This window comes from Podarcis melisellensis, assembly GCF_964234715.1.
Source record: "Podarcis melisellensis genome assembly, chromosome: 3".
Taxonomy (NCBI): domain Eukaryota; kingdom Metazoa; phylum Chordata; class Lepidosauria; order Squamata; family Lacertidae; genus Podarcis; species Podarcis melisellensis.
The window spans coordinates 99,983,092-100,055,180 of record NC_138530.1 but is presented as its reverse complement, the minus strand read 5'-3'; the positions used below and the strand labels follow the sequence as shown (position 1 = coordinate 100,055,180).

The 72,089-nt window shown below is 42.3% G+C and overlaps 1 protein-coding gene across 1 annotated transcript; it reads right to left on the bottom strand.

Moving 5' to 3' along the window:
- Nucleotides 1-15,121: 15,121 nt before the first annotated feature.
- Nucleotides 15,122-48,469, bottom strand: AGPAT5 (1-acylglycerol-3-phosphate O-acyltransferase 5). Its single transcript, XM_081906483.1, has 9 exons — nt 48,357-48,469; nt 47,821-48,062; nt 42,470-42,539; nt 41,180-41,295; nt 33,574-33,663; nt 31,546-31,636; nt 24,409-24,570; nt 20,161-20,284; nt 15,122-18,871 (listed from the first exon to the last, which is right to left on the bottom strand). The coding sequence occupies exons 2-9, from the start codon at nt 48,037-48,039 to the stop codon at nt 18,646-18,648; spliced, it is 1,098 nt and encodes a 365-aa protein (XP_081762609.1). The 5' UTR covers nt 48,040-48,062; nt 48,357-48,469; the 3' UTR covers nt 15,122-18,645.
- Between the last annotated feature and the right edge of the window lie 23,620 nt (nt 48,470-72,089).

Sequence of the window (72,089 nt, the reverse complement as noted above, 5' to 3'; positions counted from 1 at the left end):
GGCAGGGAAAAGACAATATTTGCATTGTCAATGTCTCTCAATGACCACCTCTCTTCATTTCTTAATGACACCTCTATCAGCCGATCCCCTGAACAGGAAAACTGGTATTTTTACACTGCTAATTTCAACATCAGTTAGCTCACCTTAATTGTCTAAACACTGATTAAACCCAACACCCAGGAATCGGGGGGGCAGGGCACCCAGAAACCCAGAGGAGTCGGGGCACCCACAAATCTGTAACAATACTATGCAGGGGCAGGGCGGATCCTGATATACCAAGAGCTTCATGGAACCTTAAAGACTAATGTATTTAAGTATTATGAGGTTTAGAAATGCATTTAAATTTATTCATTTAACAACTTTTAAAGTTGAAGAAAATAAATGTTTCTTAATGAAATTTAAAACATTAATTTAACATTTAAAAATCTTCAAGCAGTATACGTACAACAGATGAAAAAAGTTACCAAGGAAGTGTCAATAGATGGCGTGGATCATGCAGATGGAATTTGTAACCAATTTGAGTTCATGACAGAGGCAATATATGTATGTCTCTGTATTGTCTAGTCTAAATCCCCTATGGGATGAATTTCCAAAGAAATTACTAAGCCCTTTTCAGGACATTGTTGAGAGATTTTCCTGCTAACGGTCTTCGCGGAAACTCAAGCAGGCCTCAGTGAGATGAGATTATAATTCAAGATTTCCATATCCCCACCACTGAGAGACATTCATAAAACAAGATCTCTTGTCTCAGTGCAACAGGGTATCTGTAAAATATACTGTATTTAAAAATAAACAACTGGCTCCTGCTGACAGTTTGATGGTTTTTAAAAAAGAGCCCTTTGATTTATTTACACAGAGATATATTCCGCAGCAGGCTGTCTGGGAACTTTTGTCTCCATTCTGGGCCTTGCGTCCATATTTGATACGTGTGGGTGAGATTTGGTTTTGAAGATCTCATTAGTAAATGGTACCTGAGGGAGGAATTTGCATGGGGCTTGGGGAAACGATTCCACTAGTGCTAATGACTATGTAGAGGTCAGATTGGTGTCTGTGGCATCAATTCCCTATCTACTGTTACTGACCTTGTAAACTTTTCTGCTACAGTACAGATCTTGCAGATCTGGGCTGGAACGGGGTGTGTGTGTGTGTGTGGACATCGCCATATACCTCTCTGCTCTCCAACATTTTGTTAATTAAATTCGTCTGTTTCAAAATGCATTCTTTAACCTCCACCTTGTCCTAAAGTTTGGCTCAAACTTTCTTCTTCCCTAAGTGTAATGTAGTTGCCTCTGGGTAGGGATTAATAACAGGATTAATGTTCCAACTATAATGGAATGGCAAAGCAAGTTACAGGAATATGCAGAAATGGCACAACTGACAAACAGCTTGAGAGGCAATACAAGGCAAGTGTTTACACAAAAATGGGAAAAAATAAGAGATATATACGAATTCATAATAGAGGTATGTTGTCTATGGCAGCATTTGATTGATCCTTGTCTAATGAAACACAAACGAAAGAAATCAAAAGGTACAAACTGTTGTAAGAATATATTAGAAAAGAAAGGATAAGCTAATAATGTAAGGTACATTCATCATCAGAAAGAAAATACACATCGGGAAATGATAGGAAGTCCAACTACATTTTTAAAATTTATGTTAATAAATAGATAAGAAAATAAGAGATAGTAAAAATATAAAATAAGTTTAATGTCTGTAAACAAATGGAGTATTACTTGTATATGCTTTTTGTTTATACGGTTTATATTCTTGTCTAGTTAAGAAGATATACATTATGTTTGTCGTATAAGATTGTCAATAAAGTTCGAGCTTAAAATAATAATAATAATAATAATAATAATAATAATAATAATAATAGGTTTAAAATGAAGACAACAACAACTGCAACACCATTTTTAATTTGCATAGCTCTGCAAATACACTATGGCAGAGCTTTCCAAACTTCTCAGGTTGGTGACACACCTTTTGAGCATGCATCATTTCGCATCAAAGTAATTCAGTTTTACTAGCAAACCAGAGGTTAAACTAACCCCTCTCCAGCCCCCCTGGAAAGGCGCAGGGAGCGTTTGTGCAACACACCTACATAATGCTGCTGACACACTAACATGTTGCGACGCACAGTTTGGAAAGCTCTGCACTATGGTAACATTTGCACCAGGGTTCATCTGCTCAGGAAGCCAAAACTTCAGCTGAATCATCTGCAAGGTCTCTAATGACACATCATGAGTATCATGACTCTCACAGTAATACAGAGGTGGAACCAGACACCCAGGATGTCATCCCAGTGCAACTCCTGACGGCTTACGTGCAGCAGTTTCACTTCCCAATCAAAGGTCTTTCATTTAGTGGTACAGTTTAAAGGACAGAGCAGAAATCCAATCAGCAGAAAGTTCCCCCAAATGCATCATGCTGGTTTACATTTTTTAAAAAAATAATTTTTCTTAGGTTACAAAAGTACAGTGGTACCTCGGGTTAAGTACTTAATTTGTTCTGGAGGTCCGTACTTAACCTGAAACTGTTCTTAACCTGAAGCACCACTTTAGCTAATGGGGCCTCCTGCTGCTGCCGCGCCACCGGAGCCCGATTTCTGTTCCTATCCTGAAGCAAAGTTCTTAACCTGAAGCACTATTTCTGGGTTAGCGGAGTCTGTAACCTGAAGTGTATGTAACCTGAGGTACCACTGTATGCGCATTATCTTTCTTTCAGGCTGTAGAGTCTTTTCTACCTCTATCACAAAACTACAGCTGCTGAATTGCTTCTTCCTACCCAGCCTTTAATGGGACGCAGGTGGCGCTGTGGGTTAAACCACAGAGCCTAGGACTTGCTGATCAGAAGGTCGGTGGTTCGAATCCCTGCAGCGGGGTGAGCTCCCGTTGCTCGATCCCTGCTCCTGCCAACCTAGCAGTTCGAAAGCACATCAAAGTGCAAGTAGATAAATAGGTACTGCTCTGGCAGGAAGGTAAACGGCGTTTCTGTGCACTGCTCTGGTTTGCCAGAAGCGGCTTAGTCATGACCCGGAAGCTGTACGCCGGCTCCCTTGGCCAGTAAAGCGAGATGAGCGCCACAACCCCAAAGTCGGTCACGACTGGACCTAATGATCGGGGTCCCTTTATCTTTACCTTTACCCAGCCTTTAAGACCTACCGCCTTGGTCGAGAGGGTGTAAAAATTCCTAGTCCTTGTTTGCACAAAACCCGATTAGGATGGACTAATGGACTGTGCTTCAAGCAAAAGTGTTCACTCTCCAAATTGACTTTTAACAAAGAGAAATTAATCCCATGTGTGGATGTTTGAGCGAGCTCTGAAATCTGCAACAGTTCCTCATCTGCATTATGCAGAGAGAGAGAATAACAGCTCCCCGTCTGCTTACAGCACAAACAAGTTGGTGTAGGCGGCTGTGCCTAATTACGCTGCTAATTGTGGTCACATAATGCATAAATACTTCCTGGATCTGCTGTGTGGCACTCTACCGGGACAGAACTATATGGATTTTCCCTGTGCTGGCTCCTCTGTTTCCCACAACACATGTATTGTATAGTTTTCTGGTGCTTTGGATGCCACAGGTGCGATATTCTTCACCGTTGTTTGTGTGCCATGCCAGGGTCAAAGTTTATGTTATATCCACAGTTCAACAACACAGTGTTTGATCAGCTGCCTGGGCTGGAGGGAATTTGAATGGCTTCTTTGCAAAGAGGTAGAACAAGGATAACACTGCTCATATTTTCTATCCTAAATAGATCGAGTCCACATTGGTGCACATTGAAATCTGGGCCATCTCTTACCTGAGCAATGCATCTGAACACCAGTTGCTTGAAATGGCAGGAGGGATAAGTATTTTGTGTTTAGGTTCTGCTTGGGCACTACTCATGGGCCTTTGATTGGCTGCTGTGAGAATAGGAGGCTGGATAGCCTTTTTCAGGCAGAAAAAAAGCTGGCAACTCCTATCGGAATTCTGCAGATATAGAAACATTTGACCATGTCCCTCACAAAAAATCTTGGGATTAGACTGCTCTGGATATACGGCCCCCTGATCTAAGCAGCAGAGTAAGTGGTGATGTCAATACTGAATGTTTATAGTGAAACGAATAACACCCAAAGCAGCAACTTGGCATCTTAATTTTATTTATTTCATAAAGTTTATATACTACTGCTTGATTGTATTAAAAAAAAAACCCCACTCAAAATGGTTTACACGTCTTCTTGGGCACTGCAAACAAAGAGAGAACTGCAATCTTTATTTCAGTTCAGTCAATTTCTGCAGCAGTTCTGAGTCTTTTAAAAAAAAACCTACACAGAAATGTGTATGAAGTTTTGTGAACATTTCTCATAATGCACACCTAATATAGATTTTTGCAAGCTGCTTCCTGAAATATACATTGCTTTCACCAATAAGCACCCTCAGGTATGCCCCTGTCTCAAGTCTTGCCTCAGAAGAGCACATTTTGAAGCCCCTGAATCCATACAGGAAAAAGTAAGAGCAGTACCAAAAGCCCAGCAAAACTAGGCTGGTACCCGTCTAAAATAATTGCCGTGCTTGTTGTTTACTGAGATTCTGCCTACTTCTTTTCTTTTTTTCAAAAACAGAAACCCACCCCCACCCCCTGCTCTCCTAAACAGAAAGACCCTTCCCTCAGACTGCGAACAGTATCAGTACTGAACTGTCAGGAGGTGGATTGTGGAGCCAAATGAATAAATATGTAATCAAATGAGGTGTCAAACAGACAAGATAAGGAAATGAAGATAAGCAGTGTTTGTGTATGTCAGAGGGCACAGTAAGTGCACTTAATTCTTCTGCAAGCCATCTATTTTTAGGGATCTCATGTTACTTGAGCTCTTCTTTTCCAGCATAGTCCAACACTGAACCTAATACAAGCCGAAAGTCTTTCCATAAACAAACTATCCTAGATTTATCATCCAGGGACATTCTTCGAAGAATGGTTCCCGCTTTTCATACGCTTCCTGCTTTTGACCACAGTTCGCCCTGTTCCAAATATGCTCTTAGCTGCTGGAGGTGTCAACAGCCTTTGCCCTCCAGATGTTTATGGTCTACAGCATCCTACCAGCCCACTTGATAGTTGAAGTCCAAAAGTTCTGGAGGGCGCCAGGTTGGCAAAGGCTGCTCTGTGTGGAGAGTGAAACGTCCACTATTGACACCAGAGGCAACTGTGTGCTGCTGAACATAAACTTTGTGCAGACACTGCAATTTGCTTGAGCAGCTTTAAACAAAGGACCCTACCCAGCCCTGTTGACCACTTAATATCCCATTGGGCATGTCTGTCTCTGCCTCTTTAACAATGAGGGACCTAAACATGGCTAATATTGGCTGGAACCTAACCTAAATGTCCCCAAAGGCAAGCAAGAATTAAATGTAGAATGGTACAATTTCTCTCTACAGAATGCACGATAACTGGCAATCTATAATTTGAGATCTGGAGGGTGTCCCAAAATATATGAATGACTAGGCACTAGCAGCAAAACACCACCAGCTTTTTCTGTCAGCTCAGATATCTTCATATTCACCACGTGTGCACAGTAACTTAAAGGTTAGTCAGCTCACCTTATCATCTGTAGAGTTCAGCCAAGTGGCTAACTCTTACTGCAAAATCCAGTTTTTGGACCACTGAAAATGACCCCTTAGTCAAACTGCTTTTATCCTGTCGTATAGATCTATTCTTTGCTTGCCTTTTCAGTTTCATATTCAGGCTTCATTCTGCATAGGCAAGATCACAAATCATTGTATTTTAATAATTTTATCCATATCTTGATTGTATGCTTACACTTTTTGTCGGATTCAAGCTATAGTTTATTCCTGAACCCTTATGCACTCTGTGAAAGCAAGCAATTTGTCAGAAAAAAGTATAGGGGGAAATGGGGAGAGATGGCTCCATGATACGAGAGAGCATGCAGGTAGTGTTAGTCCTTGTTCTCAAAGAGATTAAGCACAGCAGCTATTTAAAAAGGCAGTGGGAAATAGAACTCTTAAGTATTGAGGCCCGGACCAAGACATTTGGCTGCCTGAGGTGAATAGCATTCCCATGTGCAGAAGCCAGGGAACTTTACATCAACATCGGCTGTGGGATTGCATCCCCTAACACAAGCATGTCCAACTCCCAAGAGACTGCGATCTACCCCCAGTATAAAAAACTGGCATTGTCATTGGAGGGAGGAGCAGCATGTGTGTGTGTGGATTGCCCAGAGTTACTGAGCTTTTTCGGGGGAGGATTGCGGAGAGTTTTTTAGCTCCACCCCACGTAACTTTTTGTACACGATAAGGATCCCACGATCTACCAGGATCAGCCGGGGATCTACCGGTAGATTGCGATCTACTGGTTGGACGCCCCTGCCCTAATACAGCTGAGGGAGGCAGACTAGCTGAGGAAGGAGAAGGGCACACAGCCCTGACCATCAACACCACACTCTACCCAATGGTAGGGCCAGCTCTGCAGGGAACATTCAGTGGAATTCCCTAGTTCCAGGTGGGTATTTGTATACAGTATCCCGGGTTAAGAACTTAATTCGTTCTGGAGGTCCGTTCTTAACCTGAAACTGTTCTTAACCTGAGGTACCACTTTAGCTAATAGGGCTTCCCACTGCTGCCCCGTGATTTCTGTTCTCATCCTGAAGCAAAGTTCTTAACCCGAGGTACTATTTCTGGGTTAGCGGAGTCTGTAACCTGAAGCATATGTAACCTGAAACGTATGTAACCTGAGGTAGCATTGTATATCTATGCGATCCAGGGTGACGGCATGCATTTCCTTCTCATTCTGATAAGCTGGTGATTTTTCGTTTGTTAAAACCCTATCTACCAGAAGTAAATGTAATGTGTGTCAAGGCTATGGATGACCTGTACCTCTATGGCAACACTTAATCACCCTAATTTAATTTGTGGCATCTTCCTATCAGCTAAGTGATGAACCCTTCAGTATTCAAAGGTGGCCTTTGTCTTCCCAGCTTTTACCAGCATTCCTGGGCACCACCACCTCCCAATGTTGGACCAATTCAATATGTGTTCCCAATGTCATAATTTCCTACTACTTTCTCATGCAAAAAGAAAAAGAAGAAGAAGAAGAAGAAGAAGAAGAAGAAGAAGAAGAAGAAGAAGAAGAAGAAGAAGAAGAGGAAGAAGACGACCATAGTTTATAGTTATGTTTCTGCTGTGTCAGCTGCGGAATTCAGCAAAAAAATTTTTTTTTCGTATGTGTAGCTTACCACCAGATGGTGCTAAGAATAACAGCTCTGTGATTTCTACACCTGAGGTCTCTTTTTCACTCCCACTACGTTAAAATGCTTTAAAAAATACTTTCAAACCTAGACTTCCTGAAACGTGCTACTTTATTTCTCACCTCCTGCATCTCTCTCTTTCAGAGTACTCTCCTTAGGAGTTGTTACCCGAGAAATGTTTTTAACTGGCACAAATCTTTGTAGCTGTTTCTTCCACTGCTGCAGCACTCCCAACAAAAATGCAGCACTTGCCCCAATACTTATTTTTTAGCAGCTGTTTGGCACACCAGATATCTGTTCCGACAGAGAATCTGGAAACAGTTTTCCATGACTGCATGAAAATAGGGGGGGCCGTCACAGATTCTCCATGGGACTAGGGTCCAATGGATTCAATCTCTAAATAGATAAGAGTGTTTTGAAGTACACCGTGCCACTTCTACAGGACAAGGTAGCTTCAGCTGTTTGCTCCTAGCATGATAAAGGTAAAGGTAAAGGTACCCCTGACCATTAGGTCCAGTTGTGGCTGACTCTGGGGTTGCGGCGCTCATCTCGCTTTATTGGCCAAGGGAGCCGGTGTACAGCTTCCAGGTCATGTGGCCAGCATGACTAAGCCACTTCTGGTGAACCAGAGCAGCACACAGAAATGCAGTGTACCTTCCCGCCAGAGTGGTACCTATTTATCTACTTGCACTTTGACGTGCTTTTGAACTGCTAGGTTGGCAGGAGCAGGGACTGAGCAACGGGACCTCACTCCATCATAGAGATTCAAACCACCGACCTTCTGATCAGCAAGTCCTAGGCTCTGTGGTTTAACCCACAGCGCCACCTGCGCCCCCCTAGCAAGGTAGTTTTGCCTTAAATATGCAACTGTTGAGGATTTCATAAACCTACAACTTATCACTCCAAATTAACAGATATTCCATTTTACAGTTTTGTGCTATTCAGGGGGAAATCACCATCAGGGGGATAGTAGGCCGGCCTACTTGGTGAGGCTCCACTCACATGCTGGAATGATTCATGAGTAGGACCTCTGATAGGCACACGGTGGAGGGAAGCTGCTTTTAGCTATTTTCAGATGTTGCTGGTCTACACTATCACCATCTCTCTCCATTGGCAGTGCCAGATTTACATATAAGGTAAAAAAGCTATAGCTTAGGGCCCCACTCTCTTGCCCCCCCCCCGAATTATGAATCTTTGAAAATTGTGTTTCTAAAGGAACGTTTGTTATTGCCAAATGCCAATGTTTTTGCATTATTGTATATTATGAATAAAAAAATCATTTTAAGTTAGAGCTTAATGATTATTTCACTATTAATTTACTTCTTCTTAATTGTATTTCACTATTAATATTTTGTTGTTGTTGTTGTTGTTGTTTAGTCGTGTCCGACTCTTCGTGGCCCCATGGACCAGAGCACGCCAGGCACTTCTGTCTTCCGCTGCCTCCCGCAGTTTGGTCAAACTCATGCTGGTAGCTTCAAGAACACTCTCCAACCATCTCATCCTCTGTCATCCCCTTCTCCTTGTGCTCTCAATCTTTCCCAACACCAGGGTCTATTCCAGGGAGCCTTCTCTTCTCATGAGGTGGCCAAAGTATTGGAGCCTCAGCTTCAGGATCTGTCCTTCCAGTGAGCACTCAGGGCTGATTTCCTTCAGAATGGAGAGGTTTGATCTTCTTTCAGTCCATGGGACTCTCAAGAGTCTCCTCCAGCACCATAATTCAAAAGCATACTATTCTTCTTCTTAATTGTATTTCAGTTCAACAATTACTTTGATAAAATACAAATTTTGTTATGTGCAAATGGCTTTAGATACCTATTAGGTCCATAAATTACCATATAGCATATATTCAACACAAAAAATAGTGACACTTCGTTGTTGACAAAGGACCCTTCACCCTCACCTTGTTGACAAAGGGCCCTGTTACCTTCAGTAGCTTACGGCCTCATCAAACCTAAATCCAGCCCTGACCATTGGCCATGTCTGCTGCAACTGACAGGAGGTTGGGGGAAGCTGGGTTAAAGTATGAACAGCAAATAGGAAGAAAACCCTGAAGAGAACTCTGGGAACGCCCTTAGGAAGCATTAAAGCTCTTCCAACACTGAAAATGCACTTTTGGATAGCTGATGTTTATGAGATGTTTTAGTTCAGTTTCAGCAAACGTTTTTGACTCCACAGTGAAGGATGTGCATTTTGCCAGTTAAACCAATGCTTCCCACATTACATCTGCTTGTTTGGAGCAGCTCCAAAAAGAAGTGGAGTGTGACAACTGAGAGAGAAGAGAAACTGGAGGATGATCTCTCTTTCCAGCAGCAATCCCTGACGGGTTGCCCGCTGAGACATCGGGTTACTCACTGACATTGAAAACAGCTCAATTGATCTCCCTAGTTGAGCAGTGTTAAGGGCCAGGGTTTAAACATAGCTTCTTGGCATGCCTTCTCTGAAGGGCAAAAAGGCACCGAGGGGAATAAGGTTTTCATTCAGTCAAGTTTTCTTGGTCAGATAATGAACCAAAGAACTCAACTTTCCCCTTTAGGCTTTGCATTTTGTGGGCAACTCCTCCTTCTCCCCATCAAGGGCTGCATTTACTTTGGGGTTATCTGCAATAAGTCACATTTCGGCAGTAGGTAGGCCAGATCTGATGGTGGGTGGATCTAGGGACAAAAGTAGCATGGATCAATTCAGAATAAATAACACCCTGCTTTGGTTTTTTCCATGGCTGTCTCGGATTAGATTTCCTAATCCTATGCACATCTGTTAAGAAGTAAACCATGGGGTTACTCTCAAAATTTATACAGTGGTACCTCGGGTTAAGAACTTAATTCGTTCTGGAGGTCCATTCTTAACCTGAAACTGTTCTTAACCTGAGGTGCCACTTTAGTTAATGGGGCCTCCTGCTGCCGCCACACAATTTATGTTCTCATCCTGAGGTAAAATTCTTAGCCTGAGGTACTACTTCTGGGTTAGCGGAGTCTGTAACCCGAGGTACCACTGTATATATATCAGTACAATAAGACATCTACCGTTTGGGAAGGGAAAGGAATTCCTTTCCAGTTTTAATGTGCCACACAGAAATATAAAAGAAGCCTGCCAGCTTGTTCTCAGACTGCAGGACGGATGGACTCCCCCCCCCCCAGTCACACAGCTGAGAAAAAGCAATTTATCATAAAAAAATACTGCCCCTTCCAATTGTTCTGATACTACATAGAACAAGGAAGAAAGAATGTTAGAAAGCCAAGAAAACCTGTTCCAGCGGGAAGATTAAATAAGTATTTGGAGAATGCCTAAAATGAGGCAACCTGTTGCCCACCTAAACTCAAAAACAAGCTCCACACCAAATGTTCTAGGAGCCACTGAAGTTTTTTTTACGGTGCAAGTTTTATGTTGCATAGACAGTAAGCTGAGGGCACATATCTAGCTACAAAAAAACTTGGAAGACATGCTGAAAAATTATTGTCCGTGCAATTCTACGTATGCCTACTCAGAAGTAAATCCCACTGAGCTAAATGGGGCTTACTCCCAGGTTTGCCGCTTTTAGTCTTACCGTAGCCAAAATAATTTTGTTTCAGAACACATTGTAATAAAGTTGCAAGATCTGCCACAGTCCTAACATGGGGCTGTTTTTAGACATGACAATGAAAAGGAAAAAAAACAGGTAATAATCTGCCATTCAGTAACATTTGAAATGCAATGGAAGCGAACGGCAATAGATTAAATGTATCAATTTGTTCACATCACTACTTTGAAGATTCATGATTCGCAAGGGAAGAACTATTGGGAATTAACAAAAAACGTGCTGATGGAAGCTTAATTTACATCTTTATAACAGGGATTTTCTAGTCTTCCCTGATAAGTTATGTCCATTTGCAAGCCATAAAAGTAGTGCCAGATCTGTCCAACGAAGTTGCTCCCAGAGCTGATTTAACGATGTGTGCACACATGGGAGTGGGAGATAACCAACATCTTTGCTGGATTTATTTAATGCTGCACTAAACAAGCCTGAGTTCTCATGCATTTGTTTACAAGAGTACAAAAGGTCTTGTACTCACATGGAGCCAGCCATCCACACCCCAAATTCACATATATGTCGGGAGGAAAGAGAGCTAGGGCAGTCGGTGAGGCAGAAGACAAGGCGGGAAGGAGACTGGTTCCTGTAACCAAAAACTAAAGGAAAAAAGAACTCTCCTGCAGATGTGTGCCAAGTATGAAATAGATTTAAAATGACTGAAGAGCAGTATACTAATATGACTCTATTTCTACAGGATCCTCCCCACCCACCCAGTTCTATGTAGGAAATATTAAGAGCATGGGTAGGCAAACTAAGGTTCTGGAGGTGGGTTCTGGCCCAATCGCCATGTAAAGCTAGCCCATGGATGGTCCAAGAATCAGCATGTGTTTAGATGAGTGGAATGTGTCCTTTTATTTAAAATGCATCTCTGGGTTATTTTTGGGGGTCTAGGAATTCGTTTCCCCCCCAATATAGTCCGCCCCCAAGGTCTGAGGGACAGTAGACTGGCCCCCTGCTGAAAAAGTTTGCTGACCCCCATTAAGAGCAACCCAGGCTGTGGTTGTAAGACACCGGTAGACCACTGTAGACGTAAGACATTGATGCTCTGCTGCACTGCGCAAAAAAAAAAAAAAAAGACTAGGAAACATATTGGACCCACTATATTCATTTTACTGGATACGTAAGCCAAGGTGGGTGAAGGTGAGCCATAGCAATATTTTTCAATCAACTAATCTAATATTTAGGAATAACTTCTATAAATAGGTGACGGAAATCTAATGCTCACCAAGGAGGAGGTGGGAAGGAACAGTGTGAAATAACCTCCATGGCCTTAGAATTTAAGAATGAAAACCAGCCTCTCCTTCCTGAAAGAATTTGCTATTCTGGAAATGTTACTTAAATGCTTGTACGAATGCTATCTCGTGAACTATAACATATTTAAGAAGATCAAACCTATCCATTCTGAAGGAAATCAGCCCTGAGTGCTCACTGGAAGGACAGATTGTGAAGCTGAGGCTCCAATACTTTGGCCACCTCATGAGAAGAGAAGACTCCCTGGAAAAGACCCAGATGTTGGGAAAGAATGAGGGCACAAGGAGAAGGGGATGACAGAGGACAAGATGGTTGGACAGTGTTCTCAAAGCTACCAGCATGAGTTTGACTAAACTGCGGGAGGCAGTGGAAGACAGGAGTGCCTGGCGTGCTCTGGTCCATGGGGTCACGAAGAGGCGGACATGACTAAACGACAACAACATAACATATTTTATGTTAAGTGCCTTAACAGTTCCACGTTTGCAAGTCAACTTGCATCCAGTTTGTAAAGCATTTGAAGCATATATTGTTTTATCCAGGTTGCCTGTTCCTTTTAGAAGAAGAAAAAAATAACAATCTTGCCAAAACTTAAGCCTTGGCAATCCAATGTCCTCTTAATAGGTTCCAATTAAATGGCAGCCCAGTGTCAAACTGGGTCAACATCCAAAGACAAGGCTTACTCTCCAATAACATTTTCCCACTTTTGCAGTTAAAGGAGCTTAATTTCAGAATGCTGACATAACAACTGCAAGATTTTTTTGCAGGTGCTGCCACAATGCAAGTAGAAGCACTACCATGGTGTGGGTGCAGTGTGAAGGAATTGATAATAAAAATAAAAATAATGTGTGTGTCTATTATGTGAGGTGCATTAAAGCAAAGTGCCAAATTCAGACTGCTGCTTTGCAGAGCTTCGAATCTCTTTGTAGCTGAATAGCACAGTACTTTCCCCTCCTTTTTTTGTAAAAGCCAACAATACAAAGCAGTGTTCTGGCGAAGTACTCTTCTAGAAATTTAATCCTGCCTTGCCTAATTTCCCCTGCAGTTTCACTTGGCTGTGTTGGCGGATATTGCTGTGTGTGGTTGACTTTTTGTACAAATAGCTTTCAAAGCTACTCAGGGGCTCTCTACAAAATGTTTCCTATGTTCCGGGGAGACAGGAATGCTACGTCCATTTCTGATGGAAGTAACTGTTTGAAGGGTGATGTTGTAGACATGCAGGGGGTTGCCCAAAACAATTTTTTTAAAGACTTACTTTGAAGATGGGAAACACTTGCCTCAGAATATTGATGATTTTTATACAATGAAATTTCTCCCAGCTGCCCCAGGAACATTACATTGATGTATTCAAAGGAGCTTTCCATTCTGAACACAAAACCTTTTTGGGAGATTCATCTTTCTTACTTTGGTTCCTGCTCTAATAAGCTATGTTTCCTTTGCTTTCCATTCTGAACACAAAACCTTTTTGGGAGATTCATCTTTCTTACTTTGGTTCCTGCTCTAATAAGCTATGTTTCCTTTGCAAGTCAATTCATGCCTCTAGAGTGGTTCCCAATTAGCTAATTACTGAGGACCCCTTATTTTTCCAAAAATCAAGCCACAGACTCTCTACTTTTGGAAATTTTGATAACTCTATGGTAGTTACCTGTGCAAAGCAATTGTTTGAAGAAGATGTGGGGTGGTCCCTAAAAAGCAAAGGGTTTTTGGTATACTGAAAAACAGACCATGAAAGTTGTGGAATTACCACAAATTGCCTATCCCTAAGCAGCAGGAAAAACTTGTCTCCATTGCTTCACGGAATAATAAGAAAAGCAATTGTGTCCCCAACATGTAAGTGTTCTGTATGTAGAAGGCTTTTTATATGAGAAATTAAACATGCTATTCCTTACTTGTAATCTGAGATGATACACCTTAGGAAAACATTGCAGCATACGGTTCTCTGCTAACTGAGGGATCCTTCAGGGACATAGATGAAGGCATGGTCAGGGCTTGATAAAGTATTTGTGAAGACTGAGTGGGAAACAGGAGAAATTTTGTAATGTTGGTAATAACAGTAGTAGTAAGGTAAAGGTAAAGGGACCCCTGACCATTAGGTCCAGTCGTGACCGACTCTGGGGTTGCGTTGCTCATCTCGCTTTACTGGCCGAGGGAGCCGGTGTACAGCTTCCAGGTTATGTGGCCAGCATGACTAAGCCGCTTCTGGAGAACCAGAGCAGCGCACGGAAACACCGTTTACCTTCCCGCCAGAGTGGTACCTATTTATCTACTTGCACTTTGTGCTTTCAAACTGCTAGGTTGGCATGAGCAGGGACCGAGCAACGGGAGCTCACCCCGTGGCGGGGATTCGAACCGCTGACCTTCTGATCGACAAGCCCTAGGCTCTGTGGTTTAACCCAGAGCGCCATCTGCGTCCCTTTTAATAGTAGTAGTAATTTGTTATTATTAATTAGTCCTCCTGTGTGCAAATTTCATCCTAGGCTTCAAGCGATTAATTAGTTAAAAACAGTACTTATTTGGAGTGAGGTTGTGGCTTTCACTGTGCAATTAACAAAAAAAGTGAGTCCCTGGCAGGGGATGGTGCCGTGGACCCCCTGAGTGTGTTCTGCAGACTCTCGGGGGTCCCCAGATCCCTAAATGTGAACCACTGCTCTAGAGAACCCAAACTCTGTTAAAGCCCCACTTTCTGAACCAGAATAAAACAATGTAAATCTTCACATTTTCATTGTGGAATGTGTGCAATTGTGATAATGATGAACACTATGCAGGCCAACACAGTTGATAAACACCTCCAAAAAGAAAACACCCAAATCAAACCAAGATGAGCCAACGTAGTGGTCATGAAGAAATTCTGAATACCTTGAAACATCACAGCTGTGCCATGCAATATACATGTTTGTTAAAGACTTAAAGCGCACTTTAAAACCAAACATCGCCTTGTAACTATTGAGACTGACTTTTCACATGACAGAATGAGCCAGACACAGCAATCATTTGTGAAAGTTTGTTCCAGTTTCAATATTTACTTACGATCACACACATTCAAAATCAATAAAATAATCCTTCAAAGAAGTTTCTACTGGAATGCATGTTTAATTTAATCCTGGCATCAACTCTTTAAGTTTCCAGAATGTGAACAAACAGTATCTCTTCCATAAGCACAGATCATAACCCTTTCAATGAGAGAGAGAGAGAGATTTCACATTTAAACTGACAAGAGAAGCTGTCAGTTCATTTCCCAAAGAAATATTTATGTGAGCTGCAAGAAACATTTCTGTGAACTACATAATTACCCCAATTCAAAATAGAGACTTTCTATGAATGCAAAATCACCAAACCACTCTTTGGTACTTGTCTCTTACCTCACTGCTTTTGCAATGCAGTTTGCAGTTTGAACTTATTACCAGCCATCATTACCAGCCATATTTGAGACCACTTACGGAGTGAAACCCTTTCCGAACAACTGAGACCAAACCAGAAACACCAATTAGCAAAATGAATATGGTGAACACAACTATTATCGAATAATGCTGGCAGGGGGGGAATCATTTTCAAAGGAGCCTATTTTCATTGCACATTTACAATCCCCTTTCTAATTATGCCTTTGTGATACTCAAATGAATTTAAGCAAATTAGAACCAGGGGTCTCAGGCAAAGTGACTTTTGAAGCTTTCACAGCCATTTTTTTAAAAATAGATGTGAAATACAAAAGTACCAAGATTTATCCAGTGGAATATCGAGAGCAGAACAGGCAACTAAGCCAATTGTACTCCAAGTTGCCAATAGCATCCATGCCTTTAAAACTCATCTGGCTCTGCAAGAGTGTGGGACTTGTTTCCTCATGGTGTAACCCCAAACTAGTGAGAAGCATGAGGGTCAATCTACCATATGGGTGGAGCTAATTATGTGCATCTTTCGTACCCAATCACTTTGCTCCTGGCTCAGTTAGTGTTGCCAATCTGATGGTCCCTTGATTCACACAAACCTCTGCAGAATGAGATCACACCATGAGGAAGTGACTCCCGTATGTCTATGGCTACATGTGGAATGTGGCCTTGCTTACTCCTTGCCACAAATAAATGCTCCATCAAAATTAGGCGATTCAGTTCTAGTATTCCTGTCAGGCAAGGCAAAGGGACAATCACATTGTCTGCCCTTAGTTTTGTTCTCTTACAAAGGCCCTCTTCAGATGTCAAAAGAGCCATTTAGTGTGAAAGTCTGAAGGGTGTGCATGTTCTCTGTTTTTGCAGAATTACAACCCTGCGGATGAAAACTTGTATCTCAACTGCTGTAGCAGCAGGGCTTCCAATAAAGTTATATTTCTTGACCCAATTTACATTAAAAGTTAGTGGTGACCTGTCCATATAGAGTAAGGTATTAAAACTCTGAAAGTTCAGAAACAATAGTAACAGGCAGTAGGTTGTCACACTGCTTTTAAAAAATTATAAGTCAATATCTACTTATGTTCTGAAATAGCAGCCAATGCCTCAAATTAATAGCAATTCTTAAATAAACAAATCATGGGGGAAGCTACAGCAACTTGCCAAAGATATTAAGTTTAAAATAAAGCTTCGCGAAGGAGATGATTTGTGTCCCAGATAATCTGGAATCTGTGAACAGTTAAAATGTTTCTGTTCAACTTCCAAAGAATTGTTCTGCCTCATTAAATTTAAGCAGCTTGTTTTAGTTGTAGAGTTGAACCCATAGGTTTCTGGGCTGTTTGATAGGCAAACCATTAACAAAAAAAGCTTTACAGTAAAACTGGAAGGCAATTCCGCAGGTCTAGGATACAGAGATTGACAGCATATCCTTTCTCAGAGGCTACAACCCCAACACATTGTTCTTCCATAGATTATTCCATTAACCAGCAAGTCTGCTCTAGTAACCAGAAGGCAGAATAATGAAGTAGATGAACATCTGAAATGAAGTATACTATACAATTTCGGGAGAACACACAAGAACAAGGTGTTTCTTACTCATCATAGCTGAAGGTAAATGCATTTAATATTTTAAAAATCTAAGACAAGCATTTTAGTTCATGTTGGGTCTTAAACAATTCCAAGGCCAACAGAAACTTCTTGTGAAAAAAACTCGGAAAGATAAAAATAGCCTCTAATCTTTTTCCATTTTGATAGCGGAATCTTGATTTTTTTGTTTTGTTTTTACAAAATAATAGATACGAAATAGAATCCCTTCCCTTAGTTGATACAGAATAATTAGCCCCATGACAACAGGAAATATTTCCCCCGAATATATCACCAAATAGCAACAAGAACCACGGGCTCTTACAAAACACATTGGTGAGTGGATTAAATACTAATAGAATATGCATCTCTCACTATTATTCTACAGTGCAAAACTGCTTACTTCAAGTTCAAGTGCACGCCAACTGTGAAAAGCTTTGGAAATACCCCAAAATTACAGTGTTAAATGATCAGGCTGTGAAATATTAGGTTAAATTTAAGATCAGTAGATTAAAAAGGCACATAGTCTACATTTTGGCAAGAACACATTGATGTTCCTTGTTACCATAAAATATACTCCAAGCTGCACAGCAGCATCAATCATGGCAAGGCACATTCATTTGGTTCCATAAGGCTCAGGACCACTTCACACAAGTCAATGTTTTACCAACACTTCTTTCCCGACTGGTGTATTCACAGCAAAATATTCACAAGTAACACTATATGGATGCTCCTGATAAAAGCCATCGTTTTCTTTGTGGACAAAACACCCCGTGTGAAGTGGTCCTGGGGTAGCAGGAAACTGGAATGCGCACTGCTGTTATGGCACACATATTATGACTTAAACTAATTGTGTAGCTGAAATGTACCAATAGGCTCTTTGCGAATCTAGGTAGGTTACAACCAAGACAGCCTCAATTATCGACTTACTAGTTGAACATATTGTATATATAAAATCATTTATGCACCAACACGTGGTGTTTTAAATCAAGAACACAAGCCTTTTCGAGAATAAAATTAAACATGTTGCAAACAAAAACTAAGCCATCTAGTAATATAATTAAATCATGCACATGTTAAAGTAATTTCCACATGAAGAGTTTTTACCCATATTTTTTTCTTTAAAAAATAGCTTTTCATGTTCTACCAATTGCTTTGTAAATTTGAGAAACTCAATTTAAAAAGGAAAAAAAGGAAACAAATGTGTTGGGAGCCATTAGCTTTGGTTTTTAGTTTGTGACGCAGGTGTGATAATTTCCATAGTGAACTAAAGAACGTGGGTCAGGAATAAATATATAAACCTAAAGTAATATCAGTAAATACATTCAGAGGTCCACTTCAGTCGTTTATCTATAATCACATGTTCTATTAAATCATGTGCAGATAGATATCCATCCATAGAGGGAAAATGCATTATAATTCTGGCTCTCTGCTGCTTTTTCTGAGGGGAAAAATCAGGAGCATAATTACATATACATGTTCTCCACACTGACCATGGCAGATTTAGGTCACAAGTCTCAATTCATCCAATGTTCCATTAATAAGGCTTTATTTACATTTTATAAATTCAGGAAAGAGTTTGATGAGATGTGCAAGACAGGAGAATAACGTCACTGGTTGTAGGTGCAGAACCTTACGCTTTAACACTGACCCACAGACAGCCAAGCAAAGTTCCATAGAGCCATGTTTTCACGTAGAGTTTCCGTCCAGATTCTGTCAGCAGCATACTAACAGTCAGCCCACTTAAAAACAGCAAAGATGGCAAAGTTTTCTTGAGACTTAGTTTGGAACGGACACATTTCCCAGGGAACTTGTTCCTTCTTTTAGAATCTTTTGCATCATAAAATTCTATTAGCAACCTAGGAGCAAAGAAAGGGTAAAAAAAAAAGGTAACAGGCTTATCATAGTTTGGTGATGAACAAAAATGTCACACAAGTTATCATGTCCAATAGTAATGGGCAGAGGTAGCTGTTGCACTGGCAAACTTCATTATGTGAATTGGACACTTTTTCCCTCCCAAGTGGGCAAAATAGACTCAAGTGAGGAGAACAGCCTGGCTTTGCTCAGGTAGGCTATGTAACAAATGGTCATGTTAATCCAGCCTGGAATAGCAAGCAAAGATAATTCACTATTCATCAGTTTAGGTAAAGGTAAAGGGACCCCTGACCATTAGGTCCAGTTGTGACCAACTTTGGGGTTGCGGCGCTCATCTTGCTTTACTGGCCGAGGGAGCCGGCATGCAGCTTCTGGGTCATGTGGCCAGCATGACTAGGCCACTTCTGGTGAACCAGAGCAGCACACGGAAATGCCATTTACCTTCCTGCCGGAGCGGTACCTATTTATCTACTTGCACTTTGACGTGCTTTCGAACTGCGAGGTTGGCAGGAGCAGGGACTGAGCAACGGGAGCTCACCCCGTTGCGGGGATTCGAACCGCCGACCTTCTGATCGGCAAGCTCTAGGCTCTGTGGTTTAACCCACAGCGCCACCCATGTCCCGATTCTTCAGTCCTAAAATGTATGCTCTAAAAACATTGTGCTTTGTAGTTTTTGGTGCTTAAGAATTTTATAGTCCGAAACACCCATGGAAATAAATGTAACCTGAGAGAAGGTGAGCCAACTCACAGCCACTAAGAAGCTTACTATATGAACCAAGATTTGAGGCTCTGCTTCCCATATCCAAATCCAACCCCTTGTCCACATTGGATATATTAACATCCACACATTTATAAAATATGAGCAAAAGGTCTGCAGGAAACATTTTAGACTGGGTTCAAACTTTGTTCCCACCAGCAGAAGTACCCGCTGAATGAAAGCAAAGTCTACTTTCCCTACTCCTCCCGCAGCATACAGCACCACCTCTTTCTTGTTCCGGAAGGTTCTCCAACCTTTCAGAAGAGCATAATAGGTGGGGCTAGAAGAAGAGAGAACAGGCAAAATATATCTCTACCTTCTCCACCAGCAGCACCCTTTTGCTGAATCAGCAGCTTTTCCAGAAGGTGCCTTTCCAACAATGGAAGGCAAAATCTGGGTCCAACCCTTCACTGATGGTATGCAATTAACCAGTTAAGATTTTGTTGAGTTCTGTGGAACTTTCACGCCATATTAATGCTGCTCCAAAAGCAGTGTCACATCACTGTATTTACTTACTTATCCTTGATTTCAAAACGTTCGTGAAGCCATCTTCTCATATACATCTGTTCTTCAGGAATATCTTTGAGTGCAATGCGATCAACATAAATATGGATTCTTGGACACTCCTTACAAAGGAAGTCTACAAAACCCAAAAGAGCATCATGAATACCCTTGTCCCATCATGAGCAACTCCACTGTCGTTCAGTAAAATTAAAGCCAAGTTCAGTAATTGTGCAGTGTTATTCGGCATTCTTTAAAAGAAACAGGCTTTTGAAAATTACTCCAAGGTCGGAACTTTGAGTAACAAGATCACAATTTGTTTTATAATATTTCTTTATTTTAAAAATATTTTTTTAGCTTGCTTTTCAAGTTTAGTACTCTCACAAGGCATAGTATAACACCACTGTTTCCATCCATGTTCAGAGACATTAATGTCTACTAAAACCTTAAATAATGTATGAAATGTATACATTTTTTCTTTTAAAATACTTTTCCAATCTAAAAAAGAGGGTAGGAGTGTTACTTTCATAAGTGCCACTGAAGTGGACACACACCGTATTTTTTGCTCTATAAGATGCACCAGACCACAAGACGCACCTAGTTTTTGGAGGAGGAAAACAAGAAAAAAAATATTCTGAATCTCAGAAGCCAGAACAGCAAGAGGGATCGCTGCACAGTGAAAGCAGCAATCCCTCTTGCTGTTCTGGCTTCTGGGATAGCTGCACAGCCTGCATTCGCTCCATAAGACGCACACACATTTCCCCTTACTTTTTAGGAGGGAAAAAGTGAGTCTTATAGAGCAAAAAATACGGTACATTCTCTCTCTCTCTCTCTCTCTCTCTCTCTTTCTTTGGCTGTTGCAGTCAAAATCACCACCTTCTTCTGAAACTTGCACAAATATACGAAACTGTTAGGAACAAAGAAGACCACTTCTAGATCATGCCAAAGGCCCATCAAGTCCAATATTTTGTTCCCACAGTGGCCAACCAGATGCCTAATGGTTTACAGTTCAGTACAGAAGATGTGAAAATCAACACACACAAACTAAAAACCCAACTTCAGGTGCACATATGAAAGCTACTAAATCCATTTGATCTTGAGAATCACAGTATAAAGTAGTATTTAGGGTGGCAGGGAAGGGAGGAGAATCCCGAATAATTCCGCAGGGTTAAAGTTCAGAGCCAGCAGGAACGAGATATGACTTGTAAAGTCGCAATGAAATTCAGGAGTGCAAAAAATGGAACACGAGAACCATGGTATGTATCGTTAAGTGGATTCTGATACCAAGAGCACAAGGCACAGCTGAAAGGATTTTAAACCATGACCTTAGTTTTACTTTTATTGGTGGTTTGTGTGTTTCGGATGTCCATTTATCACAAAATACCATTCTGCAGGAACAATATAAATAAGAATTTGCATCCTTCTGATTTTATTTAGAATGTAACATGGAAGAAATGTGGACAGTGGGGACTTCTGCACTCCTTCCCTGTTTCCCTTTTATTTCGCACCCTTCAAAAGGAGTATTTGAGGTATGCGCCTCTCCATACTTCTGCCACACACTGGTAGGTCAGGAGCATCTATCATTACAAGAGTTGCTTGTTGTCTTTGCCCTAGCTGAGGTTATTTTAGGGTCCTGGGCAGGTGCAAGCAATGCAAAGCAATCTCATTTAGCTCTTCGCCATCCAAGGGCGAATTTGCCCTGCAAATCCTTGAAATGCATTATATCTTGGGTTGCCGTTTCAACCGTGTCAGTGCTGTACTCATGGGATAAAGCAAAAAGGAAGGCGCAACATAAAATCAAAACTGCCTCATGGCAGTCCTCCAGCTTTTCTTCCAAAGTGTGGAAACCACTGTGGGAGAAGCTGCCACTCTCACTTCTGCATACTATGTTACCCTTAGCCTTAATACCATTCTAATTTTTTTTTTAAAAAAAAACCAAATAGCCAATGCAGTTGCGAGAACGAAACTCTTGATTATATCCAGTTGACCAAGGAACTATTTTAATTGTACGCAGTTCATCTTAGCGAGACTAATTCATTTTTTTTCCAAAAGACACAATGTCACTGTAACTACTTTGGCTTACCAGTGGATAAGAACAATTTATGGCATTCCTGTTTTTGTGGAGGAACAGCTGGATTCTATCATAAGAGCCACTAAAGGTTGCGTAGTCCCATGACCCTTAATTTCACATCGGCTCAACTCCCTAAAGGCTTATGTAATTAAGCTAAAAAAACCAAACCCCATTGCAACAATTCATTAAGTACAAATTACATCCAACTTCAGGAATATTGGCTTGAAATGCCAGCATTTGATGGGTTGCTTAATTCTTCCAAAGTTGCCAAAAGGCTATTCTTGGAAGGATGAATAAAACAAAACGCTCCCTCTGCAAGAAGCAACATAATTAAGAACCATACATTACCCCTCAAGCTTTTGAATAGGGACAACTTTCTTGCTGTGAATCAGAAACTGATTAGAATGTGTTAGGCAAATTCTCATGGGAACAAAAGCGCAACCAACTTGAAAGAAACTATTTCTAGGATGGCTTTCAGTCATAGGAAATAAAAGGAGTAGAAACTAAACATCAATGAGCATCTGTGTTTGCTTGCAGAAGTACCATAATCATGAGAAACGGGAGGAAAAACTAAGATAATTTCAGATAGATTAAATGGCAAGAACACCAAAACCATTAGCACTACAATGTTTCTACTACTGGTACTGAGGAATGGGAATGAATCGTAATGGCTGTGACACAGTGTTCTTCATCCATTATCTCCAAAGATGGATAAAAAGAAAGCAAAGTACAAAACTATCCAAAAGGTTACAGGCTCAGAGACAAGTAGTAGTTTGAGTCTTGTCAAATGGGTTTATGTTTTGTGTGATACATTAAAAGACTAATACTAAAATATAAACTAGCTTAAATGCATTACATTTTTTGAAACAGGAAAAATCGCGCCTAGGAGTACCCACAAAATGACTGAAGTCACCCATTTGTTTTGACAAAAGAGGTGATATTCTTAAATATATTGGTAGCCCCTGCACCCGATTTCATCACAGGCCAAGAGTTGACATGTAGGTTTTAATCTAAAACAGTGATTGAAGGGCTGTTTTCCAAAATTAATGAACACTAGTCAGATCTTGCAAGTATGCCAAAGGCAGAGTGCAATAGGAAAGAGGGATGATTTCTAAGTTTCTAGTATTTTGAGACAGAGAAGTGACCCAGGAGATAGGGACAGATATCCACAGTCCTTTAAAGAGGGCTTAATCTCCCAAGGTAGATGCTTCAATCACCCTGGCTATCATTGCCACATTGAAAGATGCTGCGAATCACCCCATGATCATCCACAATGAAAAAGGGGGTAAGTTTCAGATAAATCAGATGTGGGGAAACGCTGGCCCTTCAAAGGTTCTTGTACTACCACTGGCCATGTTTGCTGATGGGAGCTGCAATTCAACAAGACCTGGAGGGCCAAAGTCCCCCAGGTCTGAGGTAAATGGACCCGACATTACTTTCTAGTCAGGAATAACGGGATGGACATTAAGTACCAAAATTAACATCAGAACAGGGAGAGCGTGTGACTTCCCACCAGTCTCCTGAACAAGAAGTATATTAAAAAATATTTTGGACCGTCCTTCATCCCCATGGATGAGAATAATCACAACAAAAGATTAAGTCGAAATCTTCATAAAAGCCATTTTGAGACGGCTAAAAATTACGAGCAGAAAAGCCTCCATGAACTTAAAATACCTGGTCAGAGAATCTCAGAGGCCACGTACTTGCTGATTGCAGGAAATCTGTTGCTACCCAGTCTCTGCTAAAAAAAACCTCTCATGAAGATGATTCAAACACCTGGTAATCAGTTTTCCCCCAAGCACTGAATGAAGGTGAACAGTCACAACCATCTCAAGTTTGCTTGCCCAAGAAGGGGATATTAGCAACTGGGCAGTAGTTGTCACAAACCTCAGGACTGTCCTCTTGAGGGCTTACACCACTGCCTCCTTTAAGGCAGCTGGCACAGAAGCATTTAACTTCTAGACCAACCCAATCAACCTCTTCTGGCTGGTTTTTAAAAACTATGATGGGCAAGAGTTGAGATACATCATTGGCCCAAACCTTCCACAAGTGCTTTGTTCACATCCCTGTATGCTAGGCCCCGCCCACCTGTCAAATATGGCTTGTGGAGGGTTGGCCACAATTCGGTCCAACCCTCTGTCCAAAACAGACTCCCCCTTCTTGCTTAAATTAATTCAACATCACCAACTCACCTGTCATGGATGGAGCCACTTTCCTTTGTCCTTTCTGGTCCACAGTACCTTCATATGCTACCGTAATGTCATAAACTGCATCTAAGTAGGTTCTCATCGAATCAATTGCAACATGAGTAGCCTTCACCCGTGGTGTCAGTACATGTTTTAATACAGCAAGTCCTAAGCAAGAGAAAAAAGTATACTGAAAATGTATTAAAAGTGGCTTTTTCTCCTGGAGAACTGAAGCCTCCAGAGTATGATGATAGCGTGACATATTAACTCCTGTTTGTCTCTAGTCTGCAGGTCACATTAAATTAGGGGTCCAGTCCGCACGTAACATTAAGCCAAATCATGTGGGCACCCAAAGCCAATTTTGCAGCAGCTTTGCTCTTCTTCCAGTCATTGTGCTCTAGGACAGGGATGGCCAACTCCTAAGAGACAGCGATCTACTCACAAAATAAAAAACTGGCAGTGATCTACCCCTTTTGGGGAGGGGTTCAGGTCATTTTGCTTAGCAGATATGTCCATGCATGATGTGAAAGAATCTCATATCTGTTTCTCAATCCAATACAATCATCTCAGACCCTCCAAGTGTCCCTATTTTCCAGGGACAGTCCCAGATTTACAGAAGCCGTCCCAGATTCTGAGGTGATCCCAAAATCTCCTGCTTTTGCTTAGGATGTCACTACTTTTGTCCTAAAAATCTCGGAGAGCATGGAATTATCCAACCCAAGAGCCATCTGAAGGCAGCCCTGTATAAGGAAGTTTTTCAATTGTTTGATGATTTATTATGTTTTCATATACAGTGGTGCCTCGCAAGACGAAAATAATTCGTTCTGCGAGTCTCTTCATCTAGCGGTTTTTCGTCTTGTGAAGCACGGCCATTAGCAGCTTAGCGGATTAGCGCTATTAGCGGCTTAGAAAAAGGGGGGAAAGGGAAAAAACTCGCAAGAACTTAACCACTACACCACACTGGCTCTGACAGGAACACGGAGCAGAAGGTCTAGGAGTGTGGAATGCTTTATTTAGGGAATAAAGTTCTGTTTTTTAGGGATTCAGGGAAAGGTTGCTGAGCTTTCTTAGGAGGAAAGTTGCTCACCAAAAGATCACTAAGGAAACTATCAGCATCATTGCAAAAGCTCTGTCTTCCGTTCTGGAGATCGTGCAACAATGGAGGATGGGGTGAGGGGGTGGGGCCCCGATTCTATTTTACCACCACTGAGGAAAGGGAACCAGCGATCGACCGCGATGTACCAAAACCTCCCGGGGATCTACCAGTAGATCGCGATCGAACAGTTGGCCATCCCTGCTCTAGGAAATGACATGGTTTGGCTTACTACATCGTCTGAAGCTGGGCTTATGGTTTAGCCCTCCCAAGACAAACCGCAAGCTGTAACCAAGATTTGCCCTACAGTTTAGAACTCATATTTGGTTTCAGAGAGCTCAACCACAAGTTCAGATCTAGACAATATTTTAAGACAAAAGGAGCAGCAAACAGGGACAGGCCAAAAGGGGGGCAAAGTAACCACAATCTCTTTCTTGGAAGTTGCTCGTTCACACTAAATCATGGCTTGGATTCAAGTTATGCGTGAACAAGGCCGGTGTATTGAAAACTTTCTACTTCAAGGAACTGTTTGCCCGGGAACCCTAATACAATTTGCCACAGAATTGCTGGGCACTGCATGGGACATGTTCTAGGTTAGACACAGAGTTCATGGAGGGTGCGGCCAGGCCTGCTGGGCCTCAGCAACAGCATCCTAAGGCGCACAGCGTCTTACTTATTCCACACACAAATGCATCCAACACTGTTCTGCATACCAAAGGTGGAAACATTGGTTGTGACAAACAAGTCATTGTTTCATTGAAGCCCGTCTGCCACCACTGATCTCATCAAGGATCACTAGCTAAGCACCAAAAGAACCCGCATAGAAAAACAAAATGAAAGCCACTGCTTAGATCAAATTTCAAGAGCAACTTAAGCAAATTGAATTCTAGGTGAAAGAATATCAAAGATTGTCAAGCACACATATCCATGGTAAACTGTACTGCACAGATAAAAATGGTGACCTTAATATTCCCCCCCCCCCCAGAAAGCCATGGGAAAATAACAGTATTCCCAGCTTGCACAATATGTTCATGTATTCCTCAAGTCTTAAGAGGTCAGTATTTGAAGTCTGCCTTTTATAAGCTTTCAGCCTATGGGGAACACTAGATAAGCTGTAGCCTGTAATGTCAAGGTTTGCCCTAATCCTTACGCATAACTACTATCACGTCCAAAGGGAGCTGCTGTGGACATTAGCTATTCAACTGCTTCCATCAGTTTTCCGTAACCAGGTACAATTGAGTAGCTCAAGGAGGAACCCAGATGAGTCCTGATAGTTGGGTGGGCTTTACTGATATATCAGTTGGCTCATTTCATCCTAAATTAAGTTACATGCCCTCAAAGATTTTGCCCTATTTTGTTAAGTTTTGCTTCCAAGCAAAACTATGGTTCATATGTTACTCTCAGATTATTTAAACCATGTTAACATGCAGCAGAAATACGTAAAGCTCTAAATTCCTATTATGCATTTATAATAAAGAGATTTACTTTTGGTAAGTTGCAAGTTCTTATACAAAAGGATCTTACAATGAATCTCACAATCACGTTCCTTTAAAAAATATGAGGTGCCATCTTCATCGGAAAATGGAGTTCATGGCAGAATACATGACATGTTTAGAACTATAGCACAATATTGAAACATAAAACAACATAATGCAACTGAGAGGAATAAAACCTGTTCAACAAGAGGAAAACGAAATAATTTAAAATGTGAACTAAAGCAAGACAAAAGTTCCTTAGTTAAAGAAGAGACAGCCTGATTTTATTTTTGGAAACATTAACTGGAATTCCAGTATCCTGCTGTTAACAAAATGCCACCATCCAAAATCAATATTAAAATAATAGGGAGGTCTCAGTCTTGCCCTTATTTTGTGTAAAAAATAATAATCTGACAACATGACTGTGAGCATGATATATTAGGTTACAGCTCAGTGCTCCAATGATTCTACTACAGACAAAGCAACTGGAATAAAAGAGGGTTGCTTCAAATCCTCCATTTACAGAGTAGTTAAAAGACAGTTCATTTTCTACACCAACAGGCATGTGCTGCATCTCTTAACCAACTTTCCTGCAAACAATATCTCTGTTTTTTTTTCTTTTTACTGCTTCCACCAAACTGTATTCCTTCAACACTTGTTACAACCAAGGACAACACTGATGTCAGGTCCATCACAGCCATTCCAGAAATGCTTACTTATTCAATACAAGACTATGCAAATATTTTGAAACCTAACACAGCTTTTCAGCATGTGAATTTTGTATCAAAAGTGCCACGGTGTTTGTGTTGCTGAGATGTTGTTCCAGCCCATGTGTGCCGGACGCAGTGTTATGACAGCAATTGTTTTTTATTACCAAGCATTCAGTTCGGCTAATATTGCCCCAAGCTTTCGATAAAACATCCACAAAATAACACAAAAAACCACACGTGAAAATGGCTAGGAAGGTGAATGGTCAGCATAACCAAGGGAAAATATGTACCTCACTTGCAAAGAACTGGTTTGCAACTTTAGCACATACATATCTGAATCCCTTGTGGCCTTCCAGATGTATGATGCAAGAATGGGACTGCTGTTCTGGACATGCGTCACAAAGTGCTAGTCAAATTACAAGCCTGATTTGGCAGTAAGCACTGACTACCATGAACACCTGCTTATTATTTTAGGAACCCATGTCCAATTGTTTGACAGGAATTCATTTTCCTCTCCTGCCCCTGCAACCCCCCATGTCTGCTCTGAAGGGTGCTTGGTGGGTGGAAACAAGTAGATATCACCCCCCCCAAGCCTAAATACTGAGTCTTGCCATGTTGCTAAATAATACTTGTAAGGGACGTGAGTGGTGCTGTGGCCTAAACCACCGAGCTTCTTGGGCTTGCCGATCGGAAGGTGACCACATGACCCAGAAAGCTGTCTGTGAATTTTAACAGAGCACTGTGCCTTCGTAATAACTGGCAAGATTACCAAACATGTTGTTGAGAACTAAGCATTTAATTTTTGGTGTTCTAAATGGAGGCTCTCAAAACATTCTGTTGTTTATTTGCTTCTGTTTGAATAAGTTTTACCTTGATATTCATATTTATTCCTAATGTTATTTCGTCTGTGATGTAGCCTTGTGAACCACCAGATTTGCCTATGTATTAAAAATGGTTCTTTCCCACAAGGTGGATTCAAGGTGGCTCACATAAGAACACGTAATAGTAAAACATAAGAGAACAAATTCAAACAAGTGCCAGTCATTAAGGTAGTACATGTCAGGGTTTCAGGGAGAGAAGAGCAGATGGGGGAGGAGACAGAGAGCGAGGGGGAAGAATCCCAGAGAGATGAGGAGGAGGATGACGATGCCCAAAGGTTCTCCATGAGTCTGACCAGTGAGTCAGAGGATTCCCAAAAGGGGGCTCCCCTGGTCAGACCGAAAGGGGGACAAGGGGGAAACAGTGAGGAGCAGGGGAGAGAAGGGAGAAGCCCCAGTGGGGGTCGGAGGCAGGAGCCGGCTGCTCAGCCGGAACGGAGTGAAGGGGGTGGAGTTACAAGTGTGTCAGAGGGAGCAGAGCAGGAGAGAGACAGGGGAAGGAGATCGGAGCAGGGCGCTCAGTCGGAAGGGGTGGAGAGCAGCACCGAGAGCAGTGTAGCGGTCAAGAGAAAGGTCAGGAGCAACGTACGCGCGCCAAGTTCAAAGGTAGAGGCGCGCGGAAGTGAGGAGAGCCCTGGGGAGGAGCCCGGCCCTAAAGCGAGAAGGAGGGGGGCAGAGGCGTCAGAGGATTCAGCCTCGGGCGAGTCCCGGAGAGGGGGAACTCAGGGGGGCAGAAAGACCCTGCGGAAAAGGAAGGAGAGGAAGAGGTGGTCCAGGGCTAGCCTCTTAAATTGGTGCCGAGGCGGGACAGATTCAGAGGGGACTTCAACGATCTAACGGTACAGATGTAGAGTCACAGAGATGGAGTGTAAATGCAACCATGATCTTCAATAAAGACTTTCTGTAAATAAACCGGATCGGAGTTGGGTCTCTTGTGAGCTGGGACCAAACGGGTGACTCTGACAGTACATATCATTAAAACAAGGCTAGTGGAACCTGCAGCAAGAACTCAGATCCTGAACAGTGTGTTCAAGACGAAACAAAGCAGAATAATGAGACACCCAAGGTATCCAGGTCACAATGCAGTTGGCTTTAAAAAGTCAAATTAGCACCTTGATTTGAGCCCAGAAGCCAATTAGCATTCAATACAGGACAAAAAAAAAATGGTTTAGTATGTTCTCAAAGCCTAAACCCAGCCAAAACGCTAGCAGCAGTAATTCTGTAGCAATTAAAAGTTTCTGAATGCTTTATTGTGTTTAGACTAGGAAAGGAAGTCCGATAACCAGCCACTGTTGCTCCAATTTCTTTCCACTTGAAAATAAATTCTAAGTGAAGAGCAATGAAGCTCTGTAGTAGTACAAAGCTTGTACTGTTAGGCTGAATGTTACAACTGCAGAAAAATTTAAAAGATAAGAGAGCCTGGCCTCTTGCCTTGCCAACTAGATGGTGATCCTTGAAACCGATACATGATTATCAGACTTGCAGCTAAACATTTATGTACTCAGAGTACAAAGACGTCAAGTAGCAGGTTTGTTGCCTGGAAAGTTGAACCTTGTTTTCTGAACTACCAAAGTGCATGAATTTGTTACAGGAAAACCTGGTCCAGTTTATATTCATCTGAGTTTACTTTTCATTAAATAAGTAACTAATAAGCACAGCAAATAATAATATTAATATATCATAGAATCACCGAACTGGAAGGGATTCTAACCCTTTGCAATGCAGGAATCTCAATGAAAGCATCCAAGACTGTTAACAATATTCAGAAGCGAGAAAATATTCACTGTATTTAAGCTTCTAAAAAGGAGCGTGGTCACCCAAAAATGCCTGGCAAATTGCATTTTAAAATGTTTACTCTAAGTTCTTTGGGTGTAATTCAATGCTGCACTATGATAAATGTTCTGTCTGTGTAAGAATTTCAGCTTGCGAGGTAGAGCAAATTTCAGGGGGTGCAGCGGGGGAAGCCCCGTACCACAGGGGGAAGTCCTTGCACAGGCTTCTGCTAGAAGGTCCTGTTAGGTGAATCCTGCCCATTGGATTAGTTGCCATTTTTAAAATACTGACTCAAATATATATGTGTGTGCACACGGACATGTGAGATATTCTTGGCAGAGCGCTCAGCCAATCAGTGTTATACTGTAACAGAGCAGCTATACGTATATGCCTGTGTTCTGAGAGAGTCTCTCTGTCTGTGGTGGTTATAGTGTGAGGGATTGGTTAATGGCAGTTTGCTGAGAGAGTGTACATGCTGTTAATACTCTGTATCTGTACAGTGGTATGTCGGGTTACATACGCTTCAGGTTACAGACTCCGCTAACCCAGAAATAGTACTTCGGGTTAAGAACTTTGCTTCAGGATGAGAACAGAAATTGTGCTCCGGCAGCGCAGCAGCAGCAGGAGGAGGCCCCATTAGCTAAAGTGGTGCTTCAGATTAAGAACAGTTTCAGGTTAAGAACAGACCTCTGGAACGAATTAAGTACGTAACCAGAGGTATCACTGTATATAGTAATCTATGTATTTATTATTGTTTACTACAATAAACACTAGTTGTAGCTTTCAAGGTGTTCTTTCCTTCATTGTCCAGAAGGACAGACAGCGTTCAGACTTCAATCGGCTTCCAATGACATTGCGTACTCTGCAAAGCTCATGCCAGAGGAATCGCGTGGGCACAATATTTATTGCATGCAAGCACAGTTTGCTTGCAATGAATCTCTCAAAGGACATACTTGTGAAACGTTTCCTTGTTTGACTATACTTTAAACATTAATGCTACCTGCAGTACCAATGAAAAGCAACAAACACTAAGACCACACATGTTATCTTTTATGTGTAGATTCAGCACCCACCTATGGTCAAGCCTCACTCTTTTTCAACTAATGTCCCTTTCTCCTTGGTGATCCTTAAACTGTAGGGCTGTGTCTACACAAGAGTGAATGTTATCTGTTCAAAATTCCCTGCTCCCCAAAATTCTTTGAAGTTCACCTTACCTGCCTTATCAGCATATGATTGACTATCTGCAATGGTTTTTGGTAGTTCTGGGTTGTACCGTGTTCCCTCTGGAAAAATCACAAGATACATCTGTGGAATTAAAAAATATTTATATGCACAATTTTTTTTAAAAGGAAGCATCGCAACATGATCTCTAAGCTACAGTATGACAGCAAAGTATGTGTGCACAGTATGTGTGTGCGCAATGGGGAGGGGAGAAGTGGATTGAGTAAAACACAGAGGGCATGTTTCTAAAGATATGCAATAACAGTCGTTTTCAGTTAAGGTGAGCAATCTTGATATTCAAGGAATCCGAATTTTCAAGGAAAAATTAAGCAGCAGAAGCAACAAAAATTGTGTGTAAGAACATACTAAATGGTTCAAGTCAGAGAAAGTAAACCAACACAGTTTAGTGAGCAAATCTCTCTCTCTTTAATATCCTGTCCAGAGATCCCTAACCAGTTGCAACTGAATGTACTGCAACTTTAAATAATACAAAGACCAAGAAATACAAGATGCCTTCTCAACTAGAACAAATTAACCTAACAGTCCTGGCTAGCAAACCTTGTTTGGTGTGTGACAGCTATAGGTATTGGCAAGCAAAGAGAACATGCTATCCTTTGTATGCCACTCAGCTGACAAGGAAGGAAGGAAGGAATGCTGCTGATTTCTTCCTGATCCCAACATGCAAAAACTGATGCTTTGGTGGGTATGATGAACACTCGGTTACAAGGTTCTATTGGAGTTATGATAGCAATCACCTCCTTTTTTAGCCTATATGAAACTTCATATTAGCTGAGCAATAGAAGCATTATTTAATTTGCAAAAACAGCAACAACCACCAGTCCTAATTCAGAGAAAGTTGATACTGCAGAAATAGGTTTTATATTCTGACACCAAGAGTTTTCTGGGAGGGTACAGTGCTATCTACTAACCACGTGGAAGACATCCGTTCACAGAAAACGAAAGTGTGTCAGGCAAAGCGTGTTCTCCCTCATGGAGAGCACGTGTTGCAGTGGGGGCTGACAAGACACCTCACTGTTGCTGGGCAAAAGAGTTTGGCCATCTTTAAGCAGGGGCGGGCTGTTACTGGGGAGATTTATATGTTGCCATTTATTGATTGACAGCCCTGTTGGTTAAATACACCGCACGCAGTGACGAGCTTCCTCTTTCGCTGCGTGCTTCGAATCACCCGCCCTCCCTTCCCTAATGTTAGGCTGTTTGCTTGACCTTGCTATGCCTGTCATGGGGTCGTCTGCTTTGGGGCGGGGGCGTGATAGGAATTTTGTCCATTTGGCTGATTGGCTGGTGCCATTTGGTTTTTGTCTACTGCGTAGCAAGTCGTCACAACTTGTAAGGTTGCGGTTAGGCATTGGTTTGGGAATTGGTTGGTGGAGGGGTATGGATTTGGCTGTGCCTGCTCCTCCAAAATGCTGCTGCGAGGGTTTTCTGTTAAAGGAACCCAGGGGCTCCCCATGCTTTTGTCCGAACCCCCTGGCAAGGGGCTAGGGCCACGCAAGAGCCCCTGGGAGCATTCTGGGGAGAGGTGAGGCATGGTTCCCAGTCCTGTCTCTCTCCCCAGGTGACTTACCCTTTCTGACTTCGCGGGGGGGTGCGAATGTCAGAGCTGTCCCTGTGTGGGGTCAGTTAGTCGCTACCAATGCCTAAGCAACCACTCACATTGCTGTATTTTTAATAAAGTTGTGGCCAAAATTATGCCAAAAACCTTAAACAAAAATCAAGTGTCATTTTTTTTCTTATTTGTGGTGTTTTGGGGACCTCGACGCGCAAACATAAGATTCCTCCATGCTGGAAGCCATTTTGGCATGCACATGGTGTATAAACCAACCAACCAACCAACCAACCGACAGACAAACAAACCAATCCAGCCACTCATCTGTTCAGCAGGGGGAAGAAACGTGAGCCATGCATCTGGGGCAACATATGAGACAAGCATTCTTGTCACTTTCATTTTTATGGCAGTTATAAAACACACATACACACACATAGGAAATATATAATCTTACTGGAGTTCCAGCCTTTATCTGGGCCTGCAACTTGTTCCTCATTTTCCTTTCATTAAATTTGGCACTTCGTTTCACATAGACTCCTCCATGCTAGCAAAGAAAGAAAGAAAATATACTGATGACAATAGTTTATGAAACAAAGTACACAGATTTTCAATACTCTAAAAAACATGAAATTAGAAATGCCAATTTCTTAAAAAATAGATAGAAATAAGGTCCCTCTAAAAAGACCTGTTATTACACTTAACGCAAAACTCGTTCCACATTTGTGTCCATATGAACACAACAACTTAAACTGCTACAGGTGAAACTGTAGCAAGGATATTAAAGAGCTAAAATTCATTGGTGATATTCAGTGTCTCCTGAAGAAGGAGGAGTGCTCCAGAGAGAGAAAGCAGAGAAATCGGGAAAGTAATAGAAGAACTGGGACACTGACAGGGAGCTGAGGGATAAGCAGAGAGGCTGTGTTGCCATTTGCTAAGGTGAAGGATTATGGATAATTTACATACAGAAAATCCCAGGTTCAATCCCTGGAAGGTTCAGTTAAAAGCATCCATTACCAGGAAATCCTGGAGGGCTGTTACCAGTCAAAATAGTTGATATTGTGCTAGATGGACAAATAAGTCTAGCATAAGTCAACTTGCTAAACTCCTCAGCTTTGCTTTGTCTAATGCTGCACCTGCACTTTAACAGTCATGGCTTGCCTCAAAGAATCCTGGGATGTGTAGTTTGTTAAGGGTGCTGAGAGTTGCTAGGAGACCCTGAGTCCCCTCACAGAACTGTAATTCTCAGAGTGGCTTAATAGCCAATCCCTCTTCTCAGGGAACTATGGGAAATGTGGTTCTATGAGGGGGAATGGGGGTTTCCTAGGAACTCTCAGCACCCTTAACTAGCTGCAACTCTCGAGATAAAGTACAGTGGTACCTTTACTTACGGACGTGATCCGTTCTGGGGTGCCGTTCGCACCCCAAAAAGTCTGTAAGTGGAGCGCCGCTTCTGCATGTGATGCGATAGATCGCTCCTGCGCATGCACAAAGCGCACAGATCGCTCCTGTGCATAGTGGCAAGTAAACACTTACGGGTATGCCGTGTTCGTAACCAGAAAAAAATGCGACGTGAACCTAACGCAACTAGAGGTATGACTGTAATACTACGTTAAATGTAGAGTGCAGATGGAGCGTAAATGGGAGCACACTTTCCAGTTGTGCTTCATGAACTACACCTAGGTTATATTCTTCTAAAAGCACAGCCAATTCTATATGGAGACTAATCAAACATTCCAAGAAAAAGTCATTTAAGTATGGTATTTCCCCCTCCCCCAATGGAATACAAAGCAAATAATATCAGCTAGATCAGGGGTCGGCAAAGCTTTTGTGGCTTGGGCCGTTTCACGGTCCCACAGACGCCACAATGGGCCAGAGTGTGCGCACCCATGCGCAAACGCTATTTCCGGCACTCCTTCTGGCACAGAGGAGGCGTACGCAGCTTCCCATTGGCTGCAGGAGCTTCCTGCAGCCAATGGGAAGCCGGCCAGTGTTGTGGAAGGCCAGTTTAGCGCGGCGCACGAGAGCCAACCGAGCAGGTGGCAGGGGTCCATGGGCCAGTTAAATAACCCCCATGGGCCGCTTGTGGCCCATGGACCTTAGGTTGCCGACCCGAGCTAGATGCATGCATAGTCACACTACAAAATGCTGTTGAACCAAGCAACCCACCTTTGAACACACCCACAGTTATGTTTATAGACATGCTTACAATGAAATAAAACCAAAAAAGGGGGCACTATATAAGCTACAAGTATTTTAAACCAGTGGGCAGTAAACAACTAAATAAATGCAAGAGTGTGAAATAACTTATGAATGTGCAATGGGACTCCATCTGTACTCCACCTTCCATCCCCAGCCTGGGCTATCCTCTCTCACATCTGCTCTGGAAGAATAGGGGAGGGAGAAAATCCAGAACAGATTTCGGGGTGAGGCATGGGGGGGGGGGGAATAAGGAGAAGCTGTTCTATTTCTGCAAAGCACTATTTAGTGCTTAGTTGAATGCAACCCATTTTCAGAACTGCAGATATATTGGCTAATTCTTGAACTGGTTCCCCAAGCGCAAAATGGAAAGGAGAGAGAAGGAAAGGGAAAGGCCGATGGCTTCAATTAATACCAGATGCCTTGACTTAAAAGAAGCAGTTGTAATGAATTCATGAACACATCCATGCATAACAGTTAATTAATAAAATGCCCTATTGTGCCAAGTTAACAAAAAAAGAGTTACATTTCAAGTATGGCATTAAAGGATTCTATTCCCCAGCCTGCTGGTACAGTACTCTGGCGCAACAGAGAACAAAACTGCTCTATCTTCTGCACGATAGCCCTTCAGGTATTTGAAGACAGCTATCACGACTCGCTGTAGTCTTCTCTAGGTTGAATATACTTGGTTCTTTAAATTGTTCCTCAAATAAATTGCAATTCTTATCCCTCAACATCTTGGTCACCATCCTCCAGAGATACTGCAATTTGTCAATGTCTTCCTTAAAATTACAGCACCCAGAACTGGACATAGATGTGGCCTGAATAGTACGTAGTAGCTTTTCCCAACTTTGGGTTGCCAAATATTGTTGGACTTCAACTCCAATCCTCACTGCTTCTGCTAGCTAGGAATGATGGGAGTTGCAGTCCAACAACATTTGGGGACCCAAGCTTGAGAAAGGCTGATGTAGAGAATACAAGAGGGATTGCCTCAGAATCAGGATTATAGCAGACCTCAGGTGTCACATACAAGTAATAAAATGATTATTACAGTCAATTAAGATGAAAAGCTGCTAATGTTTAATCACTTTATCGCTTTGTTCCCTAATTTCAACCTTGGCCAACTGCTTCAAAGCATTCAGCAGCCCTTGTCTGCAAAACAAAGACAGCTGGCTCAGCATGCAATGCCTACTCAAGAGAAAAGCAACAGGCACACATACAATACTGGATTGTATCTGATTAAGTCAAACTCAGAGCAGACCCACTGAAATCAAAGGACTTAAGTTTATCACGTCCATTGATTTACTCTAAGTATGACTTTGCCAAACACAACCCTAACTTTTAATATAGGAAACTTATTATAAATGGGCTTGACCAGCTATAGGGTAAAGCATGTAATAACAAGAAGTAGAGGGTTGAAACAAAATAATTACAGGGAGCTATAACATATCTCACAAAGGAAAATGTTAAAACCATCACCTCTGATGAAGTTACTACGTGTTTTCAAGTTCTAAATTCCACTGAAATCCCCAGGCTTTCCTTCCAAGTAAAAATGTTTGCAACGGAGAGATCAGTTTTCTATAGAGTCAGGTGGATCAGGTGATATTTTTCTGCCACATTTTAAGCTATTACTTTTTATCTACATACATGTTCACTTCACGGCACTGTGTTGTGTATGTAGGACTTTTCTGGGAATCAACATTAAACTGAGAATCAACAGAGTGTTAGAATACATTTCCAAGAAGCTGATAAATACCTTATTAGCTTTTTCATAGTTATTCTCTAATGCTTTAAGAGTGTGCTTTGTGCTTGGGGAGGAAGCATACAGAAGTGTTTACTAGCGTGTTTTCCTTAAAAGTTGTGTTCTGCTTTCTACATATTCAGATCCTACACACATATATTCCACAACAGGATGTTTATCTGAGGTAGGAAATATGCATTCCATCACAATTCTGTAATTAATTGTCACTGGAAAGTTTTAGTGGAGCGCGAGTGACATCACCAACACAGTATCAACAGGAAGAGGAGGAAGTGGTTTTTTGTTTTGTTCTTGTACCATTTGGCATGTCAGGGAGAATTAAAAAAAAAAAGGAATACCTGCCAACTGACTCCATATACTTTGCATATCCTTATCAATAGAATTTCCCATTAAATACCTTTAAGTGCCATAATTTGCAGATGTGATTTCCGACACTGAATGTTGGCCAAGGTGTCCACTGAATTCTCCTATTTGCAGCATGAAAAGCATCCACAACCCATGATCTAAAGCTGCCTTTCTCAGCCTGTGGGTACCCAGATGTTGTTGAACTACAACTCCCATCACCCCTAGCTAGCAAGGCTCAGGGATGATGGGAGTCGTAGTCCAACAACATCTGGGGACCCACAGGTTGAGAACTGCTGATCTAAAGGAAAACACAGTTTTTTATCTCCTCATCATCCATGGGAATAAGACTGCTCAGCAGACTAGTATTTTTTGGAAGTTAACTGGGAAAACTGCAGATGAATGATCTTGAACAACTATGGGGAGTAAACAAAATACCTATCCTAAAATGACAGCAAGTAGAATTATTTACTGTGGTTGCACAAGACAGGAGAAGAACCACCTGGTCCTAGTCACTTGTCAGGAGGAAGGGGGTTGCTTCCAAGAGGAGAGGGAGCTCCAGGAATGGGCATTTTCAGTCTGGTGATAGCCACTGGCAAGAAAACCAACAGCTGCTGGCTGTTTCCTGTGGGAAACTGAATTCTGGACTAAGCAGGCCTTCGGCCTGATCCAGGAGGGCTCTTCTTGCGTTGCTAATTTGCTGCCTCTTCCCTTCCAGAAAACAGCAAGAGCATTATTCTGATGAAATAATCTGTTATCACATGGCTACAGACCAAGGAGGAGGAGGACAATTTGGTCTCAGCCTGAGGATGAAAAATACATAGCCACAGGCTGTCCTGAAAACCACTTCCAGAGGTCATAAACACACCATACATTTAGAGCACATGTCACCGGGGGGGGGGGTGTCAGGATTTTAGAGATGCTTAGGTGAGGGGCATGGACAAGAATAGGTGGGGAACCATATCCTTGGAGCTGTAGTTTGTGAAGGATGCTGGGAATTTTAGGTCTGTGAGGACCTAAAACTACAGTTCTCGGAATTCTTTGGGAAAAACCTATGAACTATTAAAGCAGTTTGAGGATTTGTGGGACTATTTAATTTTTGGATTTTATTGCAAGATTTTTAAAAATCTGCAAAACGCTCAATATCTCTGGAGTGAAACAGATAAATTGGACAGGATTGCAGGACCTGTATTGAGAAACAAGGGAAAAGAGGCAATGTAAAAACAATGCTGTCCTTCCTTGTTCCCTGGACTTGACATCTTTCCGCAGGGCCTGCAAGACAGAGCTGTTCCGCCAAGCCTTTGGCCAGGGCACAGCCTGACTCCCTCCTTTGGCAATCTTCACAGAACTCTACCCAATGGTTGCCATCAATTTGATTTGAAGTAATTTTTTAATGAAATGATTTTAAAATGTTGTCTTATTTTATTGTTGTTAGCCGCCCTGAGCCCGGCTTCGGCTGGGGAGGGCGGGATATAAATAAAAATTTATTTATTGTTTATTATTATTTATGCCAAAGGAAAACAACTTCACTGGTTCAACTGATTTGTACACCAGCAAGTAAATCACTACAGTTCATGCCATATTGTTTACCATGAGGTACCAAAGGTCCATTTTTCTCTCAGTGCACCTGCTAGATCAAATGCTGGCGCATACCAACTAACAACCATGTGGGAATGATTTGCAAAATCATTCTCTGCAGCGCTTGCCATACAGAGGAGTCAATTTTCTTATGCCCATAAGAAGTTTTTTGTTTTGTTTTTAAACTTATTGCTATGGAGAAAAATAGCCAATCTTATTTGTCAAGCTTTTCAATCCACACGGTGACACACTCAATGAGCAGTCACATATTGTTTATGAATACGCAGGGTGAGATTTTACCACAGAAGCAACAGCCATGAAGAGCAATTGAAAGTTTCCTCCAGGGGGAACCTATTTTCCATGCACCAAACTTGTAGGTCTGAGTCAAACATTGTGGTTCTTAAGAGAAGGCAACCAAAAAAAGGATTCCATGGGGGAACTATAACATGTGTAAGGTTACTTACCACCAGGGTGACCATATGAATAATCCCAGTTTACTGACCACATAGATCAGGCTGGATCTCTCCAGGGATCTACTCCCAACTTTTTGAGTGGCCTTCACACAGAAGCAGTAACATTTGAAGTGATTCTTATGGTGGCCATTTCATACATTGGATTTGGCAAAACACAACTCACCCTGATAATTAATATTTTCTATGGCAGCACACCCATGGAAGATCAGTCACTACCTGGTCTGAACTAGAGTTGCCATATTTCAAAGGGCTTTTTCCGATTGACTTGCCTAAGATCCAGGACAAAGCGCCGCCTTTCGGAAATCCCCCCCCCCCAGACATCAAATCCGCATTTGAAATCCCAGTAATGTCCAGATGTATGGCAGCCCTAGTCTGAACGAATGACAAAGGGGAACCTACAAGAAACTAATGTATGAAAATTCTACCCCTCATCCCCGCCTGGCAGCAGAAAGCAACTCCAAAATATATAAGGGGTTCATTCATTTAAAGTGATTGTATAGAGTGGCGTTCGAAAAATGGAGGTATGTGCTATGCAGCTTGTGTTTTTGCATCTGCGAACCAACATCTTGTGACTTTCGGGACCCAAGATGTGAATTATGGGACCATATGCAGAGAAGTGGAAAACTGTCATTATAGCTCTTATCTCTCTCTGCTAAAAATATATGTCACGAGTTTAGATATGGAACCACACTCACCTAGTGAGAAACACTACCCCTTGTCTCCCAAAGATCTTCTGAATTTCAACTATTGTGTCTAATGGAACACAGCTCACTAGATCACCCTGATAGCCTACTAGGATAAAATCCATATGAAGCTCAACTAGAGGAGCAAAAAAGCAAAAAGGAAAGAGAATAAGAAAATATAAGAACATATCTAAATCAAGTCATTGACATAAAAGGGCTACTTGGTGTTTTTTTAATCAGAAACTTCACGGTGACAAAGACATAAAAGCCACAATTCAGCGAATTTTAGCATATGCAGACATCTATCAAATTATTCTTGCTTTCTTTGGAAACACAACCCAATTTTGCTAACATGTTATGAATATGTGCAACAGCAAGGATATTATCCCATAAATAAACACAGTCCATGCACTGAGTCAAACCCAGGACTAAAATGTCATTAAAGCCAGACTGAAATACGTAACTAATTTAACTAAAGGATAAATGTTTCAAATGCAATCCTATATATGGTTACTAAGAAGTCAACACCACTGAATTCAGTGGGACTCAATTCAGTACGCTCGAAATTGTCTTAGGGTTCATCCTGGACCCACTTACCTGAGAACTCCATGTCACTTACTTCTAATAAATAAATAAATGCCAGAATTGCACTGTTAATCGTGTAGGACACGGACACGTGGTTTTTGCACCTTAGCGGGCATTGTCCCAAGTTCAGTGAGTTACTTTTAGTTTGCTAAACACCTGACTGGAGAGCCAAAAATACCCTCCTAACCCTATCAGATAAAATCTGCTAACTAGAAAGAGTTGACGTTTCACTATTCTGTTTCAAATATGAAACAAAAACACATTATCAAGACAGAATCATTGCATGGACCAGACTTCAAGCATGCCTTACAGTACTTGGGACTAAGTTTTACTGAAATAAATGGGATTTACTTCCAAGTAAATATGCTCAGGATTGAGGCATGTCAAAATTTAGCAGAAAGTACTAGTTATTTCATGTGACGTGGAGAAAGGATTAGGATTTACCTGAGAAAAATACCACCCGTATAAAGGAAGCCACTTTAACCCGTCTTTCAAAACATATCGAACATGTCCCAGAGCATTTTGCCTGACGGCCAACATATCTGCTATAATCCAGTCAACTGCAAAACAAACGAACAAAACTCAAACATTTATGTCCCTAGGCTAATGTCAAAATCCTTCCCAACATTATTTAATGCTCGTCTAGTGCTTATGAACATGAAAGATGAACTGTGGTCAGTGGCAATGAAAGGTAAGTTCTTTCCACAATCATATTCCCCTATTACTCTTTAGTATTTTAGCAAACATTTCTTCATTTTTTAAACAAAGCTTGTACTGTTTGCATAATACCACTACATAACTGTTAATCTCCTGCCAACACAGAATAGATGCATATCTTGAAGGATCTGGTGAGAAACACTGACTCAACAGACAACGAACCAGAAACACAGCTTCATGTTTAGTAGTGTTTTCTTAAAACCAGAATCAGAAGAACTAGAAGTAATGGGACTTCTTGAAATTACCCCCCAAGGTTCCAGTATTTACCACATTATTCTGTGTTATAATGCGCCCCCATGTATAAGACAACCCCTATTTTTGGGGACTCCAAATTTACAAAAGAGTTGTGAGTTGCTGAGCTTTTCTTGGGGGGAGGGGGATTGCTGAGAATCGCTCAAACATTACTTTATAATTTTAAAAATTGTCTTATACACGGAAAAGTGGCGTAATATAATTTGCCAATCAGCCAAGTTCAAAACACATATTAGACACTTGGCAAAAAATGAGCAGCACACAATTAAAACTGAACACTGTACGCAGTGGAAATCACTTTTGCTCATGAAAGGCAGAACCCCCCATTTTTCACCAATCTTACTGCATCCCTCTTGAGTGTTACAATACCTTCTTCCATTGGTTCCTCCCAAGCTTAGGGGTGGGCATTTCAGTGGGCTGCCATGAGCAGGACTGGAAAAAAACCAATGGGGGTCTTGCTTTGTGCAAGAGCCGCCAATGGATACAACTGTTTGTGTTGGTTCAAAAGCACTTCCAAATTCGAGGCACCTTGTTAGGAAGCATGTGGGGGCTGTTTTGCAAAGAAACAGCTTAAAAGACCCATTATCCTGCTCATCTATCAGGATCATACCGTGTATTTTTGTTTATTTAATCTTAACATGCAATCCCAAGTATCTATATCTAGAGAATTTCATTCTCAGTGGTTATATTAACACTTTTTGTTTTTGCTTTTAATAATTATTTAATTAAAAAAAACTCTTACAGGTAAGGAAATTGCATACAAACCTGTACACTGATGATTTGATATATATACCACATTCTCCTTATTTTTTGGCAGGTCGCCATACAGAATTATCTAGGAAAGAAAAAAGGTACTTGATTTAACAGCCTGAAGAACACCAACAAAACCTAGGATCAAGCTTTATTTTATTTAAACTCTTGAGAGAGAAGATTTAACAATTCCCACATTATGACAGGACTACCTTTTCCCTTTCTTTCACCTTGATGCCCCAACTTAATCTACCCATGACTTTATGTGGCACTTTACTGAAGTCAGAATGACCATGTATAACTTAAGCGTTCACCTGAGTCTATGAAACTGAATGGATGTACAACTAAATTGGCTTATAAAAGTGTACTCTTACATGCAATCATTCTTTTACAATGAGAGGAGAGAGAAAAAGTTTATCTTGCAAAATCATGACATGTTCATGCTGGTGCGGTTCAGGTAAAGTCTTAATACTGATTTGATTCATAGTATTTCTAGGCTGCTATTTATTCCAATGAATTTCAAAGCAGTTTACAAAAAAAAAAAATACAATTACAGCAAAAGTCATACGCAATACCCATTGAAGCAACATTAAAAAGATGGCAGCAGACATTGTCTTAAGTGTTTCTATGTAACAATCAGTACCTGATCAGTTCAAGAACCAACATGTGAAAATAATGGAATTATTTCACGTGAGGGAATGTATTATGCTTTAAACAGAGACCCAGCTTCCATCTTTGAAATCCCTTTTAAAAGATGAAAACCCCTTAAGCACACTCTCTCGATCTTCCTGTGGAATTAGTAGCAAACATGTATGCATATTTATAAAGCAAACACGATCCAAATATGTAAAATATATTTTTCTTAACACAACCTGATTGAGGTAAGGAACACAAGTGAGAGAGGGTTGGGTTTTTATTTTACTATCATCATAAAGATAGAAATGGCAGGGGAGGAGACAGGAAAACATTACCTCATGAATGAAGAGAAAGCAATGAAAGTACTTCAAGCACAAAACTGAAAAGTTTAACAGGATGCAGAAGTCTTTGACCTCTGGATGACTAGTTTAGTCAAGCATACTCAATGAAAGGACCATCTAACATCAGTTTGGTACCCTTAGTTTGAAACATCTGCTTGCTGGCAACAGTGCTGAAATGAACAGTTGATCTTGAAAAGATTTGCCTAAATACAATTGGCTGACTACAAGCTTCCTTGGAACTCGCTTCCGAACTGGCATGTCCAAAGATCAGGATACTACCATCCCATTTAGCATTCATCTCAAAAGATTTTTGTTTGCTTGTTTGTTTAAACGTATTATTTTATTTTTATGTATTCATTAAATTTATATACTGCCCTTCATCCGAAGATCACAGGGCGATTTACAAAAACACAAAAATATATAAAATAATAATTAAAAAAACCAGAAACAATATCCCTGGGTCCCAGTCCAATTTAAGAGGCCTTAGATTTAATTAGATGTTTAATTAGCCAAAGGCCTGAGGGAAGAGGAATGTTTTTCCCTGGTGTCTAAAGATATATATAGATATATAAGCCAGGCGAGCTTTCACAAGCAGGGAGACACTGCAGAAAAGGCCCATTCTCATGTTGTTACGCTTTGGGCCTCTCGTGGAGACACACAAATAAAGGGCCTCAGGTGGTGACTGCAAGGTCCTTGTCGGTTTATATGGGGAGAGGCGATTCTTGAGGTTCGGCCCTCAGATGTTTCGGCAGCCAAAAAAAGTTATCACTTCCAGATCTCCAACGAAACTACATGCACTTGCCCTAAAGATCTCTCATTTTTAAAAGCAGCTATTAGTTTGGGGAGCCATTCTAGTTTATGATCGGGAAACTACACTGTAATACATAGCAAGTGGTAGTTCTCATCAGTGGAAAGGATTTGCTGCTTCTGTTAGCACGCGTAGTTTGGTGAAGACATTTTAAAGACATCAAGCAGGCACTTGGTGTAGCGACAGGCAAAATGTAAAGCCAATGGACTTTTAAGAGTAATATAGCTTATATTATTTAATAAAACTGTCTTTGGAATGAATGTACTGACAGGTTGCAGGTATGGAATTGTATGATCAAATGTACCACCAGTGAGAAAACAACAACTCCCAATCCTGGCCCCAAACCATCTTGTGAAACAGATAAGCCTGACTGAAATTAATCTCTTTGTCATTGTTAGTATGTTTTGCTTTCAAGTGGGGAACAGACCACTGAATCGTGCAATTCCCCACTTACAATCCGAAGTGGTACGGCCTAGGAACAGCTTTACCACATGATGAACTGATGGTTTAGAATGAAACTAGAAGTCATCCTCTAGATATCAGGCTTAGGTAGCACAACTCGGGGAAGAAAACATGCAACACAAGTTGTTGAAAAATTCTGCAAATTGAACTCTTATTAGCATCTTTAAGAGTTTCAACAGTTTAATTACTAAATGAAATTGGAGGAAGGGACAGATAATTTCAGTTGGGTGCACCAAAGCCATGTAGAAGTAACTCCTCCTTCTGATGTTGAATGTATGGGCTTGGATGGAATGTTAACTGGAAGTTCAAGGCAAGTTAAACCTATGCCTTGTTTCACATTAAAAAGCAACAGGTAACAACATGGAGTGCTACAACAAGGGACAAGTCAAACCACAATGCCTTATTAGAGAAGTGGGACTGCCGATTTATGGATCTATTTAAGTCCACTGTTCACAGGGATGTGGGTGGCGCTGTGGTCTAAAGCACAGAGCCTAGGACTTGCTGATCAGAAGGCTGGCGGCTCGAATCCCCGTGATGGGATGAGCTCCTGTTGTTTGGTCCCAGCTGCTGCCCACCTAGCAGTTCGAAAGCAAGGTAAATGGCATTTCTGTGCACTGCTCTGGTTTGCCAGAAGCGGCTTAGTCATGCTGGCCACATGACCCAGAAGTTGTCTGTGGACAAATGCCGGCTCCCTTGGCCTACAGAGCGAGATGAGCGCCGCAACCCCAGAGTCATCTGCAACTGGACCTAATGGTCAGGGGTACCTTCACCTTTACCTTTTACTGTTCACAGAGAGCTCATACGTCTATGCCTTTCCTTAGATGGGTGGCAAAGACAGCTAGGAAGGACCATACTTGCATAATTTGCTCAAATACCAAGCCATTCAAAGGATTACAGGGACCCTGCAGTCCTCCAGACACTGTGGAACTCCAGTCCTCTCCGATCAGCATGGTCAGTGGTCAAGGATGATGGAAGCATGTAGTTCAGCAACATCTGAGAAGCTACAGGTTCCCCACTCAGGGGCTACCTTTCAGTCCAGAAGGATAGCCCTTTCTAGTGCTGTATTCACGTCACAGCCACTATTGAAGATCTGCCATTCAACATATATGCACGAACCACCGTTTCAAGCACGTTGTCTGAACCAGTGTAGCTGCAGTTGAGTGCGGCCAACCAGAGATGCACAAAACACCACCTTTTAAAAAGGCGTGGTACCTTGATGAGCAACACACAATATCATACCTTTTCCTTTTATATTCCTCTATGTCAAATTCCAGAAGGGCAACCATATTATTCTGTTAAGACTTAACACCAGGCATGGTACCTTAAAGGCTGGCAGGTTTACAATGGCCAGCTTTCACTGGCCAAGTTCACAAAGCCTTATGACACAATAAACCCTTTAAATCTTTAAGGTGTACAGAATCCTCATTGTGTTATTCCCCTTTCACTCTCTAGTTGGGAGGAGCCCTGCATTTGTTTCCCGAGTGCCAGTTAGACAGTACGGTGGATGGTAAGGCAACTTACAAGGTCCCAGACAAGTCAAGATAGTCTCCTGCAGATGATAAACAACCGCCAAAGTTGGCAGGAGTAATCTTGGAAGGCTCGGACTCTGCTGGGGTGGAAGAGTCTGCTCCTCCCCTTTAACCCTAGAGAGGTGGAGGTCTTGCTGGAAAAAGGCAAAGATTGCCAATACAGATACTGTTTGTTCACCTGCTCATCTACCAATGTGGGTAAACAGTGGCCTTTGCAAAAGAGCACCAGCAATCCTTATTCAACTGCGCTCTCTCTGTGCTGAGAATAGAGCCCAGCCCAGGCATGGAGGTGGAAAGGAAGAGCTGACTGTTGCTCCTTGCTACCTCTGCTCATTTCCCACCTGCTCGCTTGCCAGCCTCTCTAGGTTGTGCAACCTGGAACTGGGTTCAACAGGCAGAGATTCCTCCCTGCTCTACCACCCACAGAGAGTGGAGAGCAAGTCGAGGCAGGGCTGTTCCTGATAGCTACCTCTCTTCCTCGATCACTCACCCTCCGAGTGATGTACTAGCCAGAAAGGAATGGCAGAAGTGCACCGTCACAATGGGACAGCAGCAAAGGCTGGGTGCATCAGACTGAACGTGCCACTCAAAGGGGCATGGCAGGTAAGCTATGGTGGAGAGGCAGCCACCGCTAGGAGCAGCCACCGCCTCTGGTAGATCACCTCTTTCTGGGAACCACAGTTACAAGGAAGACTAGACCAACTGTGCCACCTTTGTTATTTATATGCCGCCCATCTGACTAGGTTAGCCCAGCCGCTCCAGGCAGCTCCCAACAAAAAAACACCAAACATTAAAAGCTTCCCTATACGCCTTCAGATGCCCTCTGAAAGCCAGATACAGTGGTACCTCGGGTTAAGTACTTAATTCGTTCTGGAGGTCCGTTCTTAACCTGAAACTGTTCTTAACCTGAAGCACCACTTTAGCTAATGGGGCCTCCTGCTGCCACCGTGCAATTTCTGTTCTCGTCCTGAAGCAAAATTCTTAACCCGAGGTACTATTTCTGGGTTAGCGGAGTCTGTAACCTGAAGCGTATGTAACTGTAGTTGTTTATTTCCTTGACATCTGGTGGGAAGGCGTTCCACAGGTCGAATGTGACTACCAATCGGGGTCCCTTTCCCCCCACCCTCCCGAAGGAAACTCTGCTGTCTCTCCAGTGCAAATGCGGTTTGCTGTGCGCAACCTTAACTGTGCTGTACTCAACCTAGGTGTTACCAGCATCGAGGAAGTAGGCAGAGCCCCAGCGCTGCCAGGGAAGGATCGCTCCCATCTGCGAGGCCACCCAGAGCCAGGGAAGGTGAGCAAACCGAGGGGGCAACCCCCTCTCTGCTGGGAAGGGAGGGAGAGAGAGAGAGCGCAGCGAGGAAGGCGCAGCCCCTGCCTCCGCTCGCTCACCTGCGCGCAGCCTCGCCACCTGTAGCCAAGTTGCCCGAGTCCCTCTCCGGCTTGGCATCCAGAGACGCGACATGGTGGAGAGGTAGGGGGAGAAAGGTGACGTGGGGGTGGGTTCCTATCTCCCCAGCCCCCCCCCTAAGGAGGCGTGGCGCCTCCGCCAGCCCCCCCCCCGCCCCCAGCAGCAGCAGCCGCCCTGACCTGCACGCCGGTGTAGTTCTCGAAGAAGAAGAGCACCATGCTCTGGTAGAGGGTGTACAGCCGGTCATCCACCTCGTGGTAGACGCGCGCGGGGAGCAGCGTGGAGAGCAGGCGCCAGGCGCCCCAGGCCAGCACGTAGGTGGGCGCGGTGCCCATCATCAGGGCGGTGGGCAGCACGTAGCGCATGGAGTAGGTGTGCAGAACCAGCGACAGCAGCATCTTTCCGGCCAGAGTTGGGCTGACTTTAAAAAAGGGAGGGAGAAAGAAAGAAAGAAGAAGAAATGAAGACCCGGCTCCTGGGCTTGGCGACGCCGCTAGCACATGAAGGAGGAGGAGGAGGCGCCTCTTCTCACGCCTCGCAGCCTGCAGGCGCCGCCGAGGAGGAGGAGGAGGAAGAGGAGGGCTCCGCAGCTCGGCCGCATGGCCCGCGGGTGGCCCAGGCAGGAAGCAGCGTGGGAGGGCGCAGCGGAGAAGCAAGGAGCAGCCAGCACCGGCAGCTCCTCCTCCGGCTGGGGAAGCGCACGCGAAGCCCTCACCTGCCCGCCACCCCCGTGCCTCTTGGCCGCGCACCGAGGAGCAGGAGGAGGAGGAGAAGGGCGCCGGCGACGAGGCAGCTCCGCCTCTTCTTCGCCGGAGACTTCCGGGGGTTGGCCAAGGCTTGCTCCGCCCGCCCGCCCGCCCGGAGGAGGCGAGCCTCTCCCCGCCTCGCTCTCGCTTCTCCCCTCGTGCCCGAGAGGGGAAAGGCGCCCTTAGGGTCCTCCTGTCAATGTTTTGCAGATTCCAAACGCCGCATTAATTCGTTAGTCTTTTTTTGCTGTTAAGCGCGCCGGAATTACTTATAAGCTAAACAAGCTATAGCTTAGGGCCCCACTTTCTTGGGGGCCCCAAACTTTTTAAAAGAAAAAACAAAACTGGATGTACCAATTTCCAAAATATAAGATAGAAAACAAATAAAGTAAAACCTACATACAGCAACAGTGTTTTGTGTTGTGTAGGCTCCTAGGATGTAAGCAATGGGCTCCACCCGCTCCCTAAAATATCACTGGTTTGCTCATTTCTATATATAGGGTGGCACTGTTTGAAAGCACGTCGAAGTGCAAGTAGATAAATAGGTACCGCTCCGGCGGGAAGGTAAACGGTGTTTCCGTGCACTGCTCTGGTTCGTCAGAAGCAGCTTAGTCATGCTGGCCACATGACCTGGAAGCTGTACGCCGGCTCCCTCGGCCAATAAAGCGAGATGAGCGCCGCAACCCCAGAGTCGGCCACGAATGGACCTAATGGTCAGGGGTCCCTTTACCTTTATATATAGGGTCCCTACATTCTGCATGGACTGGTTGCATGGCAACATGTGCAAATGGCTTTAGATACTTATTAGGTTCATAAATTACCATATAGCATATATTCAACACAAAAACAGCGATGATTTGTTGTTGACAAAGGACAGCTGGACATATAAAGGGCCCCATTACCTTCAGTAGCTTAGGTCTCATCAAACCTAAATCTGGCCCTTTGTTTAGATTATTATTATTATTAGTTTATTTTGTTAGTTGCTGCTTTGTTAACAGTGCGTTTATACACCACATTTCAATAAAAGAATGGAAATGGTTTATGGAATATTGACAGATGAATTGTAAACGTAAAAGAACATTGGCAGGATTATTGTAATCTACATTTTTATAGGGGTATATATTTAAAGTAGATTAATAAATGAGCAAATTAAGTTAATTTGGATATGCGGAAGATATTAAAAAATAAATTTAAGGAACCACAGAAAGAGAGGGAAGGAAGTCAAGTTTTATTAAGATAAAATCAACAGTGTCGTTAATCTTGAGTGATGTAAAAGTGGAGAACTGAATAAAATGGTTATAGTAAAATATTGCAGGAACAAAAGACAAACAGAATGAACCGTGGAAGGAGAAGGAGGGAGGTTGTTGGATATTTAACAGTATGTAAAATGTTTATTTATAATTGAAAATTTAATAAACAGCTATAAGCTGCACTGAGTCCACAGAATAGATCAGGATATAAATTCAAGAAATGATAAGGGACTTTATTATGTGCTTACTATCCATGGACTGTAAGTTGGTATTGCAAACACTAATGGTGCTGTAAAGCTCACATAGATGTCTCATTTGGCCGGGCACTTGCAAAAACCATTTGCTGTGGACAGAATGTTGGTTTTTCTACAGAGGAGACCTGTGTTTTTAAGTTTGCACTTGGCCATAAAGCTTAATGGGTAATGTTGGGGAGGGATAATTGTAAAGCACATACTTTGAATGCAAAAGGTCCCATGTTCGGACCCTGTCATCTCAAGTTAAAAGGACCGGATAGCAAGTGGTGTGAAGGGTCTACACATCAACAAGGCTGAGGCTAAATTGGGGAAACGCTCAAATACACTGTCCTGCAGTCCTTTGTGGAAGCGCTGCATAAGATAAATGAATCAGTCATGCAAGAGAAAAATTCAGGAAATGTCCTGACAAGGACACTGCTGACAGACAGTTGCTTGGATTGTAGTAGTCGTGATAGTCTCAGTTGTGTAGACCAGGGATGGGGTTGGCATTCAAAATCTCACTGGCCAATGCTGAGGATGATGGGAGATGTAACCCATCAGTATTTGGGACACTACGGGTCACTCATCCCTCGTGTAGACTGAAGCTTCTAGAAGCAATTGCACCACGGTGCCACTTTTTGCCTTGCTATTATAGACCAGCGCGGCATTTCTCTCTCATAATTTCCTTACCTTTTATTTTCCCTCATAAGAGCTCAAGATAAATTAGAATACCAACTTGTAAGTATCCCCCCCCCCCCCAAGTCATGCAAGATAGGAGAGAGATTTGCACATGGCGATCCAAGGTATCTATAGTGGAGATCCATAACTTGGCAGGAGTTTGAAGTTAGGTTTCATTTTCTGGCAGGTTTAAAAAGGTAAAGGTAAAGGGACCCCTGACCATTAGGTCCAGTTGTGACCGACTCTGGGGTTGCGGCGCTCATCTTGCTTTATTGGCCGAGGGAGCTGGCGTACAGCTTCCGGGTCATGTGGCCAGCATGACTAAGCCGCTTCTGGCGAACCAGAGCAGCTCACGGAAACACCGTTTACCTTCCCGCTGGAGTGGTACCTATTTATCTACTTGCACTTCGTGCTTTCTAACTGCTAGGTTGGCAGGAGCAGGGACCGAGCAACGGGAGCGCACTCCGTCGCGGGGATTCGAACCGCTGACCGTCTGATCAGCAAGTCCTAGGCTCTATGGTTTAACCCACAGCGTTTACGGTGCCATTAACAAGCTGAGAGACAGGCAGAAACTCAACAGATAAAGCATTCCGCTTTGCCGCCTTTCCACTCCAGCAGCAGTATTCTGGCACATAGTTGGTTGGTTTTTTTATTATTATTATTATCCAGCATTCATTACTGGACCAAGCATGGGAAGCTGCTCTGGGAATGCACTCTGTTTATGGTGTAATGCTGTACTTTAGGCTACTGTACAGAGGTGGTAACAAAAAGCACATACTGTACTTTAGGCTACTGTACAGAGGTGGTAACAAAAAGGAACAATTCTACTATGCCCCAGCACTTTTTGTCCTTCTTTGTCTCAAAATGGCAAGCCTGTATTCAAAATGCTATGCTCCTATAAAAGAGACTGACTCAAGGTTTAGCACATGTAGCTGTTTTCTTATCTCTTGCCAGGGGCACAGGTGCATCGGGAAGTTTTTAAACATTTGACGTTTTATTATGCTTTTATATTCTTCTGGAAGCCACCCAGGGGTATAAATAATAAATAATAAAATTATTATTGTTGTTACTGTTATTATATTGTTCCAAGTTGTGGGGAAATCTAAAATACCAGACTGCCATGAAGAGCAGAAAATGTGATTTCAGGTGTGGAATTAGGAGAAAAATGGGAAGCATCTGTTCATGTTTGAAATGGGCACCAGGAGGTCCATCATTTCCTGCAAGAACCTGTGGGCATGAGCGCAAGAGCACTCTCCCCTTCCATGGTTTCCAGCAACTGGTACAGTGGTACCTCGGGTTACATACGCTTCAGGTTACAGACTCTGCTAACCCAGAAATAGTACCTCAGGTTAAGAACGTTGCTTCAGGATGAGAACAGAAATTGTGCTCCGGCGGTGCAGCAGCAGCGGGAGGCCCCATTAGCTAAAGTGGTGCTTCAGGTTAAGAACAGTTTCAGGTTAAGTACGGACCTCTGGAACGAATTAAGTACTTAACCTGAGGTAATAATAATAATAATAATAATAATAATAATAATAATAATAATAATAAATTTTATTTATACCCCGCCCTCCCCAGCCGAAGCCAGGCTCAGGGCGGCTAACAACAATAAAACAGTACAACATTCTAAAATCATTTCATTATAAAAGTAATTCCTGAGGTAACACTGTATTCGGAAGCATTTCTGTCTCCATCTGCAGGCAGAGCAGAGACACCAGGGCTAGCAGTCATTGATAGCGCTCTCCATGAAATTGTCTAGTCCTCTTTTAAAGCCATCCAAATTGTTGGCCACCCCTGCCTTGTGGGGGAGTGAGTTTCATAGTTAGACTATACATTGCATGAAGCAGTACCTGTTGCTACCTCTCGATACCTTTTTTGTTTTTTTGGCTAGGGCAAAAAGGAATGGAATGCCGTTCCCAATAAGCCTGTCTTCCTTTTGGCCCAGACCCAGGGATGGGAACATATGGAGAGAGACCATTGGTCCACCTAGTTGTCCATTGACTGACAATGGCTCTCCAGGGTTTCAGACAAGGTCCCTCCCAGTCCTATCTGGTAATTCCAGATGCTCTGCCACTGAGTTACATCTCTTTGTAAAACAGCAGTCTTGTTTTTAGCCTGCTCTTGCTGATTTATTCTACTTCATGTGGGATGTGATACATAGATAGCAGTCAAGTACAACATTCCTTGTTTTCCTAGAGTGAACTTGCAGGGGAATGTTTGGTCCAGTCAGTAGAAAACTTCCTGTTTCCTCCTGACTGGGACATGCTTCCTCTTCCATGTGACTAGAGGTGGGTGTGACTTTACCTGCCAAGGTAACAAAAGGACAGGCACGCTATACACACTCTCTATTTCACTTCGTCCATCGCTGTGTTACTTTTACAGTGGTGCCCCGCAAGACGAACACCTCGCAAGACGAAAAACCCGCTAGACGAAAGGGTTTTCCGTTTTGGAGGCGCTTCGTAAAACGAATTCCCATATGGGGTTGCTTCGCAAGACGAAAAAAATCTTGCATCCCCCCGCGGGTTTTTTTTGCTTTTTTCGCCCTTTTCTTAAGCCGCTAAGCCGCTTATCAGCTGTTCCGTTGATAAGCCGCTTAACAGCTGATCGCTGGAAGCCGCTTGACAGCTGTAGCGCTAATCCGCTAAGCTGTCAATGGGCTTGCTTCGCAAGACGAAAAAACCGCTATACGAAGAGCCTCACGGAACGGATTAATTTCGTCTTGCGAGGCACCACTGTATTGTTGTTAGCAGCTCTGAGCCCGGCTTTGGCTGGGGAGGGCGGGATATAAATAAAATTGTATTATTTATTATTAGTAGTAGGAGCAACAGCTTTTTAGCTGGAGGTGCTCTGTTGGCTTTCAGCTTTCAGCCAACAGAGGACAAAGGGACTATCCCCATATGTGAAAGATTCCACATGTATATACAGTACTCCATAACTAAGTCTGCCTTCAGGGATCCATCTGTGAACTGAATGTGTGAGTAAACCTCTTTTATATATACTTTACATAAGATTGTGTCGTGTCTATTCTTTTAGGAGAGATAAAAGGGGAAATGACCAGGATTCTAATATTGATAAGCTTAAACAAGCTTGCAACAAGCTAACCGCTGTGCGTTTAAAAGGGGAATGTAAAACTAAGTTATATAACTTGCTAACGCAAGTGTGATGGCCTGGGAATCTGATTCAGAGGCTGAACCGGAGGAATCCCAGCCTGCACAGGAGTCCCCGCCTCCAGGGCCGGCTGAACTGGGGCAGGGCCTTGATTCTGAAGCGCCTGCACCTGTGCCGGATCCTCAGGAGCAGGCACCAGGTGAATCCACTCTGGCTCTGGAGGTGGTTGAGGACTCAGTGCCCACAGGTGAGTCTCCCCCTGGGTCCAGTAACCCTTCAGCCTCTCCTGAACTGCAGAGGCTCAGGGCAGAGAGGCGAAGGGAACTGGTTTCTCCCAGGAGGAGTGCTCGCCTTAAGGCCAGGAGAGGTGGGTCTCCTGGGGGCTGGGACCGCCCCTGGCCTCAGAGAAGATAAAGGCCAGTCAGGTTGCGGGAGCAACATCGTTGAAGAGCTGTTTCGGCCAGCATCCAGTCCTGCTTCCCCCAGAGTTCCTGTCCTTGCCCGGCTCCTCACTGTGGACCCCGTTTCGCCCATGGAGGACTGTCTGCTGACCCTCGACTCAGGTCCTGGACCTCGCCCCATGGTAACCTTCCCCCTGGACCAGCACAGCAAGTTAAGAAGGATATTATTAAACAATATATCTTCTCCTGCCAGCCCTGAACATTCCCACACTTCTGCTGACATTTTTTTATAGTTTTGTTTTATGGATTGTTGTGCTCACCTAAGAGTTTTGTTTTGTTTTTTTTTACTGAAGGTGGGACAGCCACAGATATTATTTCATGCCACCTCTTAACATTTTTGGTGTCATCACTTCACTCACATGGCTACTAGTCATCAGCATGTTGTGATGGCCTGGGACTTGGGCTCAGACTCTGAGCTGGAGGAGTCTCAGTCTGCACTGGATCCTTGGCCTCAGGCGGCATCTGAACTGAGTCTGGGGCCTGATTCTGAAGAGCCCCAGTCTGCACAGGTACCCCTGCAACAAGCACCAGCTGGGCCGAATCAGGGGCCTGAGCCTGCCCTGTGGGGATTACCTCGTTGCCCTCTGCTGGGCAGTCACGTACAGCTGCTCCACTACCAGTTGGGTCAGGAGAGGCTGAGGCGGCCTCTGTGTCTAGTAATCCACCGACATCTCCCGAGCTGCAGAGACTCAGGTCTGAGAGAAGGAGAGACCTGAGTACTCGCAGGAGGAGTGCTCGTCTTCGGGCGAGACAGGGAGGTGAGTCACCAGGGGATCAGGACCTGCTGTTACCCCATCAGAGATAAAAGCTGCTGGACCCCGCCCCAGTTTGTGGGAACAACATTGCTGCTTGCTGGAACCTGCCTGAGATCCTGTGCCTGACCTAGCCCGGTTTCCTGTCTTGGCCCTGTTGGACTGATTCCTTGTGGAATCCTTGGATTCGGGACCGGACCTGGACCTGGACCGCGTGGCTCAGGTTAACCTGAAATTAAAATTAAATCAGTAACAAACCAGCCTATCGATTTCCACCCAAAGAGGGGAGCTCAGACAAAAAAATGTTGGAGAAGTGCCATCTGAGGAGATCTATGAAAGAGGATCACCTCTGAAGAACAAATATTTGCATACCAAAAAAAAGAGAAAGAAAAACAGTTTTGTGGATCATGGAAAACTTTTTTGGGGTGACTCCACTTTATATGTTGAATAGCAATAATGAGAAGTTTACACTTCTCTGGCTTGACCAAAGAAAATACAGCACCATTATAGAAAAGATACAGCAACAAATATGCTTTTTTACCTGTATATTCTGAGGAATTTTCCATGGATGGTGATTTTTGCTGGGATAGAACCCCGTACATTTGCTGGATGATTCCCCTCAATATTCAGCTATCAATATTTAAACAATCTTCAGGAAAAGTTGCAGGGGGGATGAGAGCATAAAATTGCAATTTATTCTGGTGTCATAAAGGAAATAGCTGACGTTCAATTTATGGCTCAAAGGCCTTGTCTAAAGTGTTTTAAGAATCTCTTTCTACCTCTACCCATTCACGTTCAGATGAAAACAAAGCAGAAAACAGAAAAATACTTTAAAATATCACTGTGGTATAATCTAATAAGAAATAGATTCATCATATGCTGATGACTAGTCAACCAACAAATGTAATTTCTTTTAAGCAAACAGTAACAGTATTAATTTAGGCTATTATATATTTGCACATCTGTCACCTTTATTTACATTTACTTTCCAGCTGGAGAGTCACAGTTTCTGAAAACCTTTATATGAACTAGCTGAACATTTAATATGTATTGAAACTTTGCCACTATAAATTTCTTTTCTCCCACTCCAATAATATTTTGGAAATGAAATCACTAATTCTTTCACAAAGTGTAAAATACAGTTTGTACTGATTGCTTACTTGCTACCCCAGGGACATCGTGCATCAAGCATTCTGCTAGCTTCATAATTTTACTACTTCTGCAAAACATGCTGTGTATTTTCTGATACCCGTTCAGAAAACATTTCCCCTGCAACCACACTTTGTTCAAGACCATCATCCCAATTTTCAGAGAAATTTGTTTCATCTCCGATATCTTTTTTTATTATAACTTTTTTATTCAAAATTAAAACAAAACATATTATCCAGAAACATATCATCCTTATTTCCCCCCCATTTTTCCTCCCTCCCTCTCCCTCCCCCCACAGAACCCACCCATCCCCACCCCCGACTTCCCTCAGTTCCAGTCTTTGATTTCTCTAAAAACGCTGTTTTCTGCATGTTACACAGTTGTATAGATTCTCAAACTATTTAGCTGATTATTATCAATAAAAAGTTTGTGAATGTTTATTCAAAACCAGCCAAGGAGTCCAGTTCGTTTTGTTGCGTCTTCAAATACTTTGTAAAGGGTTCCCATTCATCTTTAAAGTCACAGTTATCCTAGTCCCGTAGCTTGTATGTCAGTTTTGCCAGTTCTGCATAGTCCATCAATTTTTCTTGCTGTGATTCTTTAGTTGGGGTTTCTTCAGCCTTCCATCCTTGTGCTATTAAAACTCTCGCAGCCATTGTTGCATACATGAAGATGTTTTTCAGCTTTTTTGGCAGATCATCTCCGATATCTTAATGGTTTCCCCACTGAGTTAAGAGTCTACTGTCTGATAGCTCATAACCAAGTGTCTGCTCTGCCCATTAATAAAAACATAGAAACAGTGGTTGGATAAATACAACAGTGGTTGGATAAATACACCAAACCAGGGGCAGTTATCAGATTTTAAGAGGAAAAGGAACCCTCAAATATTTTAGACAGACTTTAGGCATAGTTTTACACCATTTGTAAGCAGTTTACTGATTTTTGTTTTATGTTGTAAGTTGATTTTTTTCTTTTAAAATACAGCAGGATTTGTTGTTGTTTAGTCGTTCAATCGTGTCCGACTCTTCGTGACCCCATGGACTAGAGTACGGCAGGCACTCCTGTCTTCCACTGCCTCCCGCAGTTTGGTCAGACTCATGTTTGTAGCTTCAAGAACACTGTCCAACCATCTCGTCCTCTGTCATCACCTTCTTCTTGTGCCCTCCATCCTTCCCAACATCAGGGTCTTTTCCAGGGAGTCTTCTCTTCTCATGAGGTGGCCAAAGTATTGGAGCCTCAGCTTCACGACCTGTCCTTCCAGTGAGCACTCAGGGCTGATTTCCTTAAGAATGGATACGTTTGATGTTCTTGCAGTCCATGGGACTCTCAAGAGTCTCCTCCAGCACCATAATTCAAAAGCATCAATTCTTCGGCGATCAGCCTTCTTGATGGTCCAGCTCTCATTTCCATACATCACTACTGGGAAAACCATAGCTTTAACTATAAGGACCTTTGTTGGTAAGGTGATGTCTCTGCTTTTTAAGATGCTGTCTAGGTTTGCCATCGCCTTTCTCCCAAGGAGCAGGCGTCTTTTAATTTCGTGACTGCTGTTACCATCTGCAGTGATCATGGAGCCCAAGAAAGTAAAATCTCTCACTGCCTCCATTTCTTCCCCTTCTATTTACCAGGAGGTGATGGGCCCAGTGGCCATGATCTTCGTTTTTTTGATGTTGAGCTTCAGACCATATTTTGCGCTCTCCTCTTTCACCCTCAATAAAAGGTTCTTTAATTCCTCCTCACTTTCTGCCATCAAGGTTGTGTCATCTGCATATCTGAGGTTGTTGATATTTCTTCCGGCAATCTTAATTCCGGCTTGGGATTCATCCAGCCCAGCCTTTCGCATGATGAATTCTGCATATAAGTTAAATAGCAGGATATAAGCACATTAAAAGCAACAACGAAGTCTACATGGATTATTCAGATGTGAGCATCTCACACCTGCATTGCACACATTCACAAATTGTGCCAGACCTACTGATGCTTTGTTTTGACCTCCCAAAGTCATGAAGTCAGATTCAGCCTGAGCTGGATCTGCCTGTCATTCTCCTGTAATAAAGAGCATGCTCACAGCAGTGAGGGGCATGGGGCAGAGCCCCTAGGGTCCCAGGCCAGCTATTATTAGTGCCAGAAACAGCTGCTTTGGAATGGCTAGCTTTTAAAGCATGCCATACTGCTCAGCTATTTGTGATCCTTAGACAGGGGAGTAAGTAGCTGTGCTCTTTTCAGTTTATCGCGGTTTAAAAATTACCGAGTTAGGGTAACCTGCCTTGAGTCATCAAGAAAGTACAGCCTTGCCCATCAAAGCCAACTTGGTTTTATTTTATTTTTAGGACGCATATTTGCTATTTGGATATGTTTTCTCAGGGCTGAATTAAGGTTATTCAGGCAAGCGATGTGAGCCAAGATGTGGGTGGGAAGTTGAAAAACTATGATTTCTGACATTGCTGCATGTAATACTTTACATTGTTGTAAGGGCTGAAAAGATACTGGTAAATGTCACATTAGAATAAGTATGCTGTTCAACATTGAAATAAACAGAGGCAAATTAGAGCAACTTCTATATGTTCCTTTTTTTAAAAAAATGATTGAATAAAATTTAATATAGTCTCCGCAAAAAAACCAAGATTATGTAAAATGATGCGAAAAACTCAATGCTATGTTTATTATTTTTGTGTGTGGAGACTATTTGTTCCCGCTAATATGTTTCTATACTAATTGGACATCTTCTAGGCTTAATTGGGCACCCTCTAGGAAAAAAGACCACTAACAAATTTCAAAAATAATATAATACAGTGATACCTTGGGTTATATACGCTTCAGGTTACAGACTCCGCTAACCCAGAAATAGTTCCTTGGGTTAAGAACTTTGCTTCAGGATGAGAACAGAAATCGTGCTCCGGCGGCGCAGCAGCAGCGGGAGGCCCCATTAGCTAAAGTGGTGCTTCAGTTTAAGAACAGTTTCAGGTTAAGAATGGACCTCCAGAACGAATTAAGTACTTAACCCAAGGTACCACTGTATTTAAAGGTGTGCAAGAATAGGTCTGCATGATATTGAGATACTTCACCATTTCATAATTTCCTCTAACATAAAAAGTGGTACCTAACATAAAAAGCATCTAGACTTAGTGTTTACAGCGTTTAGAGAATTTTAAAATATTAATCAGTATGGAAATGTTTTTAAATAAATAAATCCTTAAAACAGACCCATTGAAATCAACTGAACTTATGTTACTCTCAACTAAGTGTGATTAAGTCTGCATCCAGCTTGTTATTAATATGTAAGTTGCAACTTCTTTTGCTTTTACAATAAGCCACATTTTAAGTTTTACTGAGACTTCTCTTTCTCCATCTTTCAGGTCCATTCCCACATCTGGCTGTTTGCCAGCTTCTTTTTGCTATTTGTAGTTTCCCATTCTGATCCAAATAATTATATATGTCTGAATAATCCTTTTGCTATTATAGGACAACTGCCAAATCATGCCATTTCTTCAGCGAAGCTAGCATTAAGGGTTTAATACGTTGCTTTTAATAGCATGTTTGCTCATCCTTGAATCTGAAAGCTTCAGCAAACAGCTAGATTGATCTCAAGCTTGATCGGCAATTCAGTTTGCTGAAGCTCTCATGCAGCCAGGAGCCACCTTTTACCAGAATTTTGGTACTTCATTCCAATGTGCCAAATAAACCGTTTGTCCAAGATTAGATAAATGGTTTAATATATATATGCTTCATACTAGGGTCAAAATACAGTGCTAAAAATGGATGAAGTGGTAATAAGTTATATTTAAATTAGAACCAGTTCCCAGGAGGCTTTAAAATTATTATAATTTTGCCTCCTTGGTTTCTCCTTCTAAAGATGGTCCATTTTAGAAAAAGTTACCCATCAAATCCCTGGCAAGCTTCACATTGATTCGCTTTTACTGAGCTGTATTTTCAAGCTATGCCCTCTGTTGTCCTAGATGGATGATATAACAGGGGGTTACCGTATGAAGACTATGACAGGGAACAATATCATTACTAATCTTTTTTGGCCATATGAATCTTGGAGAAGTCTAGTTAGGAGGGTTACTGATAATTTTGTATCAGTAGGAGTTTATGCACCTAACGAGGGGAAGGCAGAGTTCTTTAAGAAGTTGCATGAGACTTTAATGGACTATATGGACTTTAAAATCATAATGATGGGCGATATGAACGGAGTCGTCTCCACAAACATGGACAAAGCGCAAAGACAAATAATTTCTAAAGATGGGAGATTACCAAAGACCTTTTTCGAGCTGACTGATACCATGGACTTGATTGATATTTGGAGAACAAGGAATCCCCTGGAAAGAGAGGGGACCTTCTTCTCTGAAGCAAAGATGACCTGGACCAGGATTGACCAAATTTGGATCTCTAGCAATCTGGCACCAAGGGTTAAAAAGACAGAAATCTGCCCAAAAACCTGCTCCGATCATAACGCAATAAGGATGGACATGAAACTGACAACAGCTGGAAACTTCAGATGGAGAATGAATGACACCCTATTTGGAGATGATGCTATTTACAAAAAGGCCCAAAAGACATTGAAAGACTACTTCGAGGTGAATTTAAGATCAGATGTGGAAAGAAGAATAGTGTGGGATGCTAGCAAGGCCGTGATGCGTGGTTTCCTAATCCAACAAAATTCTATAAAAAGGAAAAAACAGAATGAGAGAAAAGAAAAAATTTGGGAACAGATGAAAGAAGGAGAAAAGAAATTGAGATCTAAACCCAAGTCTCAAGAGATTTTAAGAGAAATAAAGTACCAACAAACCCAGTATATGGAACTGATAAATCAAGAAATAGAATGGAAAATAAAACAAATGAGGCAAAAGACTTTTGAGTCAGCAGATAAATGTGGGAAACTGCTGTCATGGCAATTGAAAAAGAGGCAAAAGCTGAACACGGTAACATCCCTCGAGGTAGAGGGGAAGCTTATCAGTAAACCAAATGAGATCAGTAATTGTTTTCAAAGTTTTTTTAAGAAATTATATGCACAAGGGCCAAAGAATGAACAAGAGATAGAAGATTTTATTAAAAAATATGGACTTTCAAAGATTAGTGAAAATAATAAAAGGATTTTGAATGAGAAAATTACAGACCAAGAAATAGAGGGTGCCATTCAGGGTATGCAATTGGGGAAATCACCAGGACCAGATGGATTGACCGCGAGGTACTACAAAGCACTTAAGGAATGGCTAATACAACCGTTGAAAGAAGTGTGTAATCAAATCATGGAGGGGAAAAAGGCTCCTGAATCGTGGAAGCAAGCATTTATCTCACTCATACCGAAAACAGAAACTGAGAAGCACCAAGTTAAGAACTACCGCCCTATCTCACTATTAAATGTGGATTATAAAATCTTTGCAGACATTTTAGCAAAAAGATTGAAAAAAGTGTTATTGGATGAGATTCATAAAGACCAAACAGGCTTTCTCCCAGGGAGATATATGTCAGACAATGTGAGGAACATTATAGACATTTTGGAGCTTTTAGAGACGAACATAAACAGAAAAGCAGTTTTGATCTTTGTGGACGCGGAGAAAGCCTTTGACAACGTTAGTTGGAGTTTTATGAAGAACAATCTGCAAGGGATGGGGGTAGGCCAAAAATTTGAAAATGGTATAGGTGCAATATACTCTGAGCAAAAGGCTAAATTAATTGTGAATGGTATGGTGATGGATGAGATCCCGATAGAAAAAGGGACACGACAGGGATGCCCAATATCCCCCCTATTGTTTATATCGGTCCTGGAGGTACTGTTAAACATGATTAGAAGAGACCAGCTGGTGGAAGGGATACAGCTCGGAGCTAAACATTATAAGTTAAGAGCATTTGCAGATGACTTAGTTTTGACTTTGCAAAAACCAGAAGCCAGTACAAAAAGGGTATTGGAACTTATTGAAAAATTTGGTCAAGTGGCAGGTTTTAAATTAAACAAACAGAAGACAAAGGTGTTGGGAAAAAATTTAACAATGGAGGAAAAAGATAGCTTCCAAAGGGAAACGGGTTTGGAAATAACAAAAAAAGTGAAATATCTGGGGGTGAATTTAACATCTAAGAATATGAATCTGTTTAAGGACAATTATGAGAAATGTTGGTTGGAAGTGAAGAAAGATCTTGACATTTGGTCTAGACTAAGACTCTCCTTGTTAGGCCGAATTGCTGTTATTAAGATGAACGTATTGCCGAGAGTGTTGTTTCTGTTCCAGACACTACAAATTTTGGACAAGATGGACTGTTTCAAGAAGTGGCAGAAAGATATATCTAAATTTGTCTGGCAGGGCAAAAAACCCAGAATAAAATTTAAGATTTTAACTGACTCAAAGGATAGAGGGGGCTTTGCTCTGCCGGACTTAAGACTTTACTATGAGGCAGCAGCATTTTGCTGGCTGAAACAATGGCTACTTCTTGAGAATACAGATGTCTTGGATTTGGAGGGATATGATAATAACTTCGGCTGGCATGCATACTTGTGGTATGACAAGGTAAAGGTTCATAGAGGCTTTAAAAACCACATTGTCAGAAAAGCATTATATAATGTATGGATTCGTTATAAGGATTTGTTGGAAAATAAAACCCCCAGGTGGTTGTCACCCATGGAAGCCAAGGCGGTAAAAAAACTTAATATGGAATCAGATTGGCCAAAATATTATGAAATTATAGAATACGATGGTGAAAAGCCTAAATTACAGAGCTTTGAGAAATTAAAATCTAAAGTTCGAGACTGGCTACATTATCATCAAATTAATGAGACATTTAAGCAAGACAGGAGACTAGGATTTCAGAAGGAGAGGTTAAAGTTAGAAACAGAGCTATTGGAATCCAATACTAAGAATTTGTCTAAAATGTATAATTTGTTGCTGAAATGGAACACTCAAGATGAAACAGTAAAGTCAGCAATGATTAAGTGGGCACAGGATATCGGACATGATATTATGTTTGCAGACTGGGAACAGTTATGGACCACAGGCATCAAATTTACGGCATGTAGTGCCTTAAAAGAGAACATAATGAAAATGATCTATAGGTGGTACATGACCCCAGTCAAGCTTGCAAAGATATATCATCTGCCCAATAACAAGTGCTGGAAGTGTAATGAATGTGAAGGAACCTTTTATCATCTTTGGTGGACCTGTCCAAGAATTAAGGCCTACTGGGAAATGATCTATAATGAAATTAAGAAGGTCCTAAAGTGGACATTTGCAAAGAAGCCGGAGGCCTTTCTCCTGGGCATGGTCGATCAAACGATTCCAAAGAAAGATAGAACTTTTTTCATGTACGCAACCACGGCAGCAAGAATTCTTCTAGCAAAGTATTGGAAGACTCAAGAGCTACCTACTCTGGAAGAATGGCAGATCAAGGTGATTGAATATATGGGACTAGCAGAGATGACCGGCAGAATCCGCGACCAGAGGAGAGAGACGGTGGAAGAGGACTGGAAAAAATTCAAAGTGTATCTTAAGAATTTTTGTAAAATTTTGGAATGAGAAGATGTCAAGGGCTATGAAATTAGAGAATTTATAGCTGTTAAAATCTAAACTTAAGAAAATTTAAAGAAAGTTGTTCTTTTAAAATTGAAAGAAGGATTGCTTAAAGCTAATTTAAAAAATAAGGGTGCAGTGATGGGAAGGTTTGGGGAAGTCATGTATGTTTGTTTGTATGTTCTTCTTTTTCTTTTTCTATTTTATTGTCTATTTTGTTTTCTATACTGTTTAAAATGAATAAAAAATTTTATAAAAAAAAAAAAAAAAGATAATTTTGTATCAGATCCTTAGCCCTCCAACATCCCAATTTTGACAAAGAAAAATGCTATATTCCTATATTTGGACTACATATACATTAGGTAAAGGTAAAGGGACCCTTGACCATTAGGTCCAGTCATGGCTGACTCTGGGGTTGTGGTGCTCATCTCGCTTTACTGGCCGAGGGAGCCGGCATACAGCTTCCGGGTCATGTTGCCAGCATGACTAAGCCGCTTCTGGCGAACCAGAGCAGGGCACGGAAACTCCGTTTACCTTCCCGCCGGAGCGGTACCTATTTATCTACTTGCACTTTGACGTGCTTTCAAACTGCTAGATTGGCAGGAGCAGGGACCGAGCAACGGGAGCTCACCCTGTTGTGGGGATTTGAACAGCCGACCTTCTGATCGGCAAGTCCTAGGCTCTGTGGTTTAACCCACAGCGCCACCCGTGTCCCTAATTCATGTACATTACAGAACCAAAATTGGACAGAGTATGGTTCAGGTTGCATTTACATGACAGCCAGTGTGGTGTAGTGTTTAGAGTATTTTACTAGGCCCTGGGAGACATGAGTTTGAATCCCCTCTTGGCCATGAAGCTCACTGATTGAATTAGGCCCAGTCACCACCTCTCAGGTTAACCTACCTCACAGATCGTTCTGGGGATTAAATAAAAGAGGGGAAACCATGGACATGACCTTGATATCTTTGGAGAAAAGGTGGGATATGAACTGAACTGAACCTTGCCTTCTTCACCTCCCAGATTATTTCACAGATGCAAGGCACAGAACATCTCCAGCAGCTATTTATGTGTGACGACAAAGCATGGCATTTGCAGATGCTTCTTCATTAAGCCATTCAGAGTAATTTTCCAAGCCACTGACATAGAACAAGTTGCAGGGACTGTGATGAAGTCCTGGCTGAGTCGGCCTAAACAAAGACTGAACCAAAAGTAATTTTATTTACAAAGCGTGGGGTGGGGTGGGGTAGCAAACAAGTGCAAACAGGTGAGCAGTGAATGAAAACCAGGAGATACAAGTCTTTTTACATTTCTCTTGATGCATAGGGCTGCATGAGAAGCATGATGTACCCACAGTTGAAAAAGCTGGACTGCTTTTGACATGGACCTTAAGGCAAAGAGGCTTCTGAGAAATGTCCAGTTGGTATCACTGCTTTTTCTTTTCAATGAAAAGGTTGTTGTAAACAAAATCTGCCCTTCTTCCCTTATAGGGTATCCAAGAGCCCATATAGAGTCCTTAAGTGGGTTCCCTATCGGTAGGAGAAAATAACAGAGGCCAACCAGAGAATATTGAGAAGCAAAGCAGCTAGTAAGCCTGATTTTTACTAAAGCTGTTGCAACAGGGTGCTCCCCTCATACGCAGGAGGACGGAGGAGGTCCCAGAACCAAGGTGTGCGTGCCCTTATATAGACATTTTAAATTCCCTGCCCTGGAGCTCAAGACCACCCCTCCATACATCATACATACATCACAGAAGGGGTGTAACCCAAGACCACCCCCCATAAACATCATACCTACATCACAGAAAAGGTGGTCTACAACAGAAATTTGAATGTTGTTGTTTTTCCTGTCTGCCAGGTTCTCTGATAATGCCTTATCTGATTGCCTTTCCTGGTAGTCTGCCCATTCCTTTGAGATGGTGATTACCCAATTCCTGAGACAATGGGAAGGTTCCCTCACCCCCTCCCTCCTTGCAGCGAAAACATTTGGCCAGTTGGGGAGTCAAAATGGTTGCAGGATGGTCTTCCGTGCTGCTCCAGACATGTGGTCCACATATCTATGTACGTGCTTGGTTGGTACATTTATGAACATATATAAGACCTTAAATTTTTTAATACAAGGTCCATCAGTATTGGCGGTGTGTGTGGAAATCTGGAGTTCTTGTTACACTCTGGTCTATTCCCAGTTCCCCATCATTCAATCCCACACTACCCCTATTATGAGATGAAAATGGGAATCTGTGGGCTATTTCAGTCTTGTGTGTCTATTTCCTGCTTGTCTCCACTGCTCGCTTTCTGCCACCTCTAGCACTTCTGTAGCTGCTGTTGCTCTTGCAGCGACATTCATTTAAGCACTGTCAGGGATGGCTTATCAGAGGAAGTTGGACTTACGCCACGTCCGATTATTTGTTTAGCCTTGTACTGTCTACTTTGACTGGCAGCAGATGTCCAGGGTCAAAGTCACATCCACACCATATATGCAAAGCACTCTTGCACCGCTTGGCCAGCCACAGAGAATCCTGCGAACTGTAGTTTGTTAAGGGTGCTGAGAGTTGCTGAGACCCCTAAGCACCCTTAACAAAGTACAGTTTCTAGGATGCTCTGGAGGAAGCCATGACTGTGGAAGTGGTTTAAGAGTGCTTTAAATGTATGGGGCCTCAGCATGAGACCTCAGCCAAAGGTCTTTCACAACACCTGCTGGAGGTGAAGCTGGGAACGTCTGAATGCAAAACATGGGCCATATTTATAACACATGGCAATACAATGACTCAACATGCATTTCTGAATGCTAACGAAACCTGAAAAACCTGCCCAAAGTTCCTTAACCCAGTTTTACATCTGTTGCAGCTTTTTTCTTAATGTCTAAGCCAGCAGGGTGTGCTAGAACTTAGGCAGCTGCTAGTTTTTTATCGATCAGGCATTTTGACTGCACCTATGGAGTCTGTTTTCAGGGCCAACTACTGTACAGAAAACGTAAATAATATTGTACAGCCCATCTTTCCTACCCGAGTTATTTATTGCTGAAATCAGGCTGATGCCCCCAGGAAGGGCATTCTAAAGAGAAGATCTTTAGTGGTCTAGATGGTTTGTTTTAATTCTTCAAGAACATAAACTGTATTCCATATTCCTATGGCTGAAATCCCTAAATGAAAGGTTAGAAAGTAACATTATTCTTCAACCAAGCTGAAGACAAATAATTGGGTTAGACAGTTTAGTATGAATGATGACTTGAACAGCGCTAACTCAGTGCACTTGACCTCCTTCAATGGATTTTGTAGTGGCTGTTATCAAGTTCGTTAACCATGTTTTTGTAACTCTCCAAATATACATATATATTTGAGCAGTGGTGCTCTAGTATAATTCCCCAGGGTTCTTGAAGAAAGGAAGTGGAGAATGTTCTTTTCAAAAGCATGAAGTGGGAAAATGTTAAGAACTATTTATAGCACTTAGGCTGTGGAGATCCCAGACATTATCTGCCTATTTATAGTGGTTATTTTGGTTAAAGATGTAGCCAAAATCATTTATGTGCTTTTATCAGTCACTTACAAGTGATAACCTTCCAGAAGATATTAAGATATTAAGTGGAAACTACAAGAACAAAAAAGCCCTTATAAAATACTCACTTAGCTTGACTAAAAGCTGCAATACAGCACACACAAAGAACCAGCTCCAAGATTCTGGAGTCTGTGTACGGTATAAGATCCAACTTGAGATACAGCTGATTCCTCGGATTCCAGCAACTTGAAAAAGGGATGGCAGGATAACAGGGAACGGGTACGCTCCTATCAGTTCAATATGTTAAAGGAGGAGTGTAGAAGTTGCTTTTCTGTGGACTTCACCCACAGCGCCTATTAAATGAAGCCTTCTTGTGCATGGAACCATCTTTTTAGGACCTTGGTCAATGACCAGGTTGGAAAGATCTGCATGATTGGACCTACCCATGTGAGGCCAGATATAGTGTACAGTGGTACCTCAGGTTACAGACGCTTCAGGTTACAGACTCTGCTAACCCAGAAGTAGTACCTCAGGTTAAGAACTTTACCTCAGGATGAGAACAGAAATTGCATGGTAGTGGCGCGTCAGCAGCGGGAGGCCCCATTAGCTAAAGTGGTACCTTAGGTTAAGAACAGTTTCAGGTTAAGAACGGATCTCCAGAACGAATTAAGTTCTTAACCAGAGGTACCACTGTATCTCAATACCACATAAAAGGAGATCCCACTGCTGTTGTAACGTCTGAAGGGCTTGGAGTCCCAGACTAGGACTCAGGGGAACCAGGATCAAATTACTATTCATTCTTGAAGTTTGCACCCAAGATCGTTCTTGGGTTGGGTCCTTTCTCTCAATCTGACCTATGTGACCAGGTTGCCATGAGGGTACAATGACAGTAAGAGAATACTGCTTTGAGCTCCTTAGAGGAAAGGCAGGGTGTAAAATACAATTAATTAGGACACTTCATCAACATGGTGTAGCCACCATTCATAGATGACTGGCAGATTTCCAGCACCATCGTTTTCCCATTTCTCTCATTTGTAATTCTATAGAGGAGTGCAGCGTTTGCACATTTGCACTATTTCTAACACACAGTATATGGAAAGTACTTTTTGTATTTACGCAAAGCGCATGGAAATAGCTCGGTCTACACATTCAGCCTCCAATGGGCTTTTACCTCTGTTGTCATTAATTTTCTGTAAGGGACCATAAACACAGCTAATGCCTCTTGCATTTTTTGGCGAAGTACCACTGGTAGTGCAAAACTGAGGCATGTTTACAAATTTCAGCACCAGGTGGGGGCTTTCATATCACCCAAAGTGTTTTCAGGACTCAGTTTACACACTCAGTTACTGTTCATCGAGTGACGTTCCCACATCAGTGTTCAAAACTCCCATTGTTCTGGGCGCATTTTGCGACAGGACATTTCATTAGCGCGAGCAGTTTCTGAGCTCCGGGCGCAATACTGCGCCTAAGATTTCAGATTAAAATGGCAGAGTGGAAGGAAAGGAGGACTTTTTTCTGCCTCCTCACTTCCAGCTACTCTCTGAAGACTGGAGAAGAGACTGTCTTAAGAATATTAGGGGGGTGAGCAGAGGAAGGACTAGACCATGTGAAAAATGAACATAATATTTTAGTTGCAGTTCATTTTCAGCTTTGTATTATTGTTATAAAAAAAGTGCACCTAGACATTCCGTTGTTGCGCCCAAAACCTAGGTTGAAGGTGCCATTTAGCTCCTAGTTTTCATATATCAGTGAATGGGAAAGTGCCCTTGGCTTACTTTTCTGGACTATGTATGACCAACGTAGAAAAATATCACGTGTGCTATTTCCCTGAGTATGGGTAGCATTTATTTCTGTGGAAGGGACCTGTGTAAACGAACGTTATATCAGGGGGAACTCTAAAGAGCTTTTTTCCTTCGGAAAGTCCAATTGTCTTGCTTTTTGTCATCAAGCATTGTGATACTTTTTACACTGGATATCAAAATATCTGAAATATCATTAAAAAAAAAAGACTGTAAATAAGATATGGAATTTACTGGGAACAAAACAACATCATTGCTTCCCAGACTCTGATTTTTCTTGGTGTGTGTTGCCTGGGCAATGTCAGAGAAAATATAAATCCTCTGCCATAAAAACAGCAGCATTTTGCCCTCCAGCTCTGCAACTGACAATCTTTGTGTACAATTAAAAAGAGCTGTTGTAAGACAAGGAGGGGGAAGCCTGTCTATAAGGGTGGACTTGCACAGCCAGTGTGGAAGTATCTCACCAAAGTACTTCTTTCTGTTCCTGTGCATAAGCTCTGTGCAGTGATGAGTGAGTTTATTCCAAGACCTGCTAGTTGCTGGTCTGACACACCTTCTTCTGTTCTCTGTGCTCTCGAGACACACTAGGCTCTAAACTAGTGATCCTCAGTAGGACACGTTTTGAATGGGTATGACTGCATGTTCAGGTTCTACATCAGGAGCTGGCATCATTGGCATAGCTGTCAACTTACAGATTTGAAAATAAGGGACCAGCAGCCAAAATAAGGGACCTGCAGCCTCATCTGTTCCAGGCGTTCCAGTCTTCCTGTCCTCCTGCAGTCTGGTCAAACTCATGCTGGTAGCTTTGAGAACACTGTCCAACCAGCTTTGTAACCAGAGGTTCAACTGAATAGAATCTGAATCACATGCACCACAAGGCCTATGGAGCCTCAACTTAAGATGCCTCCCCGGTCTGGCTTTGCACTGCAAAGTTTGCAGCAGCACGTGCAACAAAATGGCGCCCAGCATTCAAAAACCCCCTCAGCTTGCATTAACTAGCCACACAAAAGGCTTGCAAGCTCCACCCCCCAGTCTTTCTTCTTATTGGGTGAGCAACACAGCCAAGCAACACAGTTGGAGCCCCCCTCCTCCCTGGCTGGCAGGGAGGAAGGGAGAGGAGCTGCTTCCTTTGAAATTTAAGGGACATCATTTAAGGGACATTTAAGGGATATCCATCAATAAGGGACAGCAGCGGGACATGGTGCTGGAATAAGGGACTGCCCCTTCAAATAAGGGACACTTGACAGCTATGATCATTGGGCACCTGACAAGGTTTCCCCCTTTAAACTAGTAGAAGCTTTGCAACTAAGAATGTGAACAAGGAAACTCATGGTTTGATTCCTATTTGTCATAAGTCTCCTCACATTTAGCCCTCCCTCTGTAATGTGCGTGGGACGCAGGTGGCGCTGTGGGTTAAAGCCTCAGTGCCTAGGACTTGCCGATCGAAAGGTCGGCGGTTCGAATCCCTGCGGCGGGGTGCGCTCCCGCTGCTCGGTCCCAGCGCCTGCCAACCTAGCAGTTCGAAAGCACCTCCGGGTGCAAGTAGATAAATAGGGACCGCTTACCAGCGGGAAGGTAAACGGCGTTTCCGTGTGCGGCTCTGGCTCGCCAGAGCAGCGATGTCACGCTGGCCACGTGACCCGGAAGTGTCTTCGGACAGCGCTGGCCCCTGGCCTCTTAAGTGAGATGGGCGCACAACCCCAGAGTCTGTCAAGACTGGCCCGTACGGGCAGGGGTACCTTTACCTTTACTGTAATGTGCAGGATACCAAAATCATTTACAAGGCTGCTGTAAGGATTACTGAGATAGTATTTGCTCTTTTAAATGCTTGAAGTGTGCTGGATAAGCACATTATAAATTGCAATGATTGGGCATTTTAAATAGCTATGCAATAAGGGAATTCTTAATTATTTCATTATATTGAATGGGCCTTTCACTTTTCAACATTGTTATGTGGAAACTGATTTAGGTTCATACCGCTATAGATGTCTCAGAGTTAGCCAGGAAAATCTGAGCAACATTCTAATGTAAACGGCTTATCCCAGCAAGGATCATTCACAGCAACAAAATTATGCAGAAAACAGAAAGTAATGAGCTCATTTTGTGATGAGTCAATTGAGGAATTTTTGATGTTTACATACTTTCAAAATATGATATCATTCATGCCACTGCGTGATACAGGACACAGGATATTTACATCTAAATATCAAACGTACCCCAGCTGAAATGGATGACAAACAGGGAGGAAATGGCCTGGACAAAGGTGGGAGAACTTCCTTGATATGAATATCAAGTTTAAGCTCCTACTGACATAGGACTGCCTGGTCACAGGATGGAAAGTGATGCACGTGTACACGCAATGTGTTTTCTTTAATGAATGAAGGCTATAAAAGTCATATCCTGGACCACTGTTTTTCCCATATTGCCTGAAAGCTTTTCATGCTATTTTCTAATCTGGAGCTGGGGCGTGTTTTTTTTTTTTTTTTAAAAAGTTCCCCCTGTCATAATGATTTCAGCAACTACTTATACAGCTCAGATACTGCTCTGCCCCTCTTGCTTTGCCTAGGGTGCCACATTAACTGTTCCAGCGCATTGCAGAGGCTAAAGCAGAGAGCGATCAGGCAGCACATCTGTTTATGCTTTCCAGACTTTATCTTCATAAGCATTTCCGGATTCATTTTAAATTTAAGCTACATGGGCATAGGAAATCACTATAAAGACAAATCAATTCCATAAGGAGCAGTCCCTGTATACATACATGTGAGTGTGGATGGAAGACATCTCATTCCAATAATTTATCCCAAGGCATCTGCAGGCAGGTATATAGGAGAATACTGTTCCCTATGGAACAAGGTGGGACCATGCCAGAATCGTTGCAGAATGCACCTAGAATCTCACCTCCAGTTCAGATGTTTTGCTTGTAAAAATGCTTAGCCATACACTGGGTGCCGGTATTATTCCTGACCCCAAATATAATAGTAATATTATTTTGGAATCCCCAAATAACACAGCAAAAGGCCAATAGCAGCAGTCTCAAGTAATCTTTTTACTGTAGAAACCGTCGCTTCAAAGGTTTGGCCAGAACGCGACAAGAAAAAGGGAGCATACATACCTAAACAAATCTGTGCCCCAGGGAAGAGGCTGTAGATTCCTCCTACTTTGGTAAAAGAGTCATTTACTAGCTTGTTATCCATGATATGTGCTGCCTGGGGGCCTCTATAACGGAAAAACCCTGCGCCACAAATGAGATGACAGCTCCACCCACTTATTAGTGTCAGCCTTGCC

Excerpts from the sequence above, each read along its gene's own strand:
- AGPAT5 (XM_081906483.1), bottom strand. The coding sequence starts at position 48,039 with ATGCTGCTGTCGCTGGTTCTGCACACCTACTCCATGCGCTACGTGCTG. Across the intron at positions 24,571-31,545 it reads ATCATATGCTGATAAGGCAG|GACTTGCTGTATTAAAACAT; the intron begins GTAAGGTGAACT and ends TCTCTTGCTTAG. Across the intron at positions 18,872-20,160 it reads CGTTTTGAAATCAAGGATAA|GTTGCTAATAGAATTTTATG; the intron begins GTAAGTAAATAC and ends CTTTGCTCCTAG.